This window comes from Molossus molossus, unplaced genomic scaffold (genome assembly GCF_014108415.1).
Source record: "Molossus molossus isolate mMolMol1 unplaced genomic scaffold, mMolMol1.p scaffold_m16_p_17, whole genome shotgun sequence".
NCBI classification, from domain to species: domain Eukaryota; kingdom Metazoa; phylum Chordata; class Mammalia; order Chiroptera; family Molossidae; genus Molossus; species Molossus molossus.
This window is the reverse complement of record NW_023425352.1, coordinates 70228079-70289026: the sequence shown is the minus strand read 5'-3', so window position 1 is coordinate 70289026 and position 60948 is coordinate 70228079. Positions and strand designations below refer to the sequence as shown.

The 60948-nt window shown below is 55.3% G+C and overlaps 2 protein-coding genes and 1 pseudogene across 2 annotated transcripts; 1 reads left to right on the top strand and 2 right to left on the bottom strand.

Moving 5' to 3' along the window:
- Nucleotides 1-726: 726 nt before the first annotated feature.
- On the top strand, nt 727-821 carry LOC118632841 (annotated as a pseudogene).
- Nucleotides 822-16265: 15444 nt separating this feature from the next.
- GDF2 (growth differentiation factor 2) lies at nt 16266-20047 on the bottom strand. Its single transcript, XM_036265980.1, has 2 exons — nt 19702-20047; nt 16266-17209 (listed from the first exon to the last, which is right to left on the bottom strand). Exons 1-2 carry the CDS (start codon nt 20045-20047, stop codon nt 16266-16268), a joined length of 1290 nt encoding a protein of 429 aa, XP_036121873.1.
- A 9572-nt stretch (nt 20048-29619) lies between these two features.
- Nucleotides 29620-39046, bottom strand: GDF10 (growth differentiation factor 10). Its single transcript, XM_036265977.1, has 3 exons — nt 38740-39046; nt 31510-32435; nt 29620-29811 (listed from the first exon to the last, which is right to left on the bottom strand). The coding sequence occupies exons 1-3, from the start codon at nt 39044-39046 to the stop codon at nt 29620-29622; spliced, it is 1425 nt and encodes a 474-aa protein (XP_036121870.1).
- Between the last annotated feature and the right edge of the window lie 21902 nt (nt 39047-60948).

Genomic DNA, 60948 nt, shown 5'->3' with positions numbered 1-60948 from the left:
CTGGGAACCTCTGGACGAGCTTCTCTGTGGGTGTTCCTCCCCCTTCTTTCTGTTGGAAATATGTACGTGATGTTTGGTGCTGAGGCAGCCACCTCGTGGCCATGAGGAGAGAAGCATGAGCGAAAGGCCAGAGCATTGCTGAGATGCTGACTCTCACATCATCTAGCTCTTGAGCAACGCCAGGCAGCTTCCCACCTTCAGAACCATGTTGTGTGAGACAAGCAAATTTCCTGGCGACTGAGTCAAGTTTTCTAAAGCCTACAGCTGAGATGCACATCAGGGAAATGAAGGCCTTTTTAAGGCACAGTCTTCAGAGCTTGGGCAAGCCCGTGAGTGTTCACTACGGGAAAGCTGCAAGTGCTGGGGTCTGGAGGCCTTGGAGAGGAGAGATCAGGTCAGTGCAAGTCCAGTGGGTGGGGCCACAGCCAAGGAGGCCTCGATTCAGAGGCTGACAGGGGAGCACTCTGCCCGTTCGGAGGCTATGACTGCTGCGTGTTGTTTTGTGTTTTAATTTTTTTAATTAAACCCGGCCAGTGTGGTTCAGTGGTTGAGCATGGACCCATGCACCAAGAGGTCACCGGTTCAACTCCTGGTCAGGGCACATGCCCAGGTTGTGGGCCAAGCCCCTGGTGGGGGGCGTGCAGGAGGCGGCCAATCAGTGCTCTCTCTCTCATGGATGTTTCTATCTCTCTCTCCCTTTCTCTCTCTCTAAAAATAAATAAAGAGATCGCTTCTCAGCCTTTTGGCTAAGATCAAGTGTAGTATCTGTTCTTATCAGTTTAATTAAAAGTAAATAAAGAAAAAAAATTTTTTTAATATTAAAAATTACTTAAAATCCAAAGTAAACATTCACTTATATTTTAACCACTGAAAACCAACAGTCTCAATACATTTGTTTATTTCCATTCCTGTTTCTATGTATGTATTCTTCTTTTTTTAAAAAAATTACAGAAACAAGAAAAAACCTTTATAGGTAAAGGAAAATGCCTTTTTGACATTACTCGCTTTTCTGCAATTCGCTGCGTCTTTCCGGTGCTTTTAGACACCACGTCCTCACGTGCTCGCGTCCCCGGATGCGCGCGGTCTCTGTCTATGTGATGAGCGGCACGCTGGGCACGCTCTCTGCTGCTCGCCTTTTCCATTAAGTTTCTACACCTGCACATGCTGCTGTGCCTCATCCACCAAATGCTCGGACTGCCCTTTGTCAGCTGTTCACCCACCGTTGGACGCTGGCTCTGTCGCAGGTCCCGGGGCAGACGGAGCCGGGCTGGCAGTACACAGGCACCTGCAGAAGCTACACGGTCAGCGAGGGGAGGACATTGCCCTGGACAGAGCGGGAAGCTGAGTGCGGTGCAGCTGCAACAGGGGCCCCGGCCAATCCCAGCGGGAGCTCTGGAGCACGAGCAGCCCTTCAGGATGACCCCAAATTGAAGCCAGGGCCAGGCCTTCATACCCCACACACCAGTCATTGAAGGGAGGTTGTCCCTGGGGAGGGCAAGCTAATCCCTGTGGGCAGCCGGGGACAGTTCTCGGGGAGAGGAAGCTGGGAGCTGTCAGCAGACCGTCCTGACGCGGGAGCTGGTGGGAATGCACACCCACTGCAAGGCCATTGCGCTCTCCACAGCCGTGTCACCATGCCGCCTCGGGGCGCCCTCTGCTCCCGTGCTCTTGCTGGGGTGGACACACAGAAATGACGTTTCTGGTCTCTCAGCTCTCACTGGTGCTGCTGGATTGGAAGCCAGCCCCTGGCAGTCCCTGCGGCCCCCTCTGCTGGGCCTCACTTGTTACTCTCACGGATTCATTTATGCACAGCTGCTGAGCATGGATCGGATGGGATCTCATGATCACTTTCACGATTACGAATAAGGCTGAGCACAAAAAACTGTTCGGGGCTAATTCTCTCATTTTTCACACTCTGACCCTGAATATAAACTGGACTACCCTCATGCCTTCTTTTGTCTCTTTCTGCCTTTCTCAGTCCACCTGAGAAGGGGCGTCTCCTCTGAACCGGTTTGCAGTCAGAAGTTGCCTGATGCATCAGCAAGTCCTGGTGATTTTGATGATCTCTGGATCAAAGGCATACGCACATGTATGTGTGAGCATGTGTGTGATGTGCACACACGTGCAGTGTGCTATGTGCATGCGTATGTGGTGTGTGCACGCACCTGTGCCCACACCCGTCCGTGGGCATGGGCTGGGTGTGGGCGCGGGCGCTGTCACTCCCGGAGTGGCTCTGCTTGAATTCAAGCCTCTCATGTTAAGCTTGACCAGAGGCTGGCTTCCGGGGTGACCTGAGACAACACTGCTATGGTTTTCTTTCTGAACTCAGCAGGCAGTCAGGTGTCCCCTGCTGCCTCTCAGCTCTTGATCCAGCAACTTATGAAGCAAAATCTGATGTTCTCTATTCTACCCATGAATCAAGTCCAGGATAAAGGAGAAAACGAGCTAATCCTAGTTCATTAAGCTATTTTCCTATTTGTTGGTCATTTTAGTTAGTTTAGAACATGCAAAGCCACGTTCAGTGAACATCACGATTTCTTCATATTTAACAGATTTTGAGATGGAGACACAGATTTTGGATATCGACCCCTTATTGGATATATCACGTGTGAATATATTCTCCTGTTCAGTAGGTTGACTTTTCTTTTGTTGATGGTTCTCTTTGCTGTGCAGAAGTTTTTCTGTTTGATGTCGTCCATTTGTTTATTTTTCTTTTGTTTCCCTTGCTCAAGGGGATGTGTCTAAAAACATATTACTCAGATTGATGTCCAATAGTTTACTCCCTACATTTTCTTCTAGAGGTTTTATGGTTTCAGACCTTCCATTTATTTATTTATTTATTTATTTTTTCATGAATTTTTATTTATTTTTTTGTTACAGATATTTTACCTTTTTACCCCATTGGCACCCCCCACCCCACCTCACCTCCGCCCCATCCCCAGCTTAGTTGTCCATGTCCATTGGTGATGCAAAGATGCATATAAGTTCTGTGGTTTATCTCTTCCCACCCCCCCACCCCCATCCCCTCTTCTGAGGGATGTCAGTCTGTGCCCTACTTCCATGTGTCTGGGTCTACTGTATTCCTCAGACTGTTATGTTCATTATATTCCGTATATAAGTGAGATCATGTGGTATTTGTCTTTTTCTGCTTGGCTTCTTTCACTTAGGATAATACTTTCTAGGTCCCTCCATGTCGTCTCAAAGGATAAGAGATCTTTCTTTCTTACCACTGCATAGTACTCCATTGTGTATATGTACCACAGCTTTTTTATCCATTCGTCTACTGGTGGACACTTGGGCTGTTTCCAGATCTTAGCTATTGTAAATAGTGCTGCTATGAACATGGGGGTACATATATTCTTCCTGATTGGTGTTCCAGGCTTCTTAGGGTATATTCCTAGAAGTGGGATCACTGGGTCAAATGGAAGTTCAATTTTTAATTTTTTGAGGTAGCACCATATTGTTTTCCATAGTGGCTGCACCAATCTGCATTCCCACCAGCAGTGTATTAGAGTCCCCTTTTTTCCACACCCTCGCCAACACTTGTTGTTTGATGATTTGTTGATGGCGGCCATTCTGACAGATATGAGGTGATACCTCATTGTTGTTTTAATTTGCATCTCTCTGATGATTAGTGATGATGAGCATTTCTTCATATGTCTTTTGGCCATTTGTATGTCCTGTTTGGAGAGGTGTCTATTCAGTTCCTCTGCCCATTTTTTAATTGGGTTCTTTGTCTTCCTTTTGTTGAGTTGTATGAGCACTCTATATATATTGGAAATTAACCCCTTATCTGATACATCATTGGCAATGATGTTCTCCCATACAGTGGGTTGCCTTTCCATTTTGATGATTGTTTCTTTTGCTGTGCAGAAGCTTTTTAGTTTGATGTAGTCCCATGTGTTCATTTTCTCCTTTATTTCTGTTGCCTTAGGTGATGTATCAGTGAAAATTCTGCTCCGTATGATGTCCGAAATTTTGTTGCCTACATTTTCTTCTAGAATTTTTATGGATTCACGGGGCACATTTAAGTCTTTTATCCATTTTGAGTTTATTTTTGTGTATGGTGTAAGTTGATGCAGACCTTCCATTTAAATCTTTAACCCATTTTGAGTTTATTTTTGTATATGGTGTAAGAGAGGGGTCCCGTTTCAGTTTTTTGCGGGTACCCATCCAGGTTTCTCAGCACCATTTGTTGAAGAGACTGTAGTTTCTTCATTGTATACTTTTACCTCCTTTGCCATAGATTAGTTGACCATATAAGTGAGGGTTTATTTCTAGGCTCTCTATTCTGTTTCATTGGTCTGTGTGTCTGTTTTTGTGCCAGTATCATACTGTTTTTATCATTATAGCCTTGTAATATAGTTTGCAATATATCCTTGTGATATAGCCTTGTGATATAATTTGATATCAGGTAGCGTAAAATCTCCAACTTTGTTCTTCTTTCTCAAGATTGCTTTGGCTATTCAGGGTCTTTTTTGGTTTCATACAAACTTTAAGGTTATTTGTTCTAGTTCTGAGAAGAATTGCATTGGTATTTGATAGGAATGCATTGAATCTGTAAATTGCTTTGAGTAGTATGGTCACTGTTACCATATTAATTATCACTATCCATGAGCACAGTATATACCCTTCCATTTATTAGTGTTCTCTTCAATGTCTTCCTTCAATGTCTTACAGTTTTCAGAGTAGAAGTTTTTTACCTACTTGGTTAAGTTTATTCCTAAGTATTTTATTCATTCTGATGCAATTGTTAGTGGGAGTTTTTCAAGAAACTCATACAACTCAATAACATGGAGGTGACACCTCAGTGCTTCTAAGCCTACATCTGCCCAAGTGAGCATGTGTTCTGTTGTTGGGGGGCTGGCCCTGCTTGCTGCATCTTGTGGATACTTGTGTTTTCTAGAGTTTTGGACACATCAGGCCCCATCTGTTCCCTTTCTGGTAGGGAGTCAGGTGGGCAGGTGGGCAGCTATGTGGGTTCTACAGATTGGGTAGGAGGCAGGGCATGACTGGCCATGTGAGGAAACATAGAATACATCCCAAATCATATCCGAGAGTGAGGGTTACAAAGCCAGAGACAAATGAGTAAATGGGCATCGCATGTTTGGGGTGGGTGGATGTTGGGAGCAGGAATACAAGCCAAGGGTTCTCACAGAGTAGAGGACCAGGAAAGAGAGGCACTGTGGAAGGTCACAGTGGAGACCAGGGCTGCAGCTTGGCCCAGAGGTTGACAAGTCCTGGGTGGAGGTTGAGAGAGGCTGGTTCTCTTCACAGATGTGTTGGCATTAATAGGCACACCTGGCTGTAGGACTCCCAGATGTGTGCGTGGGGACCAAGCCTAGGAGGAGCCGAGGATACGGGATTTTGTAAACCTATAATCGATCAAAAATAATTTTGAAAATTTATGCAGAAGTGTCAGTATTTTATTTTGCCAAATGTGGACATTATTGTTATTTTTTTTTTAAACTCACCTAGGACATACTGAGAGAGAGCAGAGGTGGGGAGAGAGAGAGAGAGAGATCAACGTGAGAGAGAAACATCAATTGATTGCACTCCTCACAGTCCCCAAACCTGAAACCTAGGCATGTGCCCTGAGTAGGAATCAAACTGGCAACCTTTCGGTGCATGGGACAAGGCTCAACCAACTGAGCCACTCTGGCCGGGTTGGACATTACTTATTTAATTTATCTTTATTGCTGAAAATATTATAGATGTCCATTCCTTTTATCCCATGACATGCTCCACCCTACCCCGCCCCCCCCTCCCCACCTTCTCTGCACTGTTGTCTGTGTGCACTGGTTTTGCATATATGCATATAAGGTTTATCTCTTCCTAACCCCCGACTCCCCGTCCCTCTGTGGTTTCTCAGACTGTTCCCTACTTTCATGTCTCTGGATCTATTTTGCTCATCAGCTTATTCTTTTCATTATAGTCCATAAATAAGTGAGATTATATGATATACTCTCCAGGTCCCTCCATGTCATCTCAAAGGGTAAGAGATTTCTCTTTCTTACAGCTGCATAGTGTTCTATTGTATAGATGTACCATAGCACTTTTATCCATCATGTACTGATGGGCACTTCAGCTGTTTCCAGATCTTAACAAATGTAAATAGTGCTGCTATGAACATAGGGGTGCATATACTCTTTTTGATTTGTGTTTCAGGCTTCTTAGGATGTATTCCTAGAAGTGGGATCACTGGGTCACATGGCAGTTCAATTTTTAATACTTTGAGGAAATACCATATTGTTTTCCACAGTGGCTGCACCAGTCTGCATTCCCACCAGCAGTGTACTAGAGTCCCCTTTTTTCCACACCCTCGCCAACACTTGTTGTTTAATGATTTGTTGATGGCGGCCAGTCTGGAAGGTGTGAGGTGATACCTCAAAGTTGTTTTAATTTGCATGTCTCTGATGTTGAATATTTTTTCATATGTCTCTGGCCATTTGCATGTCTCTTTGGAGAAGTGTCTATTCAGAAACTCTGCTTATTTTTCAATTGGGTTGTTTGTCTTCCTTTTGTTGAGTTGTATGAGTACTTTATATATTTCTAAACCCTTATCCAAAGTATTATTGGCAACTATGTCCTCCCATATAGTGGGTTCCCTTTTCATTTTGATGCTGATTTCTTTTGCTGTGCAGAAAATTTTCAGTTTTATGTAGTCACATTTATTAATTGTTTCCTTTGTTTCTCTTGCACTAGGACAATGTTTTGGTGAAAATTCTGTTACATGTGATATCTGATATTTTTCTGTCTACATTTTCTTCTACGATTTTTATGGTGTCATGACTTACATTTAAATCTTTTATCCATTTTGAGTTTATTCTTTTGTATGGTGTAAGTTGGTGGTCTAGTTTAATTTTTTTTTTTTTTTGCATATACCTGTCTAATTTTTCCAACATCATTTATTGAAGAGACAATATTTACTCCATTTTATGCTGTTGTCTATGTTGTCAAATCTTAATTGAGCATAATGTCATGGGTAGATTTCTGGGTTCTTTGTTCTGTTCCATTGATCTATGAGCCTGTTCTTGTGCCAGTATCCGGCTGTCTTGATCACAGTGGCTTTGTAGTATAACTAGTATATTTCTGGTATTGTGATCCCTCCAACTTTATTTTTCATTTCAAGATTGCTGTGGCTATTTGGGATCTTTTTGAATTCCATATAAACTTATGGAATATTTGTTCTAGATCTGTGAAATATGCCATTGGTATTTTACTATGGATTTTATTGAATCTATAGATTGCTTTGGGTAGTATGGACATTTTAATGATGTTGATTCTTGCAATCTATGTTCCAATTTATGAACATGGTATATGCTTCCTCTATTTCTTTTTTTCAATGTCCTGTAGTTTCCTGAGAACAGGTCTTTATCTCCTTGGCTAAGTTTATTCCTAGGTATCTTAATTTTCTGTTGCAATGGTAAATGGGATTGTTTCTTCAGTTTCTCTTTCTGCTCATTATTGGTGTATAAAAATGCCATCAAATTCTGGATGTTAATTTTGTATCCTACTTTGGAAAATTTATTGATTAAATCTAGTAGTTTTTTGGTGATATCTGTAGGGTTTTCTATGTACAATATCATGTAATCTGCGAATAATGACAGTTTTACTTCCTCCTTTCCAACTTGGATGCCTTTTGTTGTTTTTTTCTTGTTTGATCACTGTGGTTAAGACTTCCAATTCTATGTTGAATAAGAGTGGTGAAAGTGGACATTCCTGTCTTGTTCATGTTTTTAAAGGAAATGTTTGTAGTTTTTTGTCTATTGAGTATGAATATGGCTGTAGGTTTGTCATATATGGCATTTATTATGTTAAGGTATGATTCCTCTATTCCCACTTTGCTGAGAGTTTTTATCAGAAATGGGTTCTGAATTTTGTCAAATGCTTTTCAATCATCTATTGGTATGATCATATGATTTTTCTCTTTCATTTTGTGTATGTGGTGTATTGCATTTATTAATTTGTAAATATTTTATCAGCCTTGCATCTCTGGGATAAATTCCTCTTGGTTGTGCTGAATTATTTTTTAATATAGATTGCTGTTTCCTATTTGCTAATATTTTGTTGAGAATTTTGGCATCTATGCTAATCAGGAATATGGCCTGTTATTTTCTTTCTTTGTAGTGTCTTTATATGGTTTTGGAAACAGGATTATGTTGGCTTATAAAAAGAGCTTGGAAGTCTTCCTCTATCTTGAGTTTTTTGGAGTTGTTTGAGGAGAATAAGTGTTATTTGTTCTTTGAATGCTTGGTAAAACTCCCCTATGAAGCCCTGTGGACCAGGGCTTTTGTTTGCTGGGAGTTTATTTATTACTAGTTCCTTTTCCTTCATTGTTATTGGTCTGTTTAGATTTTGTACTCTTCCTGGTTGAGATTTAGAAGAGCGTATGATTCTAGAATTTGTCCATTTTGCCTAGTTTGTCCAATTTGTTGGAATATAATTATTCATAGTATTTTCTTACAATCCTTTGAATTTCTGCATTGTCATCTGTTACTTCACCTTTTTTGTTTCTGAATTTATTTATTGGTGTCTTCTGTTTTTGTTTCTTTGTGAATCTGGCTACAGGTTGATCAATCATGCTTATCTTTTTAAAGAACCAGCTCTTGGTTTCATTGATTTTTTATACTTTTTTTTATTTTTATTTTTTAGTCTCTATGTGATTTACTTCTGCTCTGATCTTTAGTATTTCCTTCCATCTAATTACTCTGGGTTTTTCTTTTTCTTCTCTTTTTTAATTTTTTAAGTCTTAGGGTTAGAAAGTTTATTAGAAAATGTTCTTGTTTCTTGAGTTAGGCCTGTAATGCTATGAATTTCCTTCTCAGGGCTGCTTTCTCTGTGTCCCATAGATTTTCTGTTGTTGTGTGTTAATTTTATAAAAAAAAAAAAAAGATTTTTCTTTATTGATTTTAGAGAGAGAAGAAGGAAGAGGGAGAGAGAGATAGAAACATCAATGAGAGAGAACATCGATTTGCTGCCTCCTGCATGCCTCCTCACTGGGGATTTGGCCCACAAACTGGGTATGTGTCCTGCCTGGGAATTAAACTAGTGACCTCTTGGTGCATGGGTCGATGCTTAGCCAGTGAGCCACACCGTCTGGGAATCATTTTCATTAGTTTATAGAAAGTTTGTTATTTTTTTTTTCTTTCATTTCATTGGTAACCCATTCATTGTTTAATAACATGCTAATTAGCCTCCATGTGTTTGAATGTTTTTATTGTAATTGATTTCTAGTTTCATGCCATTGTGATTTAAGAAGATGCCTGATATGATTTCAGTCTTCTTGAACTTGTAGAGACTTAGTTTGTACATCCTATCATGTGCTCTATTTTTGAGAATGTCCCATGTGCACTTAAGAAGAATGTATATTCTGCAGTTATGGGACGCAATGCTCTGTAAGTATCAATTAAAGCCATCTGATCTATGGTCTCTGATTCCTTGTTAGTTTTTCTGTCCATAAGACCTATCCAGGGATATCAGTGGTGTTTTATTTTATTTTTCTATTTAGCTTCAAATAGAGTGGGAGGGAGGGAGAGAGCAAGAGAGAGACACATCAATGCAAGAGGGACACATTGACTGGTTGCCTGCCACACAACCCCAACCAGGGCTGGGGATGAACCACAACTGAGGTACATGCCCTTGACCAGAATCAAACTTGGGACTCTTTGGTCCACAGGATGATGCTCTAATTGCTGAGCCAAACTGGCCAGGGCATGTCAGTGGTGTTTTAAAGTTTCCTACTATGATTGTATTGCTGTCGCTCTTTCCCTTAAAATCCTCCAGAAGTTTTTAACATATTTTTGTGCTCCTATATTGGGTGCATATATGTTTACTAGGGTTATATCCTCTTGTTGGACCTATCCCTCAATATTATGTAGTGGTTTTCTTTGTCTCTTGTTATGGCCTTCATTTTGAAGTCTGTTTTATCAGATATGAGTATTGGTACCCCAGCATATTTTTTGTTTGTTTCCATTTGCATGGAAAAATTTTTTCCAACCCTTCACTTTCATCCTGTGTGGGTCTTTTATTCTGAGGTGGGTCTCTTGTTTATAGCATATATATGAGTCATATTTTCTTATCCATTCAGCTACCCTATGTTTTTTTATTGGTGAATTAAGCCATTTACATTTAAAGTTATTATTAATAGGTACTTATTAATTGTCATTTTTAGTCATTATGCTTCTGTTTCTCTCTGTATATTTATTCTTCTGATTATAGCAGTCCCTTTAACATTTCTTGAAATGCTGGTTTGGTGATATTAAATTCCTTTAGCTTTTTTTTGGTAGGGGATCTGGGAAGTTATTATTTCACCTTTAAGTTTTTTTTGTGTGTGTGTGTGTGGTACCTGCCCCTAGTGGGAGCTGAACCCAGGATTCTCTGGTCTGCAGGCCGATGCTCAACCACTGAGCCAAACTGGCCAGGGCATCACCTTCAATTTTAAATGATAGCCTTGCTGAATAAAGTTGTATTGGTTTCAGAGCCTCAATTTTTATTACCTTGATTATTTTATGCCATTCCTTCCTGGCTTGTAGTTTTTCTGTTGAGAAATCAACTGACAGCTTTATGGGAGCTCCCTTGTATGTAACTTGTTGCTTGTCTCTTGATGCCTTTAAAATTTGTTTTCTTTATTTTTTGTCATTTTTATTATGATATGTCTTGGTATGGCCCCTTTGGGTTTCTCTTGCTTGGGATTTTCTGTGCTTCGTGAACTTGTGTACCTTTTTCCTTCACCAAGTTAGGAAAATTTTCTGCCACTATTTCTTCAAACAGGTTTTCTAAACCTTGCTCATGGTCTACTTCTTCTGACACTCCTATGATGTGAATGTTGTTACATTTCATATTGTCCCATAGGTCTGTTGAATGTCCTCATGTTTTTTAATTGTTTTGTTGTTGTTCTCTGATTGAATTATTTTTTGTGTGTGCCATCTTATAATTCACTTATATGATCCTCAGCTTTCTCTAATCTGCTATTTATTCCTTCCAGTGTTTTACTCTTTATTTCTGTTATGGCATTCTTGAATTCTTATTGGTTGTGTTTCATTGTTTCTATATCTTTTTCATGCTGTTGAGTATTCTTATAATCATTACTCAACTCTATATATGATAGCTTGCTTATCTACATTTCATTTGACCCTTCTTCTGGAGAATTCTCCTTTTTTATTTGGTGCTTATTTTTTGGTTTCACCATTTAGGCTGCCTGTTTGTTTGTTGTTTTCTATGTATTAGATATATCTGCTAGGTCTCCCAGTTTTGGTAGTATGATCTTACATTGTAGGTGACCTTTGGGACCCAGAGGCACAGTCTCCATGATCACCAAAACTGGCTGCTCTAATAATGTTCTTTGTGAGCTTTGTGTGTGCCCTCCTGTTGTGATGAAATTTTGATTGCTATTGATCCATTTGTGTGTGAGCTCGACCCTCTTGCTGGCTGACAGTGATGCTCAACTCCCCAACATGAGCAGGCTGCTGAGTAGTTACTTATCATGTTAATTGCAGTTCACCTCATCAGTGTTTGGAACCTGCAAAAATGCCCCTGTGGATATCAATGATCCATAGTTTGTGGCTCCAAGGCTGAAAGTGTGTGGACTGGACCAAAATGAACACCAAAGTTTGGTTTTGTTCTTGCAGGGCAGAGTTGAAGGCCAGGCAAAGATTCAAAGCACCCAGCGATCTGTCTCTGTACTGCAGGCTGGCTGATAGACTCAGTCATTTAATGAGCCTCAGGTTGTAGGACTCCCCTAGATGCAGAGTCCATATAGAGGGTGGTGTGAGAGAGATTCCAGCTTGTGGGGCAGTTGCTTCTCCCCAATACTAAAGCTGCTTTGATGGGAAAACTCTGTCTGTGGAAGATGGCTTCTGTAGCATAACGTAATGACTCAGCTCAGGGGACCAGGCTCTGGCTTGGACATTGTTTTTTAAAGGCCTATTACCTATGCTCTCCATTCTTCTTTAAAAGGGGGAAATATGTGGAAACCCCACAAACTGCATTGGCTTATGGGAACAATATTTTGTTGTCCTTATTTTGTTTATTTCAGTCTAGAATGGCCTGTGCTGGCTATATCTGCCCCAGCAGAGGCCCCACATTACCCCTGGAGATGGCTGGGATATTAGGGCTCATGGGGAAAGAGGATACTCAGAGAGATGCTCACAGGAGGAAGATGCAGAAAAGCAGACTTTGGCCCCAGGCCAGGGACATCTTCCCAATGAGCAGTCATCCACTAATGAAACAGGCTCCTTCTGTGGGGAGTAGTCATCTGTGTGAGAAGGTTCAGGGAAACTGAGGCAACTGGGTAAGATTTCTTCTCTGGGTAAGGCCTCCTCAACATGCACAGGTGAGGGGGATGGTCCTCTTGCTCAAACCCTGGGGCAGGCTCTCAGCAGCAAAGCTCGGACACCCTACCCCACCAGGATCCAGCCAGTGTGGCGGCTTGCAGCAGCTCCAGAGTGTCCCTGGAACACAGGAAACCAAGGTGCCACCCACATACCTGCATCCAGGATCCACTACATCCTTTGTGGGGTCCAAGCACAGAATGAAAATGTGGGCCCTTTGTCAAAAACTGTTACAAATTTTAGGGTGGCGACAATAGAACATGAAGCCAAGCAGTGCCGTGTGACTGCCGGCCACACACCTGCATGTGTGCACTCGAGAGACCTCAGAACACAAGTGCACCATGGGAAAGAGGCCAGCCCAGTCCTACTGGCTGTCCTTATGTCACCTAGTGCTGTCAAAGCTAAAGTCTGGGGTCTGTTGCAGGAGTCGGTGGGACAGAAGGAGCCCCCACAGCCGGTGGGCTTGCCCTGGGCTCCCCACTGCATGACTTGTGCAGCATTTCTATCAGTCTGGGCCTCTGCTTCCTCCTCCCCTGCACAGGAGCACTCGAGGTAATGGTATAGGAGCATCTCGAGCCTCTGAGCTGGGCCCAGATGCAGAGGCCCCGTCGGCAGGGAGAGCAGAATTCTAAGGGATGTTCTGGGAAGAAACTGATGTCCAGGACAGAGGGAGCTGGTCAGACCAGCTGGATATGGAACAAAACCCCTAGTAAAGGGAAAAAAGAGTTGCAGAGGGATGTGACCTCTGACCCCTACCTGTGGGAGCCCAGCTCCTGTGGCTGTTCCTCACGTGGGCTTAAAGAAGGGAAGGGCGGGGCCGGCGTGACCAGGCGGTCTCCCTCTCTGGGGGCAGAATTCTGGAAGAGGCACGAGCCTCTGCTCGGTGACCGTGCTAACATATTATTGAGCTAATGGGGGAGGCCACGTCCTCCTCTTTGTCCAGCACACAGAGCCGTCAGGGCGCCTGGCGGGGCTGAGGACCGTACCAAGCAGGGCAGGGGAGACAGAGCCAAGGCGGGCCAGGGCCTGCCCGGGGAGCACAGCTGTCTGGCTCATCGGGCTCGTTCCTGCTCTATTCCTGCTCCTGCCGCTGTGGTCTTGACCGTGAGAAGGTTTCAGAGGCTGGAGCAGCAGGGGGACTGTGGGCTTGGTGTCATGACTGGGCTCACTCGCGGTCCCTGGCTAGTGGCTCTGAGCGCAACGTGGGGTCTCCAGGTGCCTCCATTGCCTTTTCACTGTCGAGATTGGGACAGAAATGTCTCTTCCCATGTGGCTGTTGTCTGAGCCGGCCCGGGGCTCAGGTGCCCCCAGCCCACCGCCAGCTGTCCGCACTGTCCCCCCACTCATTCTCATCGCTCTGTGTCTGCCTGTGGCCTCTCTGCCCCCCGAGCCTGTCCCTGCACCCAGCCTGCCGGTGGGTCCCACGCGGGGCACCGTACAGCGTCAGTCTTGCCTAATCGTCACTCTGCTGTGCTTCAGCTCCCTACGTGGATTGTGACAATGTCACTGCCGTGATGTGACAGAAAGGGACACACTCCAGGAAGCATGTCACATGCCCCGGTGCAAAGGGTGGTCCTCAGGCACAGGGCTTGCTGGCTGCGTCAGCACAAGGCGAGTGTCCAGAGGGTGGTGCTGTTGCCTCTCGGTCTCTGGCTGGGGAGTTGGTGGAAGAACACCCGTCTGTCCCGAGCCACGGGCTGTTTCCGCCCCAGGGCGACAGACACCAGAGGCCCTCAGGCCTCGTCCCCAGGAGACCTGCCGCCACAGGCCAGAGACAGCTGTGAGGGGGGAACACTGTCATGCTCCCAGGGCCAGGAAGAACAGCCTCAGGGTGTCTGAAAGTGGCCAGAGAGGGTGACACTTGAGCTGGGGCCCCGCAGGTGGACTTGGGCTGTGCGGCGGGGGTGGGGCGGCCAGGACAGCCACCTAAAGGCTGAGAACAGGAAGCACTCTTGAGGGCATGTGGCTGGAGCTGGGCAGCTGTGCAGGGGCAGATGCGGGGACTGTGCGGCCCCAGGATGCCAGGTGGAGATGCCTTAGGACCAGATGTGTCTCAGCAAAAGCCAGGCCCTCTCTGCCCTGATGTGTGGGGGTTGAGGATGGCATGTTGGCTAAGTGTCCTCGTTCACTTACAAATACCCACGTTCACGCTCAGGCCCACACCCCACCACACACATGCCCTCGTGCACACCCGTTCACTCACCCACTGTGTCCACCACCACATGCCCGCCCCTTCGCCCACCCATGGAAAGAAGGGCCTGTAGGGGGGTGGGCGAGGTGTGGGGCGGAGGGGCCATCAGCCCAGGTCTCACACGCACAGAAGGCCACAGATGAGACATTTGACTTTACTTCCCAGTAACACGTTGACGCAGGCATAGAAGTACAGCATCGGGACGAGAGGGGACCCCACCCATGTCTGTGATAGGGCAGCAGTGTCGTACCAGTGGTCAGTGTTTTCTGTAACTCCAGTAATTATCAGTGATGTCTTGTTGCATTTTTAGGTTAAAGTTGTTCCTTGACTCCATGTAAACATTTCGCACAAACCATTTTTTCCTTTCAATATACTGGGAGCTTCCACCCGTGGGGATGGCTCAGGCCTCTCTAGGTCTCCTCTAGGCTCTGCGCTGCCAGTGGTCAGAGCGCCGTGGAGCGGGGTCTTCACCACTCGAGACTCTTCCTCACTCCATCCCATTCCACGTGCGTCTCCGGAGTCAGAGGAGAGGGTGAATACAGAGGAAACTGAAACTATGTCCTCCCCTGGGCTCAGTGGGGGCTGACCCGGGCCCAAGCCCAGGGCAGGGCCGAGGGGCTCACGGCTCAAGGAGGCCGGAGAGGCAGGCAGCGCCGGCTGAGCCAGCGAGGACCGAGTCTCCTGAGCCCTGGCTCCCGAGGAGTCGCTGTGCACGGAGCCTCAGTGTGCTAAGCTGCTGAGCTGGTGGTGCTGCGTAACCGCAGAGATGCAGGCCAGAGGCCGCCCAGCCTCCCAAACCGCCGCACCGCGGGTCTGCAGGCAGCAGGAGGCCGAGGGAACGGCGGCCACAGAGGCAGCGTGGCAGCAGGTCGCGCGCAGGCTGTGGCCCGCGCCGCCGTCCTGCACTCTGTCCTGCAGGTGGTGTAGGGGTGGCTTCTCAGTGACTCCGGGGCTTGAAAAGCACTGGCCGCCCAATCAGCTCAGGCGCTGAGCAGTCAGCATGTGCCCCGGATGTAACAGGCAAATCAGCCGCACTGGTCAGCACTGGCCAGGCTCCGCCCAGTGCCCCCGCTCTCCCCCTCCCAACACCTAACTGACCTTTAGCTACACGGTGACCTGCTGACCTGCGCTGGGGCACTAGGGAAGGTCCTAGGCTTTGGAGATGGACAGACCGATGGGAACCTGTGAGATGGAATCAGGCGACTGACCGGTGCTCCTTGACCTGTCTGTCTGAGTCCCGCATATATAAATCAGGGGTCATGACACCTGTCTCACTGGGTCGTGGGAATACGTGAAATGATTGGTGTACAGCCCGTTTCTTTCCCCCGTACTCCCCGAGGTCATTGGAATAAGCCCCATCCCCCTCAACTCCTTTAATTTCCGTAAATCCCTACACATCACCAGCTGTCTGTACCCTCTGGCACACCTGTGCTCAGTGTTCTGCTGACTCTGGATTATTTTGTCTCTTGTCCCCTTTCCCCATCTCCCCTTCCACCCCAGTGACCCTTCCCGGCTTCCGGCTTCTCTCCAGATCCCTACCTGTCCTTGTCATCACCTCCCCGCAGTCAAACCGGCGATGTGCGTGGGGGGCTGCAAGGGGGAGGGCAGCTTTCACCTTGACGATGTAACAGTCCCCTTCCTTCTCCAGGCTGGCCTGCAGATGGACTCAGTCCCCGTCGTGCCCAGGGAGGTGCGAGACCTCCCATTACGACCCCAACCTGGCCCCCCACCCGCAGGCGGCACTACCTGCAGCCACACTCTGCCACGCTCATCCCCTCGTAGTGGTACTTGAGGGTGGGGACCCCCATGTCGTCCTTGTAGAGGATAGAGATGGGGCTCAGTTTGGTGGGCACGCAGCAGGCCTTGCCCACCTTCATGGGGAACTTGAGATGCACCAGGGTCTGCACAATGGCGTGTTTCGTCGGGGTCACGTCGTCCGCCAGGGGGAAGAAGCAGCCGCCTTTGCACTCATAGGCATCGTACTCCTTGGGCGCGATGATCCAGCTGTCCCAGCCGATGTCCTCGAAGTTCACGCGCAGGGAGGTCTTCTGGCAGTGGCTGTTGGCCGCGGCGCTCCTCTTCCGTCTGGCTAAGGACGACCCCGCGGCCGCGCGGCCCTCCGGGTCCTCCCCACCCTGCTTCTCACCTGCCTCCCCGGGGCCATGGCCGGACAGCTTCTGTAGGACGCTCTCCTGCTCGTGGCCAATCATCTCCCTGAGCTCCAGCCGGGTCTCCCTGGTGCCATTGCTGCGGTCGTTGGAGAAGACGACGAAGAAGGGCAGGTTTTTGGAGCCTGGGGGGACACTGATATCCAGCTTGTCACAGCCTTTTCTGTGACTCTCCACGGTCACTTCCAACTTATTTTTGCTCTTGGTGGAGTCTGCCCTGACCCACCGCTTGACAGCACTGGACACCTCAAAGGTCTCCCAGCCCTGGTCCCGGATGTCCTGGGACACCAGGAAGGTCTTGGCCCCCGCGGAGGCACCCCATGCGTCCGCTCCATCCAGGACGTCATAAATGACCACGTTTCCCTTCGGCTCATGGGGGCGGTCCTCATGGCTCTCACAGGAGAGGTAGAGTCGGAGCTCTGCCCTGGTGATCTGCTCATGCCTGGGGATGGAGATGTTGAAGAGCAAGATGTGTTTCTGGAAGGGGAAGTCTTCTGTGGCGGATGCAGAGACAGCATCTGAAAGGCAAGCACACAAGGGGGGCCTCTGCTGGGAGGGTCTGGTTCATGACCCCAAAGCAGAGACTCATGGCTTGAAAGGACATCTGGGATGACACTGTCAGATCCCTAGCTGGGTTCACTGAAGCCCTCATGTAGACGAGCTTTTTGAAAGGTGCGTTTATAGCTTGCAAAGGGGAGCAGATGCAGGCGATGCCTTTGACGGGACTGAGCAGGTGAGTCCTGAGCATCTGTAGGGACCCAGCATTGCACCAGGGACTTTGCACACACATTTCACTTGACTCTTCACACTGACCCCGAGAGAATCTAATGATCATGTTGTATTTACAGAAGTGGAGACGGTTTAGGGTGTTTAACTTCCAGAGCGCACAATTCTGCCAAGATCCTGACTTTTTTAAAAGGACCAACTAAAGCAGCAATTAAACTGTCATCTGAGTGCTGATCCCCAGTGTATGATTTTAAAGGGGAAGTCTTGGGGGTGGGGTGAAATTCTAAGACTAAGACCATATTAAAAACCTCGGCACCTACATGGTGTAAAAATCATTTGCAATAATAACTTCAGAGCAAAATGAAAGTGAATTTTTTTTTTTTTAATGTTTGAGGGGAAAAAATTTAGCCTTGACTGCTTTGTCATGCCAGGCGAAAATGGGGCTTCCCTTTAGCCGCACAACTGTCTCAGCTTCCCACGCTCCTGGCTGACACGCCATCGTCATGCCTGTGGCAGCCACGGCCCGGCCGCAAACAGGGAAGACAGCTGTTTTGGGAGCACTGCCTACGAGCCCACTGCAGGGAGACTGTGCACCGCTGCGAGAAACAGCACATTTGGCGTCCGACAGCCTACGGTGCCCATCCTGACTCTGCCCTCCCTAGACTTACGGCCTTGAAGAAGCCCCGAGTCTCTCTGTCCTCATCTGTGGGATGGCTGCTTCCCTCCCGCCCCCCAGGGTTGGAGTGAGGCTTCAACAAGACGGTGCATGTCACTTACCAGCCCTGTCCCTGGCTCATACTGGATGCTCAGACAATATCTCTGTGCCCTCCCAGACCCTCCGCCCACCAGTGCACCTGGCCCTTCGTCGGTTCTGCGGTCCCCTCGCAGCTAGTCCAGCCCCCGCAGACGTGCCGAGTGCTTGGAATGCCTGAAAACGAGGCGTCTCTGAGTAGTGTACTAGTGACCTAAGTGCTCCTGCCGGGCTTTGATGGCAGCTGTGGGGCTCTGGTCAGACATCTCGAGAGCAAATGGCCTCCGCCCCTGCGCCTCCCTCCCTGTCTGCGAAGTCCGCGAAGGCAGACGCACTTGGCCCCACAGGAGGGCAGAGCTGGCCGGGGGCAGAGCTGGGTCGGAGCGGGGCGCCTGTTCCCAGCTCACGGCCAGCGCTGGAGGGTGGAGGTGCCATGGAGAGATGTAAATGCTGGACCCCCAGACTGTGGGATTTGGCGATTGGGTCCAGCCAAGCAGCCCCAAAGCAGACATTATAGACATGCGCTGTGGGCCTGGTGAGATGCTGGCAGATTGTATTAAAATAATAATGCTAATAAAGCCAGTGTTTTAAAAATCAGGCAAGTTCACATAAAATCTAGATTCTTCTTCTTTGGGGCAGTCAGAAACTGGCAGGGCTGGGCATGCACTGTGACCGCAGCATCCTTGAGATGGGCGTCTGCTCGGCGGGCCGACAGGTCTGGCCGGCAGCGGCGTGAGCAAGGCTGGGAGAGTTCGCGGGGCTCCAGCCCAGGAGCAGAGAGGCCCTGTGCCGCTGGCTGCTCAGAGGGAGGCCGCAGACGGCAGCTGCAGGGAGCTCCTGAGCTACCCAGCCGGGGGCCTGGCTCAGCATCCAGCTGCTAACCCGTGGGTTCCTGGGCGAGTTTGCTCAGCTCTGCAAATCCTGCCTCCCTGCTCCTGGAATCATGCACATTGTGTGAACTAGTGAGCAGAAGCCCCAGGCTGACATGCATCATCTAGTCCTCCCGAATCAGGGAGAGCATTCTACACTTGGAAAATAATTAAGTAGCCCGCCAATCTCTCAGAGGAATGTATCTGAATTTTTGACACCTTTTCAGAAGGCAGACGTTTTCTCAAAGTTTAAGAACATGCTAGTGGTTAGAGCTAAATGAGTCCTCTGTTCCTAAGGAAAAGGGGGGGGGGGGCAGGGGAGCTGGCCTTCCCGCAGCTCCCACTGAGCTGAACGCCGCCCTAGCCCAGGAGGGAGAATCTTCCAGAGCAAAGAGCTGTTCAGTGGAAGTTTCCAGCCGCGGACAGGCTCTGTCACCTGCACTGTCCAGTAGGCTGGCCACCAGCCACGCACAACTGTGGGCCCTGGAATCAAAGCTGGTGCAACGGAAAAACTAAATTACTCATTTTATTTCATTTTAAGTCATTTAAAGTGGAACTCAAAGAGCCTCCTGGGGCCGGTGGCCCCCATCCCGGGCAGTGCACGCTGGGCCGCGGGATCCCCCAGCTCCCACCCTCCGGCGCCCAGCGGGCGGGGCGACTGTACCTTCCGCGCTGAAGCTGCGCACGATGTTGGACGCGGGGGTGGACGACTTGTCGGCGGTGTACCTGTTGTACAGGTCGAGCATGTACTGCGGGGGCTCCGCTTGCGTTTTGTCCTGGGCAGGGACCCCGCTCAGGTTGAGGCTGCGCAGGAAATCCACCTTCATGTTCTCCAGGAACATCCGCAGGTCGAAGACGCCTCCCTCCTGCTCGCCTGCGCCCGCCGCCAGCAGGCGGTGGGCATCCCCCCTGGCCAAGGCGCGGCCCCGGCCCGCCAGAGGCTTCCCGAGCGCAGAGCAGGCCAGCAGGCAGAGCACCCGCAGGGCCAGCCACAGCGCCCCGCCGCACATCTTGGGCAGCAGGGTCCCCGTGCAGGAGACTGCCGGCGGCCACCCTGTGCTAGCGTGTGTGGGGAGGCGACCCGGAGGCCCGGGCGCGCATCGTCCTGCGCCCAGCGCGCTGGCGGTTCCCAGGCCCTCGCCCGCCGTCCCGGAGTGTCCTCTGCCGCTCTTATCTGGCCCCGATGCCTGCTGCGACCTCTTATCGAGGGGAGTGCTAAGCTAATGAAGGCTCTGTAAACATCTGACAAACGGCGCTTGTGGGAAGAACGTGGTCCGCAAGGGACCCGGATTTCTCCGTGGGGTTATCGGCCCTAATTAGGCTCTCTTCTCATTTCCTTGCCAGTTCTGTTCAAAGGAATCTCAACACAGGGTGACATATGTCCTGTCTCCTGCACCACAGTAAGAATCCGGGAAACAAAAATACCAAAACGTCCTCCAAAGATAGAAGCAGCACGAGCCCAGAAGTCCCCGCACACTGTGGGCTGCGTGGGTGGTGGGGCGCAGGCCGGGCTGGTGAGAGGCCTGCTCCCTGTGGAGTTAGAGCCGGCAGTGTGGCTCAGGCCGTCCACGCTTGGGGTCCTCCACTGCGCTGCCAGTTCCGAGCACTGGGGAGCACTTGTGGATGTGCGGCACGTACCTCAGTGGGGCCAGAACCCTGAGCCGAAGAGACCAGGGTGCAGACCCCAGCTCCCACACCGATTCCCACAGCAGGGCCCCGAGCAAGTCACCTCGGTTTCAGCGTCCGGTGTGGAGGGCTGTAGGGTGTGAATGTCCACGGTCTCTGCCAGCCCTGGTGGGCTGCGGGGCTGCTTTCTGCCTATCACTTCTCCGCCCAGGGTGCCCGGGCTGGACCCGAGGAGGAAGCCCTGTGCCCTCAGCCTGCTCTCTAGGGACACCGCACACACACTGCCGACCACCAGGGACCCCAGAGGAGCTCTGTCACTGGCCTTGCATGGGGTGGTCTTTGCTCCTGTCAGAGGGGTGGCTGCCTGGGCCACATTCCCGTCAGGACCCATGCAGCTGGGAGACAGGCCGGGGAGCAGAGCCCTGAGCTGGCACGTGCCCAGAGGTGTGCCCGGCCTGAGGGCGCTAAGGAGCCACAGCCCAGCAGCGTGCTGCCAGGCCCCAGGGTCCGCGCTGTCCAGAGCACCACGCCCCACTTAGGTCTTCCATTCCCATGTGCGGGTTCGAGCGAGGCAAAGCATGAGGCTAAAGTCCTCCGGGGGTCTACTCTGAGGAGCATTTGCACATGAGGTTTTCCCCTGTGGTTGGTGCTCCTGGGGAGGGTATCAGTGAGCTGGGCAGGTACCCAGAAAGGCAGGAGGGGCTGCGGCAGGTTGAGGTCAAAGATCGCAGTGCGACCCCAGCTGGTCACCCAGCCCTGGCGGGGAGGGTGAAACCAGGAGCCTCAAGTGGCCGGGCCTGGGCAGAACTCACTGCTCCTGCCCTTTGGGGACACTGCCAGGAGGGGACAGATGAGAAGGTGTCGCCTCGGAGATGCTGCTTGGAAAAGGGGCAGGACACACCCTGGGCATGGAGTCAGCTCAAGGCAAGAGTTTCTGCACTGACGAAGGGGTGGGAAGCCAGGAGGTGGGTGGCTGGGGGAGCTGGAGGCAGGACCCCCACACCGTGCGTCCGTCCCGGTCCCTGTGGCGACCCAGACGTCTGTCGCGCTGGAGGAGACAAGGGCTGCATGGGGGGGGGGGCCCGAAGTGCTCAGGGAAGCTCGAGGGGCTGTTGCCTAATGTGTTTTTGAAAACATGACAGATTTTCTTTTTTGATTATAACAGTAAGACACAGGGCAGATAATGTGGGAAATGCAAGACACCATGGAGAAAGAAACAGACTATAATGTCGTCGTTCGGTGATGCCCCCCGCGAACATTTTGAGATGCATCCAGTTCCCTTAGGGCCAGGAGCGTTTTCTGAGTCGGAACGCTTCAGATTTGGGGGTCTGGTGTGACATGGGTCCTGTGGCATCTCCAGCGGGAGTGGGGACAGCAGACTGTGATGAAGCACATCGACACTCCCGCATGAGCACGGACAAAAGCAGACCTGTGCATTCAGGTTTGGGGTCTGGTGTGACATGGGTCCTGGGGTATCTCCAGTGGGAGTGGGGACAGCAGCCGGTGATGAAGCACATCGACACTCCCGCATGAGCACGGACAAAAGCAGACCTGTGCATTCAGGTTTGGGGTCTGGTGTGACATGGGTCCTGGGGTATCTCCAGTGGGAGTGGGGACAGCAGCCGGTGATGAAGCACATCGACACTCCCGCAGTGAGCATGGACAGAAGCAGACCTGTGCATTCAGATTTGGGGGTCTGGTGTGACATGGGTCCTGTGGGAGTGGGGACAGCAGCCTGTGATGAAGCACATCGACACTCCCGCATGAGCACAGACAGAAGCAGACCTGTGCATCCAGGTCAGGCTGTGCCATGAAAGGGGTTAGAAGAAACTTCAGGTCTTCTGAGTTTGGGTGTGGGGGTCTCGGATACAGGGTGGTGGACGCGTGTGCGCGTGGAGGGTCCACACGAACGAGGCTCGAAGTCACTGGTCACACGGACTGCGGAGATGCTGCCCGGCACCGGGCAGTACAACCTGCCTGTACGTCGCTGGGATGGGATCCGTGTCCACGTCCTCATACTGTTTTTAAGGATAAGCTGTTCTGCAGCTACTATCGGGGAGCCTAGGCTTCCCCTCTCGGGGCATCACCTCCCTGAGTTGCCCAAGGGCACGGTGGGGTTGCTTAGTTCAAAGGAGACGCAGGTGAGATGGGGTCAGCCCAGCTTCTCGGTGCTGGAAGGGGCCGGGGGAGGGGCTCCGGCAGGTCCCCTCTGCTGGTGCCTCTTAGTGACGCCTGGCTTTGCTGTTGGGGATGGGTCAGACACATGGAGCAGCTGTTTGTACACAGCTGCTGGGGATCCCTGGGTGGTCCAGGTTGCAGCCAGGTCTCTCTGAGGTCCCCCTTTGTGCACCGAGGTCACAGCCTTCTTGGGCACACTCCCCTTCTCCAGTAGGTACGCCCTTGTGGCAGGTGGCTGGGTCCAGAGAAGAGCCCAGCTGTGGTCATACCCTGCTCCACTCTGCATTTCCCACAAAACTCTAGGTTCTTGTGGGGAGTCTGGGTCACCACTCCAGATTCCCATTTTCTTCAAGGTGGTGCGACTTCACAGACGTTGCGATATATCTTTCTGCACAGATGGCCTTTGGTCCATCCAGACAGAACCCCTTAACTCTGGCTCTTAGGGAACAAGGTTCAGGTCTTGTTCTGTGTTTCCCAGAATGTGGGGGTCCATATACAAAGGACCAAGCCCTCTCCTGCCCACTGCTGGGCCTCATGGAGGAGCTGCCTTAATGGAGCCACAAACTATCTTATCTGCCTCTCTTCTCCCCCAAACTGTGCCATATGACTCAGCAACTTCATTTCTATGCACACACCCCCAATAATGAAAAGCAGGGTCTTGAAGAGACAGCTGCATGACCACAGTCACAGCAGCAGCATTCACGATGGCCAGAGGGTAGGAACACCCCTCGGGTCCACTGAGGGATGAATGCATAAACAAACTGGTCTGTGTACATAACGGAATACACTTCAGCAGTAAGAAACAGAATTCTGACACATGCCATGACATGGATGGACCGCAAAGACATGCTAAGTGAAATAAGCCGGTCACGAAAGGACACATATTGTCTGATTCCACGTATATGGGGTGGCCGGAACAGTCCAATGCATGGGACAGTGGTGGCCAGCGGCCTCGGGGAGGTGGGCGGGGAGTTGTGGATGAATGGGTGCAGCCTTCTCATTTTGCGAGGTGAAGAAGACTCCTGGAGATGGTTGGTGGCGATGAGCACACAGCAGTGTGAATGTACTAACTGGCACCGAACTGCACACTGTGGTGGATTTTACATGTATTTTGCCATGATTAAAAACATAAAGTGTACCACGCGGAGCTCCTTTGCAGGCTGCAGAAAAGAGCCCTAAGGGGCTGCAGGCCGATGGGCGTGGCTAACTGACGCCGCGGGCACGCTCGGCCAAGGTGCGCCTTGCGCACAGCCTGCTCCAGGGTGCGGGACGCGGTGCTGACCCTTTCTCCTCTCTCGGGACTGCCTTCGCCCTGTGGCCGCGGTCAGCCTCCTGGTGTCGCCTTGTTTTGCACTGGGTCGTCTGCCCACACTCCAGCCAATCACGGTGGCCGGGGGAATGCAGTGCCCTGATGGGCTTAGGTGGAGGATGTCGCCCACGGCAAGGAATCAGTCGCAAAGGGGTGATTCCTCAGAGGGGTCTAGGTCTGGTCAGCAGAAGGACACACCGCCAAAGGGTTACATAAGCATCTCCCCATGCCATGAAAAATGTGTCATACACTTTACTTTTAAGGACTTAACAATACCCAACCATATGAATAGAGTCTAATGTATTCAACATTCGCCAACTATCGGGCAATCAGATTATCTAATGTCGCATGGCAATTATTACTGCAATCCATATTTTATAGTGTTGTGTTAAAGCAGTTCACCAGAAGTGGAATAGCTACGTAAAGTGTATGTAGATGTTGCCAAACTCTTGGTAAAACTGCAGGGCTAGTCTCCAGAAACACCCTCTCCCTCTTTACTCCTCAGCGCAGCCCGAGAACGCCCGTCTTGCCGCTGCTCACCAGCATCCTTCCTAGTCTTTAGTCACCTGATAGAAATATGTTCCTGGGCATGGCCAGCTGAGCGGGCGAATCTTCCCCGATGTGATGAGCCGCATCGCAGCGTCTGCACTTCAACCTTCCAGAAGGGAGAGCAGTAGCAAGCTCTCGCTGGCTGGCCAGGACTGGGCTCGTGTGCAGGGACCGCACCAGACACCCACAGATGCCCGGCGTTCCTGGGGAGCACTTCCGCCCTGGCACAGAGCCTGGCGCGTGGGAAGCATTCTTTATCACTCTGGCCAGCGTGAGGTCGGATGCTTCGGTCACCCCCCGAGGCAGCACTGCCTGTCCCTCCTTCTGCAGGGCCTTGATCCGGCTGTGCCTCAGTGGGGTGCCTCATGCTCTCCTCCCCACTGTCCTCCACCTGGCCAATCCTGCCTGCCCTTTGGTTCCCGGTCAGAACTCCTGTCCACCACGTAGCCTGTGTGCCTCGCGCAAGGACACTGGGGTTTGCCTGACAACCCCTACCAAGGGCCCCAGGACAGCTGTCTGCTGTTGGCTTGAGTTGGCACAACCTCCTTGGGATTTGGTTTGCCCGTGGAGACAGGCCTGCATTCACAGGAGAGCTGAGGCCCCCTCCGGGCAGGCCTCCATGCTCTCCTCTGCGTGTGTCCTTGAACACGGCCGGGTGCTCTGTGTGCTGTGTGCTCTGTGGTCCGGCTGAGTGCGGTGGCTGCCATCTCCGCCTTGTCCCGTCTATACTCGATGCCCAGGCAGTTAGACATCACTGTGCTGTGGTCATTTTAACCAAAATCTCGCTAACGCCCTCTCTCCCGGGACTTGTGCATTACAAAGTGGGGTCCTCACGTGCGGTTGCTGGGGGTTTGTAATTTAGTAAGAGACACAGACTGCTCACTCATGTGTTCTGAAGGCTGCTGAAGCCCATCCCTGCAGCCCACACACGGAGCTCGACCTCCATGAATGAAGAGGGACACATCGCCTTGGATTTCTGTAATCAACTGCCACCGGGGCCGAGCGTGAGTACGAGGACACCACCGGTCCCTCCGTGAGCTCCTCAAGCTCCGCGCTCACCCACCCGTCACTCAGGAATGAAAACTGGACCTTCCAAGAAGCTGTGAGGAGAAAGCATGAGCCAGGCAGAGCAGGGTGGGTCGCTTCCTCCACCCGAGCCTGACCTCCCAAGACCCTCTGTCCACCTGGCACAGGTCCGTTCTCAGCCGGTGTGGGCTCCCTGTCTGGGGACTGTGCCCACGTGCTTAGCACAGCTATTAGAAACGTGGTTCTTAAAGTGGGTCCCCGGCCCGCCACCAGCAGCAGCGTGTAGAAATGGTTAGAAATGCAAGTCCTGGCCTGAGTCGGACACTCTGGGAACCCGGTCAAGTCCTCCGGGTGATTCTGATGCACGTTCAAGGTTGCACATGGGCTCTGATAAGGGGAAGGTCGTGCAAGCCTGCCAGGAAGCAGTATGTTCCCATCGCCTGGCGTGGTGTTTTGCACTTAGTAGGTGCTAAAGAATTGAGTAATAGCCGAGTCCGTTCCTCTGCGCACCCACCGCTCAGGCAACCAGGCTGGGAGAGGCCGGAGGAACTTGGGATCGAATTAGACCCGAGTGAGAAAGAAGAGTGGACCAAAGCTTGAATAGCAGCCTCGTGGCAGGGAGGAGAGAGAAGGGGATGGAACTCTCAGAGTGTCCGTCTATCAGGGAAGGATTTTACGTTCCAGCTGCAGTAAGAGGACACAGCCTCGAACGCTGACTTCGATGCCGTGGTGCACAGCTGACATTCAGAGCTGGTCGTCCACCAAGACCGCCTGCAGCCCTCCTTGGCAGGGGCCATGAGACGCATTTTCTCAAGCGGCACCTGCAATGCCTCTATGCCACCAGACCAGTCCAGCTCCCGCATCCTGGGGGGGCGATCTCCACCCCTCCTCCCGTGGAGGCCCCACCTCGCACCCTCACACCTGCCCCGGACTTCTGAGGGCGCCTCCAGCACAGCCCTGTCTCCACCCTGGCAGGGAGGACGCATCCGTGATGGGCCACAGCTCCGATGACATCTTGTGAGTGAACTAGACATACAGAGGCACCTACTGGGACACCTCAGGCAAGGTGCCTACCTTTTCAGTAAAATGTTTGTGTCAGTCTTCCGGAGTTCCCGCCCAGCCTTACATCTTTTGGCTCGGTCGCACTGTTTATATTTGTCACGTGGGCTAACCTCTAAGGCCCTGCCCTTTTGGAGGGGGGTCACCCAGGAGCAGGGCCCGGAGGCCACCACGTTGCCCTTCCACTGACACAGACCCAGCTGATGGCCTTGGGGACCCACACCTCTGCACTGTGTGCTGCAAACTCTGGCTCTTGTGACAATGTGATGTTGACATTTTGGTTTTAAGAAAAAAAGTTGCTTTACTGGGAGGTCGTCCAGTGCCATTGGGTCAACCCCAATAGGCTGGCAGCGGGGTCAGCACCAGCCACAGAGGTCTCGAATCAGCAGCGCTGGGTGTCAGAGTGGACATTGGTCCTGGAGAGACAGGGTGGTCATGCTCCTTAACCCGTCCTGAGCCCTTCTCTGAGGCACCAGCTGGGCAGGGAGTTACAAGGAGCTCCGTAAGCGTAAGGGGTCACTGACCACACGAGCTCCCTCCGCCGCGCGCCAAAGGCATCAATCCTGCGTCCCAGCCCTCCCCGCCCAGAGCGGCACGCAGGGGCCCTTCCAGCCTGCTCCCCCCACCCCCATAGTCCAGACACGACACAGAGGAGATCTAGGCTTTCAGGGTGACTCAGAAGATCTCCCCGAAACGGCAAATGGCAGAAAGAATAAGACAGGACACCCCGTTTCCATCAAGTAACTGAAAGAAAGCAATTTGATGAGAGAACATTGAAGGCAGAAGAGAAAGTAAGGACTCGGATGTTGGGAAGACCGGCCTCTGGAGCCTTATCAAACCCCAATGTTTTGTACTTATTTTTCTATTAACTTTTATCCTGTCATCTTCCAAAAGGAACTGGACTCGGCAAGCCAAGCGCTCAGTCAGCAGACCCGTTGGAGAGATCCCAGCGATTCACTGCAACTCGAAATGAAGGGTTAGTCCCAGTTCAGCTGCTCAGGAACAAGGGCCACTGCCCTCGCTTCGCCAGACCCCACGGAGAGGCAGGGCCAGGTGCCCGGGCAGCTGCTCACGCACATGAGGACCATTCGGAGCGTCTCCAAGGAGCTGCTGAGCAGATGCCGCTGGGCTCTGCCCGGGTGCCCCCAGAACCCCCTTCTTACCTGTTCTGGGAACCCTCTCTTGTCGGTTGCCTTGTACCCAGTAGCTGCCTCTGCAGAGGCTCGGAGACCTGCGAGTTTCTGTTCCCCTCGGCCCACCCCCTCTTGAGGCAGCCTGAGGAGGGGGCTGAACACAAGCTCCCTGGTCAAGGCCGGATCCACCCCGAGGTGTGATTCAGCTCCGGCGTCCTGCCCTGCGGTCCTGCCGTGCTCATTCCGTACCCGTTTCTCCTGGGGTACTTCCTCCGACATCCCTGGGGAAGGAGCCCTGGTCTCAGAAGCCCCACCTAAGACAGAGCCTTTGGGCTTCTTTCCTCCAAGGCCCTGGTGCAGGACAGCCCCTGCCTTCTCTGTCCCTTCCTGGCACCCTGGGCCTTGCTGTCCGACACCCAGATTCTCCCCCTGAAACGCCGGCCAGCCAGCACCAGGCACTGCAGCTGTCTGCGGGTGCCCACTCAGGGACTAGGGAGCCGTCGGGGAGGCTGTGAGGGAACGCGGGGCCTTCCACAAACGGGCTCAGGGAGGGCCGATGCCCGTCCCTCCGGACTTCGTGCACGGCAGGAGGGACCGTGACCGTCCCTATCACTGCTCCTCTTAATGCCTCAGACCCCCCACTCCCTCCGTGCCCCTTCTGAGGCTGAGACCATGTGGAAGCCCCATGACGGGTCTGCAGGGGCCCTTCCTGCCTGGACCGGAGGGGGGCAGGACTCTGGAAGGCCTGGGGGCTGCTGGGTTCCAGAGTTTGGGGAAGAGACAAGAGAGTGAGGAGCCGGCCTGGGGCAGGGGTCCCCCGCTGATCCTCAAGGAGGCCGTGCCCCCAGCAGCCACCCAGATGGCATGCTTCCAGGTGGGACCCATCAGCATGCTGGAGTGGGTGACATTCGGTTTTCAAGATACCAAGGTACCTCTAATTTATTAGCTTTCCATAAAAACACATAACGTACACAATCTACAGTATAGAAAGTATAATTTATAAAAATATAAAAATCTCGCTTATTTTTAGTATTCCAAGATGTGACTGTGTGTTATTTCCGTAAGCAGGTATAAACGATGAACACTTAACCAGCATGATCACCTCTGTGGGGAACGGTTACGACTCCCCTCTTTCTGTTTTAAAATAAAATATATATTAAGAAAGAGAAACCACAATTGGTTATATGTGCATATCGTGTGTATAAAAGCTTTTGCAGTGAAGTTTGAAAGAAAACATCCGTTTTTACCATGATTTAGGCCCTGTTTTCCAGCATCACTGTGTGGCCCGAAGTGTCTTAAAGTGATTGTTTAAACAAGGCCGTGTCCACGTGGAAGGGGCGCGTGGCCCCGGTGTGCAGTCTTCTTTGAAGGCTCTGAGATGATGACCACACAACACGACAGTGTGGACACATCCCATCTGCAGGCCTTCAGGGCACGGGGGGTGGGCCGTGGGGAGCCTTCAGGCCAGGCTGACCTGCAGGTTCCTTCAGGCACTGAGGCTGGCATGTTAGGGGCTCAGTCACTAGCGATAAAAAGCCCAGAATGACGCCCTGGGGACAGATCCTCCTGGCCCAGCAAGGCTGCCTGTGAGCTCTGTCCTGCCATTGCAGCCGCACCCCTCGTCTGGCTCGCACTCTGGGGCTGAGGACGCCGGCCCGTGGAGCGTGGCGGGAGGTCTTCTTCCACCCTGGCGTGGCTGGTCTTACCGGCAAGCACAGGTCTCCACAGACATGTTGGGGTACACTTTCAGAACCACATTCCGGTTCTCATCCAGGAAGAGGACCCCAAGGGAGTTCATCTTGTCTGGAACGCAGCAGGGCTCCGGGATGCCCGGGACGATGCCCACGGCCCTGACGATGCTCTGGATGGTGGCGTGATTGGACGGGCGGACGACCTGCCAGGTGGGAAGGGGCGTGGTTAGCTCAGCGCACTGCCCTCGCCCACCCACTGTGCCATCTGCCCGTCCTGGACACAGCCCTCAGGACAGGCTCCGGCCTAGAAGGAAAGGAGACTCCAGGGCTGGCACCCCCTCCTCCGAAGTCAGCCGCAGGCGAACCCCGGGAGGTCTGCAAGAGCCTCCTGTCTTCCCGCAGGCCTCGCAGGGGACGCCCCTCGCCCACATGGCACTGCCGCTCGGGGCACCTGGAACCCCGGAGCTTTCAGAGGGGGGCCTGCAGGTGGGCCTGGGGCCACAGCCGCCCGGGTTCCAGCCTGAGGAGCACACATCTTCGCGTGCAGGAGGGGGGCCTGCACACGGGCTGTGTCAGCTTGATGGGGGGACTGACATTCCTGGGCTGGTCTGACTGCCGTGTTGGGGGCTGTGTCACCGGCATCACCCCATGTTGTGATCATGTCAGGGGTGGGTGTTACCTACATTTTATGGTGAAGAAACCGAGGCTTAAAATGACTGAGACACTTGACTGAGACACTTGACCGAGACTCCTCCAGTAGCATAGCCGAGCCTGGGAACCCTGCTGCCCGGGGCCAGGCCGGCCCTCCCCTCCCCCAGGCGGCCTCCGCACCAGGGGCTCTGGGTCAAGCAGCACAGAGAAGCTGCCCCTTAGCACAGGTGCCCAGGCGAACAGGCTCAGCTGCTGCCCACCAGAGCTGCCTGGACACTGTGTTGGAGGGAGGCCCTGTGTGCAAAGCAGGCAGGGAGGGAGGCAGGGACATGTGATCTGTGAGATTCAGGCAGGTGTCGGGGAAGGTGGGACGGCAGCCAGCCAGGCTGACAAGGCAAGTACGAGGTCAGCCAGCGGACCCGGCCAGCAGACGCTGTCTCTGCAGGGCACCTCCCGCCCTTTCTCGTGCAGGGCTTTGAGGAGAAGCCCTTCGTCCCAAGTAGGGGAATGCCGCCCCGCGTCCAGGCCTGGGTTCCCTGCGGCTGATTTATGGAGGTGCGGATTAGGTCCGTGCACGGACTTCCTGCGTTGGAAGGGAAGGCAGCACCTGACACTCAGCAGAGGAGCTGAGCGGGAGGGGCGGTGTGCTGTGTGCCGAGACCGGCATCAGCTGGCCGCCAGCCCACCGCAGCCCAGGCGGGGAGGCCAGGGACAGAGCCACAGGGTGGAGGAAGGCGAGGCTGCCAACGCCTCCAGCACAGCGTCCACACTGCCCACTGCCGACTCCCGCACACTGAGGACTGGTGTCCTGCGGGGCCCTGCCCTGAGCAGCCCCTGAAACCCGCTCTGTGCTGGTCACAGACCGGTGCTCCCTCCGAGGTCCAGGTGAGAGCAAATGCAAGAGTCTTGTCAGGAGGCGCTGCGAAGACCTGTCTACAGGGGGCAGCATCTGCTCAAGCAGCGCAGGCGGCTGCTTTGCTTTGCGGGAGGACATACTCAAGGAGACACGTTCTGTCTCCCCTTTGCAAAGCACCAATGTTCTGATGCGAAATGTAAATTCAACCAAGTCATTGTTTCCAAAGCACAGCCCGACTCTATCCGCCTGTGGGTTTTACCCCCCTATTCCCAGCCTCCCACGAATGGGAAGTGTTGTTACCCTGTTCTGCAGACAGGACACAGAGGTCACGGGGCAGAGGGACTTGCTACAGGGTAGAGCGGAGCGGGTCAGACAACAGCCACGCACACCCTACCTTGGGCATGGGGAACTCGCAGGCGCCGGCGCAGTAGTAGGCGTCGAACGACTTGGGCGAGATGATCCACTCATTCCACCCAATGTCTGCAAAGTCCACCTTCAGGTACCGGCGGGAGCAGACCCTCGGCTCGTCCCACTGCCTCCGCCGGGCTTTCTGCATCGTCTTCTCATCGAAGTGCAGCACCTGTGACGAGGCCATGAACACGTCCTGGCCCTTGCGCCGGCGGTCCTTGCGCCCCGGCCGGGGCTTCAGGGTCCGGAAGGGGCTGGGCCACACTTCCTGCCGGTGGTAGTGCTGCGCGTGGGTGCCCCGTACTGGCTTCTCGTCCAGCCCTGGCAGCTCGTTGTCCTGGAGGGGCCCCGTGGCCGGGGTGGCCCGCCGGACGCGGGGATCTGCGGAGCTGTTGGGGGCTGCGCCGGGCTCGGGGTCTCCAGCCTGGAAGGGGTCGTACCTCTGCAGCGTCACCGCCACGCTGTTGGGCTCCGAGATGGCCAGGTCGTCGGCAGAGACGAGGATGTAGGGCGCGTGGGCGCCGGGCCTGGGCACCCCGGGGTCCTCCTCCCCAGAGTCCAGCTCAGCAGACAGAAGCAATTCTCCGTCCCGGCGGGCGGCCTTGACGATGGGGGAGATGTCCTTGGCCTGCCACAGGCCCCGGGGCGGCGGCGCCAGGGCCACGACGGCGCGGAGCAGCCCCTGCGTGGCTGTGTTCTGTGACAGGCTGCGGAACAGCAGGTGCTGGCGGCCGGGCGGCCCCGGGGGCAGCAGGCGGCAGGACGCGCTCCTGGCCCGCTGCTTGCAGGGCAGCTCGTGAGCGCGGGGCCACCGCGGCTCCGCGTAGAAGTGGAAGGTGGCCGTGAGGATCATTTCCGAGTCCTGCATGGAGGTCAGGTTGAAGAGATACAGGGCCCGCTGGTTGACCACTTCTGCGAGGGAAGGACAGACCACACAGCCTGTTAGGTTCGCTCCTGCCTAGGCCCCCAGGGCTGGGCTGGAAGAGGAACACCCCTGTAGGGGGCGCTGCCACCCAGCCGGCTGCCCTGCTGCAATGCTCACGTCAAACTGACGAGGGCGCCCTCTGCCGTGCTCAAGGAAGGAGGAGACACTAATGTCACAGAGGCTGGAGACTGGACATCCCACTGCAAACAAGGAGGCAGCAGCAGCCAGGGCAGGTGCTCAGGCTCTGGGCCCGAAGCTCCTGCCAGCCCTCCCCCCTGCCTCTCAATGACCACATGATCTCCTCCACCTTCTCTAATGACACAGGGGGGATCGGGGTTCTGCGTGGTTGGAGTGGGGTGCAAGCACTGCTGACAGCAGCCCCTCCTGTGTTTTCTCAGCCCTCTTCTTATGGACATTAGATGCAGCTGTTCTTCCCAATGAGGTGATACAGTAGCTAAGCCGTATGCCCCTGCACCCTGAGCGCCTTCCAGGGGAAAATGGCCACAAACACAGCCCTCTGGGCACCTGCTGCTGGTTCTGCCCAAATGGCTTGTTTATGTCTAATCCTCCCCCGAGGACCTGCCGAGACAGAGGGAGAGACAGAGAGATGTGGGAGAGAAACGCTGTCTGCTGCTCCGACTGGGATCGAACCCACAACCACACACGTGCCCTGACCTGGAATCCAACCGGCAACCTGTCTATGCACAGGACAACGCTCGACCAGCCGACACGCTCTGGCCTGGCTGTCCCGTGGCTTCTCAGCTTGTTCTACAGGAAACACTTTTACAAAGAGAGAAATCAGGGCTGCACAAGGTCCCTCAGCAAAAGTTCCAACGTCCAGGGTGCTCCAGAGGCCCAAACCATGACAGGGCCTGGGGTGCCCTAACCGGCACATCTGAGCTGGAGCATGCTCTGGCCCTGCATCCTGGGGCTGCCCACCACCCTCCTTCCTTCTCTCCTGGTTCTACCAAGTGTACCCCGAGCGCCCCAGGACGAAGCCCCCTGGTCTGCAGCCGCAGGAAGCTTCCTGGCCTGCAGCACGAGTCCTCTGAATGGCCAAGCCTCCCTAGGGGTGTGTGGGAAGGGGGGCTGGCTCCTGAGGCCTACTTGAGATGCTGCGGAGGAGCAGGGGCCGGAGCTGCTGGGCAGGCTGCCTCCCTCCTGCTGGCTAGGTCCTGCTCCCCTGTGTGCGGGCAAAGTGGGGGAGGACGCGAGCGCCGGAGCGTGGGACTGTGCTTGTGCGCCGGGACTCGGCTCCACAGGGCTGCGCGGGGGCCACAGGCTCCCTGACACCTGCACCCCTGGGTCAGCTGGGATGTTTTTTAACGAAATTCTTCATTTGAAGGTTAACTGATTATGTTGGGAAGGAGACATCATTCAACTGGGAATTTGCACCTACTCAGAAGGGACTATCAAGAGACAGGAAGGAAGGAAAAAACACATCTACGGAAAATGCCAGTCACCGCGTAGGGGACACGCCAGTGAAGATCCTGCCTTGTCTACTCCTCGGTACAAGCTCGCAGAGTTGTGCCGGCCCCACGCCCCCAGCAAGGTGTGGCCTGCTCCCCACACAAGGAGCCCGGTCTGAATGCGCCTTTGAACTTGGCTCCCCAAACACCGCCGCCTTGAGTGTCCAGAGCCTGCGTTTCCCGGAGCCCGGCCACTGCCTTCCCGCCCTGGATGTGACTGACAGCCTGGAACAGCGGGGCCCAGGGACCGGTGTTTTCACCAGCACCCCAGGCGTTCCAACCTCCGAGGAGTTTGGGCAGCACCGCTGGGTGGTGGCTGTGACCTGCAGCATTGGAGTGACCTGTGGGTGGGGTGAAAGTTCACTGATGACACAGCCCCTCCCCCGCTGCTATGCGTCTCCATGACACCCTGCTGCCTGTGTCTCCAGGTCGCTTCCCAGTGTCCTGATATCGGTTTCTGTGTTGGGGTTCCTCTCTCCCCAAGAACACAGGCTCCAAGACAGTAGGGGCTTTGCCAGCCCCGGACACTGCTGTGTCCTCGATGCCCGCACAAGGCCCAGTGACAATCAGTGCTCAGAAAACTGAGCAGTGGGGAAGACTGGGTCTGTTCTAGGTCTGTCTACCGCGGTGGGCGAGGGGGCTCTACCCCACAGACACGCTCTGCCATCCATCGCCCCGAAACAGCCATCGGGGCGACCAGGGCGAGAACCCTGCGGAAGACGCTGAGGAAGGAAGTGCTGGCCCGTCAGGGGTGCTGCAGACACAGGACTAGCAGGCAGGCCCTGAGTCAGGGTTTAAACCCTGCTTGTCTCGTTGATGAGCTCCGGGGCCTCCCGCAGTCATGGACCCGCTCCGAGCCTCAGTCTCCTCCCCAGTAAATTGGGCAGAACGTGTGTGCCCACCGCCTGGGGCTATGAGGTCATCTCCGTGGCGCTGGCACCGGCACGTGCTCCGAGCGCCCTGCCCTGTGGCGTCAGGAGCTACTGCTGCTCCCAGGGCACCGTGCCCACCGACAGGCATGGGCACCTGTTCCCTCCCCGCCCAGGAGCCTGGGGGTTCTCCAGGCCTCTTCCCCTCCTGCGTCTAACCGATCCCAGCTCCCCGTGGCTTTGCAGCCTGCTTGTCCACAGCCGGCCTGACGTCTGCAGCCCTCCAGCACGGCTTCTCCCAGGGCGTGGCCTCCACGGCCACGGGACCCGAGCACCACCCGCCCTCAGGTCACACGCACGCCTCACAAGGAAATCATCCGTTACAGAGAAGGGTGGATGTCCTCAGTCCACGAGGAACCCCACACAGCAGTAAGAAAAAGACAAGAATCCCAATCACAAGGAGCAGTTTCTACAAAACATGTGCAAATAGCCAGTAATACCCGGGTTACTGGTCATGAAGAAAAAAAAAGGTAACTTCAAATTCAGATGTAACCGTTTTTACTTGCATGTTGAAAATATGATTCTAAAACCTATGTGCTCCACCAAAAGATGAGCTCTGGTTATGTCTGAGTGTGTGATTAGGGATGAGTTCTCTTCTTTACTGTGATTTTCTATGATTTCTAGACTTTCCCCAGTAAGTAAGCACTTCTTTGATAATCTTTCTCCCCCCTCCCCCGCTTTCCAACTCTCTCCTCTCTCCCTTTCCTCCCCTTCCTCCCTCTTCCCTTCTCCATCCCCCCACCCTCACTCCACAGACACTGTATAGCCCCCCATTGCCTCGGGGATACCCTGGGCTCTTGATGGTCAGTCATCGCCCACTGGCCCCTCGATTCCTGCCTGTCGCCCCGCCGCATTTCCTCACTGACCCAAAGTGCGCACAGGTGCAGACACACGTGCACCGCTCCAGTACAGCTGGCTCGGCGTCACCTGCCCTTCCCCCGTCTGGGGTCTCACCTGCTCACTGGTCCCTCTCCAGTGCCCCTTCCTCACTGTCCCTCGCGCTCCCCAGCCACACCCCAGCTTGGTCACTCCATCAGACCCCCACAGCCCCTTCCTCTGTTCACTCCCACCTTCGGGCAGCTCCTGGGCTGTTCTGGGCGGGCTCACCGGCTGCGCCCCAGGGAGCGAGTGCACAGCACCACCTGGGCGCTCAGGAGAGATGGGAGAACCGGCAGGAATGTGGCTTTCGGCAGTGCTGACAGACAGGTCTGTGTGAGTGCCTCCTTTTGGAGGTGAATCAAGCTGCAAGACACTGCATAAGTGGGTGGAGCACTGGATTTAAACAGGTGGCTGGGGGCACAGTGCCTGCTGTGGACCCTCAGGGTCAGGCCCAGAGGTCTCTCCACTGGTGCAGACCCAAGGGGGAACAAGCATACTCAGGCGGGATGGCACGGAGGGCAGGGGGCTGCAGGGATGATAGTAGGAGCTAAATTAAATGATTGGCACTTACACGTCTCAGGCATTGTTTGACACTTGACATATTTTGGATAATTTAGAAAACCTTCTAAAAGGGAGAATGATTGGCCCAATTGCAGAACAAAAAGAGTTGAGTCATTGCAAGCTCAGTCCCTGGTCATTCCTGGACCCCATGAGACCAGCTCCCAGCCTGCACTGGGTGCCTGAGCTCTGCTGCCCGCAGCCCGTGAGCCACGCAGCTCCGAGGGCGGCCGGACTGGTGCCCGGAGGTCCCTGCGGTTCAGCGGGAGGCACCACCCGAGGCAGCGGAGGCCACCCGGTCACAGCAGGCTGGTCCCGGAGCTGAAGCCCCCACGTTTTTGCCTCATTCATAAGATGAGGGATCCCTGCCCAGGCTCATGCCTCCACACGGCTGGGTCTGGAAGCAGGGACCTAAGAGGGCTGGAGGGCGGCTGGGTACGAACAACTGAAGTGAATCAAGGTGGGGACCAGAAACAAGGCTGCCGGGGGCCTGCTCTGTGCCTGGCCCCCATCCTCCACACCCCACCAGATCCCCAGATCCCTGCTGTGCACACAAGGAACCGCTGCTCAGAGAGGTGGAGGGACACGCATCCCAGCGCACAGCCAGGAGTGGCTGTGAATGTTCCACACCAGATGCCAGACGCCCAGCCCTGGGCTGGTCCAGGGTAATCTCCCAGACTCTGTTCTACCCTCAGTCTCTCAAGCCCTGCCTTAGTTCCGATGGAGCTGGGGGAGGGAGACAGCAGCGCAAACAGCATTGGCCTAACCGATGGGAGCTGCCGATCATTGCCACAGTGAACTGCCCGGTCCCTGCCTCGGTTTTCTCCTCTGTAAAATGGGAGGGCTGGATCTGCAGGGCGGGCCCAAGTCTTCTCGGGGCTAACATGCTGTGCTTGCTTCACTCACTGTTATTGGTACTACCCTGGTCCTGTGAAAACGGTTAAACTGTGCACGTCCATCCCGTGTGCACGTTCGTGGGCTCGCCGGGGTGCGCCTCCCATTTCAGCGATGCCCTCGCCAGCCGTGCTCTCCTCCACCGCAGGGCTGTGAGGGCGGACTCAGCAGGTGCAAGGTCGAGCCTACACCTTTATGCTCACGGGCTTTGTGCCCCCAGAGGACCAGCAGGCACCAGCACCCACTCTGGCCAGGGCTGGGCTGGGGCGACACACATCACCTCATCTCACCTTCTCTGCAACCCCACAGGGAAGATACTGCACGAACTTCCTGTCTGTCGACGGATACACTCAAGTCCACAGAACCTGAATGCTTCCCCGAGGTCACATCCTCGCTAGATGACGTCTGAGTGGCTTTGCTTTAACAATGATACTGCAGAAACAGACCCCAGGTGGCAACTAACAGGTACAGCGAGCGCAGAGTTAGAGCTGGCTGGCCCGGAGCCCACCTGAGTCCGCTCCGCGCAGGGCGGGGAGTGGGCCTCTCCGAGGCAGGCCCTGCCCACTGCACGGTTATGTGTGGCCGTGCTTCCCATGCCTGGCTCCGAGGCCACAGTGCTGCTTGAGTCACACAGCCAGTGATCCACAGATGGCAGATCTGACCCCAGGATGTCTGGTCCCAAAGTTGAGCTTGTTCCTGGACGTTTTTCTTCTGACGAATGGACTCTTCCCCGACAAGGGCTGCAGAGCACCCTACACACATTTTCTGGAATGGAACTCTGTGACGTGAGCAGTCTCCATGACAACCAGGGTCGCCCACCACCCCTGGCACCAGGCTGCACCCCGGGGCCTGAAGAGGCAGGCCAGCCAGGTGGACAGACAGCTGAGGCTGTCGTCTGGTGGTGCTCTGAGCAGGACAGGGGGGCTATGCAAGTGTGTCTGTGCAGACCCATTCAGGGTGTGGGGAGAAGAGAAAGGATCTGCCCAGGTGGTGGGGTGCCCCTGCCCCAGCTTTTGGACCCTTCCTCAAACCCCCACAGTTCGAACATGCCAGGCCAGTGCCCCGCGGGCCTCAATCCTGTTCCCCCGAGGCGAGGCACCAAAGGCCCTTCTCAGGCCCCTGCTTCCCCTGCCACAGGTCACACCCTCTGTCGGGGCCAGTTGCCGGGGCTCCTAGCAGGGCTGCCCTGCTCAGTGCCCTCCTCATCTGTCAAGAGCCAACGCAGCTGATCCCTGTGACATGGTCCCCCAGCCACGAGCTTCCCCAAACTAGTCCGTCTCCATCCTGTGCTTAAAGCCTTGTGTATGGGCTGGTCTTTGTCCGGCAAGTGGGACACCCTTCCAGGTTTGCGGCACCCCCGGCAGGAACTGTCACTCGGTGCTACTTCAGTGACCCCGCTGGAGCTCGGGACTGGCATGAAGCACTTGGTGAACAGCGAATGAAAGAATGAATGAAACAATGAAAACGAGGAAGAGGAAAAGCGGAGACACAGGGGTAGGAGGACGAATAAGTTAGGAAAGGGAAGCATGAGAAGAAGGGGCCCAGGGACCCCCTCTACTTACCCAACCGGGGCCTGAAGCTGCGGACCGTGTTGCCCCCTCCAGGCCGCGCGCCCCTTCGGCTGTATTTCTCATAAAGCCTGAGCATGTGGACAGCGACCATGTCCTGGGCTCCAGGGCCCAGAGCGGCGGCCGTGTCCCCCAGGGGGTCCTTGTCCCCGGCCAGGCCGTCGGCGGCCCCGGGCAGGGTGGACCCCGCGGGGGCCGTGTGGCTGCCGCCCGCGTCCCGGAGCAGCAGCAGAAGCAAAGGCAGCAGCGGCAGCAGTTGGGACCCAGGTCCCGGGCTGGTCTGAGCGGGGCCACGGGCCATGCTGGGTGGCGGCGGCGAAGGGCCGGAGCCGGCAGGGAGGGAGAGCGCGGGTGCACCGGAGGCTGCGGGCTGACTGCGGGTGGAGGGCACAGGGCAGCCGGTCGTGGGGTGCGGGGCCGAGCTGGGCGGGCAACCTAGCGCGCAGTCCGTCCGCCGCCCCAGCTCCAGGCCAGCGGGCACGGCCGTCCCGGGAGCGCGGAGCGGAGCCCAGCCCGAGCCGGCGCTGCCTCCACGGACTCGCGCCGCGGAACTTTGCAGCACACGGAGCGGCGGGCTCGGCGGGCTCGAGGGGAGGAGCGGGGCGGGGCGGGGCGGCCAGCAGCGCCCTGGGGGGACCCGGCGGCGCGTCCGGGCTACTGGGGCCGCCGCCACACGGCAGTGCCTGACCCGCGGCGGGTGCGTGCGCCCTTCTGTGGCGGTGCGCGCGCGCGCAGGGTGTGCGCTCCAGTGTGGGCCGGGAGTGTGGGGGGCGTGGGCGTGGGCGTGGGCCAGCGCGCTCCCCGCGCCCCGCCCGGAACCGGAGAATCGCGACCCTGGCGGCTCCTGGGTGTTGGCGCCAAAGCTTGGTCGGGGCTGGGGCAGGGGGCTTTCGAGGGGGCCCGCCTGCCGGGTTGCCCCTGCAATGGCATGCGATGGCTCTGTGACAGCTCCCCCGTGAGGACCAGAGAGGTGATGTGTGTGAAGCCCAGTTGCCTCTGAGCCACTGTGTGTCCCAAAGGCAAGCTGAGGGGGACGGGGACTGACCGTCCCAGGGCAGCCTCTGGGAGGAATAAAACCCTACCCCCAAAGCTCAACCAGCCAGGGCAACTGGAACAAGATGGTGATTAAAGTTCAGTTAGTCTGTTAACTGTCCCTGGATTTGGAGACAATGATCCCAGTTGTCGAAGGAACACATCAAAGGTCCTTGCTGATCTTTGGACTTTGGACATGCAGTCATCCGATTGCCCTGGAAAAGGACATGGTCTCAACCGGCGTTACAGACGGTTTCCAAAGCCCCAGCAGAGGAGCGAAGCAGTGGCTCCCAAGGTTTCAGGATGGAGTGAGGGTGTCGAATCCCTGCCGGGGCTCAGCCCTGCGCGGGAGGCCCTGGCTCCATCCGTCTTGCCTTCAGGGGGATTCTCATCAGTGGATAGGATCTCAGGGACTCTGGGAATTTGAGTGGGGGAAATTACATCTTTCTTTTCTTCCCCCTTCCTCGTTTTTCTATTTTCATTAACCTGTAGCTGAAACCAATATTGGCAGGCAGCCAACCACAGTGGGATTGACCATACCTGTGCCCACCATGCACAGATATTTTCATATCCTATGAGGATTGTTTCAGATTTCTCAAAATACCTTTTTGGCTTGTCACTATTTTAAAATTGAAGTACTTGTGCCCTCTGCTAGTTATTGAATGGAACCTTCTGAGGAAGCTCTACCCCGTCCTCACCTTGAGGAAGGAGTCCCGGGCCTGCACGAAGGGTCCGAGTCCTGGGGGGGGGGGGCTGCACGGAAGGGTCCGAGTCCTGGGGGGGGAGGCCCCTTTAAAGCATGCTCTTCCCCTGGATCCGGGATGCTGCTCTCTGCACTTCAGAGGACTGTGTGCAGCCCTGTGAACACGCTGTCCCCTTCCCTCGCTAACTCTGGGTCCCCTGAGCCAACATGGCTACTTTCTTGGAGAGCGCGCGAGGCAATAACTGAAAAATTGCTGCAGAAAGCTTCTGTGGGCGTGTCAAGCACAAGCCATTTGTCATTTTTAAAAACCTCGCAGTGTCCAACTGGAGGTCATCCTATTGACAGCCTCTGAACCTTAGGCCTGGAGTTTCTGGAAAACTCTAGAGGAACGTTTTCTTTATTTTGATCACGAAGCACACCACATTCAGCGTCCCTTCCCTACAGCTCCCATTTGTTCTCCGAAACAGTTCTCAGAGAGGGCTGGAGGTGACCAAGTCCCAGTCTTGGACCTGGTGACTCTCTCCTTACAGATGATTCACACCATCTTTTACTGCTCCCTCCCCCACCCCAACCCCACATCCCTTCTTCTCCAAGTGCCCCTCACTTCCCCTTTGCCCCCCTCCCCACTCCCCCAGAATTCCTCTGACCTGTACCAGCTGGGGGTAACCTCTGCTCATGGGTAGTTTTGTCTCTGCTGGGGCCGTACACAATCGAGGCCTGTGAAAAGGAGCAGGAGTCTGCAGGAGGTTGGGACAAGCTGGGCTATTCTCTCTCTGTGTCCATTAAAGCCTTCTTGCTCTCCTTAACTCATTCTCGCTCCATTCAAGCCAGCCAGAGGGTCAGGCTTTAGCCAGCACTAAAACCTGTTGGGTACAGATTCTCTGACATTGTTGGGAAAGAATTAAGGCATCAGCCGGGGACGGCTAATATTTCTTGCCTCATTTTATTGCTGAACAGCAGGACTGTAAAGGCTTGAACACTGGAGCACTATGGCCCCTTTCATGTAGCCGAGATGATGGGATAAAAATGTGTTTGGTGAAGCAATTCAGATTACCACCGGGTCACATCCTTGCTGGCTCCCAGCACGGCCTGTGAGCAGCATGGCTGAGCTAGAAACAACCGCTGTGCAATTTCAGCTCATGCAGAACAGCTCGTGGAAATGAGGCTAATTGTAGAGCTTGCCAATGAGAATGTTTTGTTTTTCATAGCTCGGGCTGCAGCTCAAAATAAGAGTTGAGATGGCAGACTGTGGATTCAGGTCCTGAGAGCTGTGATTTCTGACAGTTTCCTACGACAATCATCTTAGTCCAGGGAGTATCAGAAACCAGTCTTACCAGGGGTGCTGAGGTCTTGAATTTGCCAATTGCGGTGGGGTGCTCTCTCCAGGGAGGTGAGGGGCTTTGAGGGGCCCTCAGTTTTCTGGGCCTCTCTGCCACACACTCTGGGATGGCAGGGGTTTCTTCAGCCCAGAAAACCCAGAGGAAGGAGTGGGAGGCCCAATAGTTCTGAGGCTGGACGCCTGGGTAAAGGAGAAGGCAAACTCAGAAGCACACGTTTGTTTTCATCCAGAACCTCTCCCGAAATGTTCCCGAACAATTGTCTCATGCGCTTGTCCAGCTAATTTGTGAGAGAGTCAGTTTGGGGCTCTGATGAGCTCTGTCCCCCTGGGTCAGCCCCATGGCCTCTTTGGAGCCCAGTAGCCTCTGTTTACGTGCAAAGGCTGACCCCAGGCTCTGTTTCAGCCCCTGTGCTCTGGGCTAGGTCTGTGGCCTCAGACCAGCGCACTCTCGAACTGCCAGGGTCTGCGTGATCTTTGGAGTCCGTCGGGACGAGGTCTGTGTCCCGATTTTCGTCTGCAAACCTAGCCTACGACCTCAAGCAAGTTCCCTGCCTTCTCTGGACCTCAGTTTCTTCAACTCTGAAGTGGGGACCAGAGCACTGTGTTACGAGGTCCATTGATTAGGTTTTAACATGAGATGGAACGGAACAGCACTGGTCCGTGTCCCTGCTCCTTTTTATTGCTCGTGCGCCCGAAAGCCATGTGAGCCTATTGAAAGTGAGCCCAGATTCTAGGAGATTCGGTGAGAGGTTCAGCCTGGCCATTCCTCGCTCTGCAGACGAAAGGCGTGTCTCAGCGCTCAGTGCCAAGAGCTGAGAAGCAAAACAAAAGGAAAAGGGAAGGAACGCTTCCCTGATTAGGGAGTCGCAGACCTCTAGCAATGAGCCTCTATTGTCCCGATCTGGGGGTCCCTGTCAGTTAGGCGGAGGGTTCACATAGCTCTTCAGCTCGTTTTCCCAAGCGCATGGCGCTTAGGACAAAAGAAATGCCGGGAGTCCCTGCTCCCGTGTGGGGCACGGGCTGAGGGTCTGCTGGGCGCTGGAGACAAGAATCCCAGGGCCTCCCAGGCCTCTGGGCCCACGTGTAATAAATCTGCGAAATAACAAGCACAAAGGACTTTATAATCAATGACAGATTTTATTTTTGCTCTGGCAATATCCATCCGTGGAGTTACCGTTTTATAGGGAAATAACTACCCACTTTGTGACTCCTGCTCAGCCCATATTCTCTTTCTTAAAGTCGGGAAAACGTCGGGAACCAGAGTCAGCTCCCTGGAGAACTGTGGCCGGCGCAAGCATGACTTCCCCTGGGCGGGACCCGGCTCTCCCGTTCCTTCCTAGGGTGGCTCAGGCCATTCATTTCTGTTTTGCTAAAATACCCGTGACATGTGAATCAACCCGATTACAGAACATTGTCTCCGGCAGTAATCTGAGCCGGCAGGGCTCCGGTCTGATGAAATATGGCGCTCTCGGAGCAGACATGGGCATCGGCGTTGCTTCTCGTTAGGCGGAACAGTGGGACTATTTAGGGCTGGGGCATGAATGCCCCACTGTGGGCAGTGACAGTCTGAAGGGAGCCGCGCTGGGGGAGGGGACAGTGGTGTGTGTGAGTGGCCAGAGCAAGCAGCTAAAGGGACGCTTTGGGAACTAGGACCCCTTAGAGGCTGCACGGTCTCCTTACAGCCCCAGAGCTTTCGCAGGAGGGGCAAAGCCTTACCTCCTGTCCTGGCTTTCAAGCCCGCGTCTTCTGGTCTGTCCGTCTCAGCCTGTCTCTGTCTCGGGAGGGCCTCTCTCGGTCCCCTGCAGTCCTCTCGTGCCCTGGAATTCAGAGAGCCCACCCTCTCTCGGTGCATCCCAGCCTCCTCCTGCAGCATTTCCCTACAGACGCACCGCAGGGCACCAGCCCCCCTCCAGGCCCCGGTCCCAGGCGCAGGCCCTCCTGCTCTAGCCGTCAGGACAGCTGACTGTGGGTGGCTGGCTCACAGCTGTGTCTCTCCCCAAGAATTGCCTCAAAGGGGACCCAAAGTTGTCCCCTTCCCCAGGACTGCCCAAATGCAGTGACCGGGCCCTGAAGGGTGCACAGGTCTGGCCCCTGGCCCCAAGGCAGGGCCGCTGTGCAGGACCAGCCAGCTCCAGGACTCCCCGTGGGCTCTGCATGACCCCGCTCACCTCGCCCCTTGGCCGGTCCGATGCCCACAGTGCTCTCCCACACATCCCCAGTGCGTGTGTCCTAGGACATCTGACCAGGCCATGTCAGCAGTGACGTGGGAAAGTGGGCTCTAAGGTGGGAGCTGGGAGCCGACAACTGCCCGTGGCAGAGAGGACTCTGTCCCCGGGTAGCTGGAGTCTGCGTAGCCCTTGGCAGGTGCAGCGGTGCAGTGGAGGGTTAATACCTCCTATTGTGGAGGTTCAGAGGACGTGATTATTGGAGACAGCGGAAGTGGTTGGCTCTTGCTGAGCGAGATGGACTCAGAGGAGATGAATAATGAGCAGCGGAGGTGATTAATCACTGATTTAAGTGAAGCATACGAATCAGAGAGCCTTTGGCAGCGTGTAAACACACCTCATCTCTCGTAGCAGGTGCACCTGGGCCGCCCAGGGCTTAGGCATGAAGGGGCCAGAGATGTTCAGATTTTTCAACCCCAGGAAGTCTGCCATGCCAACGTCGAAGCCCTGAGTGGGCAGGAGTATGACCCTAAGACTTGAGGGGGGAGCCTCTCGGCTGATGCACTAGACTCGAGACCTTAGTATCCGACACCTGCCGGCACACCCTGGGCCCGAGGAAGTAGCCGCGCTCCTCTCCCCCACCCTGCTCAGGATGGCGCAAACTAACATGTCTCTCGTGACCTACCCTTTCCACCACTTGGCACACCTTACCCAGCCGGGGAAGGGCTGGGCCCAGGGAGAAACATCTGCAGGCTGAGGGTCTGAGTGCCGTCCACCTGTTCCAGCAGGATACGGGGCGCGTGACCGGGACTGGATTCTAGGGCTCCGGATCGAGGGGCCAGGCCATAACGTCAGCCAAGGGGCGTTCATTAAGCAGAAGCACTTCCCCACGGTGCAGGGTCGGGGCAAGGGCCCCAGGACGTGGGCTGACCTTGCTCGTGGGCGGGCACTTGGAGCTGGGAAACGCAGGGTGGGCGTCCCATGCCCAGATTGCCGAGATAAGTGATCGAGGAACAAATGAAGGACTCGGAAAGGTGGACATGCTGCGGTGGAAATGGTCAGAGCAGAGAGCGCGTGCCCGTGTGTGGCCGAGGCCCAGAGAAGTCGTCATCTACCAGAGTGACAAGCGCCTCGGTGGTGAAATGGGAGCCAAAGCCGCGAAAAGCTCAACAGTGCTGTTCTCTGCAGGGCCAGGCTCAGGGTAGGAGGGTTACTGCGAGCTGAGACTCCTGGCAGACACGGATGGAAGGATTTCCACATGGAGTGCTTAACTGTCCAAATCAAGGTGAGTCCAGTTATGCAAATGAGAGACACAGCTGGAGTACCGGGCGCCGGACTCACATGGAGCTACGGAACCGCTTGCCAGAACATGGAGTCGCCGGGGGACGGACCGCTGGGCAGCCAAGAAGATGCTGTCTAATCTGTACGCTCAGAACCAGAGCAAGGATGGACGGACGAGGCTGAGGGCGGCCATTGCAATAGACGGCACACACTGTCACCCAGTTGCTGGTTCTGGGCCAGCTTCTGGCCTGGGACACATCGACCGGAGAGGTCAGGTCCCCAGCAGGGAGAAGCCTGCAACAGGACAGCAGGACAGATGGTGGTGACGCCCCGCCTTACCCCAGAGGGACCAGTGGCCATGCACTCGGGGAATAACCCTACAAAGAGGAAGGGGAGCATTCAGACTCTTCAAGGATGGATGGACTTGGGGTCTGAGTTGACCTTGGTACTGGGTGCCTGGAGCACCGTTAACCCCCTATTAGAGTAGAGTTCTATGAGGCTAATTAATAAATGGATCTTGGTCCAGGCTCACTGGGCCCTGGTCTCGTCCACTAGCCATGTTCCCGAACCCCAAATGCGTAGCTGAAATGAGCATCCTTGGTAGCTCCCATCCTTGCACATCGGTTCCTTAACCTGCGGGGCGAGAGAGAGGGTAGCAGGCATGCACATGAAAGTTTGCAGGATAACAGTTCCCATGGGAGGGAGTCCAAGTGGAAGTCCCTAAAATTGTCCCTCACTCCCGCCCTGGCCAGAGTAAAGCATTAACACCAGTGCTGTGTCCCAAGGGGAAGAGACGAAATTAGCACCATCCTAAAAACAGAGGTGCTGCCCCAGTCTGGCCCGACAGAAACTGGACGATGCTGAAGAACGAGGGCGACGACTGCAAACCCAGCCGAGTGTGTGGAAGTCGCCCCGGGTGCAGGGAAGTGCTGACCGTGGAGCCTCAGCCGGAGGAGGTGGGCAGGGGCGCAGGGGCGCGACCTGCAGCCTCTGGTCTGGTGGGTGTGTCTGTGTCCACCGCTTGGGAGAAGGGCTGAGAAGCAGTTTGCAGTCACGTGGGGCCACACCAGTGCACAGTTTCTCTCCCTAGAGCCATGTGAGCTCTACCACCTCTGTCACGATAGACAAGGGGCCTGGACCGTGTGGATGTTCCGCTGAGCATCACATCAGTCCCCTGCCTTTACGGCACAGTGTTAATCAGACCAAATCAGTGAGAAGCGAGTACTTTGACGACCTGGGTAAGACACATGCTCCAGAGCGTGGGAGGCACGGCCTGTGACGTTCGGGGGTCTGTCGTATTAGTGAGACTATTCAGGGTCTAGTGGTTTGAGATGTCGGCACAGCCCCTCCGAAGGACACAAGCCATGCGGTATCTTGCTCTTCTCGTCCCTAAAAGGGAAACACAACTCCTGGTAGGCATTTTGGGTTTTGGAGACTACAAGCCCCACCACTGGGAAGACTACTCTGAACCAGAGACGCACAGGAAGCGGCCAGCCTTGGGTGGCCCAGAGCAGCACAGGACCCCCGGCAGCACAGGTGTCTGGTGGAAAGCCACCGCGGCGTTATGGCCAGGCCCAGCCGTCAGCAGCGGAGAAGCGAGGCCCCTGGAAAGGCAACCCCTGCGTGGCTGCTGGGCAAAGGCAGGGACACCAAGCCTAACCCCGGGGCACCTGGCGATGAAGCCACCAGCACGGCCCATCGCGAGCTGTGGTCCCTTAAACCCACCACGTTATGAGTTTGGTCGGGTGCAGCGGGGATTCTTCGCAGATAGAAGTGACCCACCTGAGATCGGGCCTGGGTCAGGCCTGGGGTGCGACGGAGCTGCCTGAGCAGGTGGCTGAGCCTCCACACCACCCACCACTGCTGCACCCGGGCCTCCCTTTTAGGTGCACCTGGAGTCGCGGGTGGGGGGGGGGGTCCCTGACAGGAAGGAACGTGGGTGAGCTTGCTCCATAGATGGGTGGGCTCGTGTGCGGGTACAAACGGCACACGAACTTCTGCTGCACCCTCGGGGTGGCCCTGAGGGACGATGAGAGGAAGCCCTCCTGACGGGCAGTTTCGGGGGCACGCGTGCTCATCCACTTCGCGTGGAAAGAAGAGAGACCTGAGGTAAGGACGTAGGCAGATGTGTGGACAGTGGCAAGTGGCTGGGTTGCTTTGTGGGGACCTGAGGGAAAGACTGAAATACTAAGGATAAAGCAGCCTGAGGGCGAGGCACGTGCGTGGGCGGACAACTGGAGTGGGCGGGAGTGAGACGGCTATGGCACGTCAGCGTCCACCAGAGAGCACTCGCCGTGGGAGAGGCGCTGAACAGCCAGGACGTCGTAGCGCATCGGCCACTCCAGGGCCAGGAGCTGGGTGCAGGAGCGGGCAGCCACGGCGGGAGTGGACGCGGAACGCAGCAGCGCGCACACCGACCACGTCTCGTGGAGCCCCTGCCGCTCGCCACGCCCAGCCTGCCCGCAAGGGAGACGGACGCTGAGCCCTGCTGTGGCACCACCCCGGCTGAGCACGAGCTACCTGGCGGAAGGATGACCTGACGGGACTCTTTTCGCCCTGGGAGGAGCAATGATGCATCCCGACGGGAGTCTGCACCTACGTGGCGATGCTTTGCCACTGTCGCCCTCAGAGCGTCAGCCAGAACCATCAGACTTCGAGCATTCGATATGCTGATACAAGACACTACATAATGTAGCACTGGTCCCAGGGACACAGGTCATGGCAGAGGGGGCACTGCGGTGGACGTGGGCCAATGGGATCCTTCGGTCAAGCGCACCTCAGCTGCTGGCCTGGGAAAGGGCTGGAAATGTAGCCAGAGCTGGTCTTAAGATGATGCTCTGAGAAGGGGAGGTGCCACACTGCAGAATGTGGCACGCACTCTGCATTGATGCCCGACCCGCGGTGCTGTGCCCTCGGCTGGCAGACTGCGGGCACAGGAAGCAGGGTGCAGAAGCAGGAGTGGCATTACATACCATTGCCCTCTGTGGCCCACTAGGAAGAACAGCGCTCCCTGCAGCCACGCCTCCAGGCACCGTCGGCTAGATTCCAAGCACCCAGAGGAACTCCTTGGGGCCTGAGTCCCTGTCCATGTTCAGTGAAGGTGCTGCCTAGAGACCAGTCGGGAGAGACAGTGGTTACCATCCTACTCGGGCAAGCAGCTTGTGCCGTCACACACTGGAGGCGGTGCCAGCAGCCAGGTGGTCCGCTGGGACATCTCCTGCTTCTGACAGCGCCTAGATGCAAACACTGGCAGAAGCCACAGCTTGAGAAGGGCACCAGGCAAGCCCTCTAGACTACAAGGCATTAGCCAAGACAGAGAAGAATCTAGAACGCACGGAGGAGGGAGGAGATGGATACCAGTGGTCCCCAGCCCGGCTGCCCAGCGAGGCCGCATTTATTCTTCTAACACTCCTCTTGTAAGTCTTCCCAGGAAAAGAGATCAAGCCAAACCTGGGGAAGCTATTCCCAGATGGGGTGAGGTTACGTGGGAAGCAGGTCCCAGCTGCAGAGACGGCGGGACACAGTGGCTGCGGTAGTGCTGCCCGGCCCCTCTGTGGGACCCGGCCCTCATGCCCTCCGCCATCTGCCAAGTTGTCTGTTGACGGCTCCCCACTGAGACCCTCCCCAACAATTGCTCTCAGCTCCTTGGAGAGCTGCCCCACCCCTGGTCCTGCCTCCTTTGCCCCAGCACCGCCTTGTCCGACGGCTGGACTCTGTGCTGGTACACAGGCTGGGGCTCCCATTGCAACCACATCCCATCCAACTCCCCCCGTGTGCAGCCTGCCTTTCCATCTTCGCAAGTGGTGCTCCCACAGGCCTGCCCCTGAACCCCCTGACCTCGCACCTCCCTGTCTGCACCGGGTCGGGCAGCTGAACGTGAGACAGCTATGCCCAGGCACCCACAGTGACCGCTGCTCAATTCTGTTCCAGCCTGTCCACAGAAAGCATTTCTCTCCTGCCGTTTCTTCAGCATCTCTCACCCTTACGACCTCTTTCAGCCAAGCAGGCCAGGCCGCAGGTACAGCGTTGAGAATGTGTGAGCTCAAGTTGCTTTTATTTATTTTTATGGTTAACTTCTATTTATAACAAGGAATGCTGAATTTCCATTTTTACTTGAGGCATAAAGGTTCTATTTAAAATACATTTAAGTGAAAAAGACTGAGTTGGTTTAAAGAAAAAAATACTAAGTAAACGAGAGTCACGGCGGAAGCTGTGAAGGCGGTAACTGATACACTGATACGCACACACCTACCCGGAGATTTCTTCTGCCTGCAGCTCCCCCCCCCCCCGCCGTGCCAGGTGGACAAGCACCCTGTAAGAATCACCCACAGCTTCGTTTGCTGTGAATCCCCAACCCTGCCTGAAGCAGAGGGACTCGGTCCCTCCCAGGACACGGGCCTCACTGTGCAGAATGTCTGTCTCCGTGTCTGGTCCGCAGCGGCCGTGAGGCTGAGTGCTGGGTCCCCTCCTGCTCCCTGCTGTGCTCCAGCAGCCAGCGTGGCCCAGACAGGGTCGGTGCTGGCAGAGCTCGGCTGGCCCAGCCCACTCCTGTGTGCTGTCTGTGTGGCCCGCCCCGAGGGACGGAGTCTGAATGTGACGCCTGTCCTTCCTGCAACGAGCTTGCCTCTCGCATCGCATGGCCCAGGTGAAGGGGTTTTGCATGTGTCATGAAGGCCCCAGATCAGTTCATTTTGAGACCATCAGAAGGGAGATCAGATGAGTGTGCCTGACTTGGGTGACAGCCCTTGAAAGAGGCCTGGCCCTTCGTGCGGACAGTGCCTCCTGCTGGCCTAAAAGAAGCCAGCTGCCAGGTGAGGGGCCGGAGGGGTCCGCAGGGCCCCGGGGAGCGGGGAGCTGCCCAGCTGAAAGCCAGTGGTCTGTCATCCTCCGGCAGACCACAGGAGCTGGAGAGAGGACCTCACGTTCCAGACGGGCTGCAGCCAGGCCACCACCATGCGCAGCCTGAGACCTGCCCGGAGGAGCCAGCTAAGCCGCACCAGGCTCCGCCGGAGAGCTGTGACAGAGTCGGTACCTGTCGCTTTCAGCCCCTGCATTCTGGACCGTTACGCAGCAGCAAATGCACCCCGCAGCCTCAGTGAAGAGCGGCTGAGCGAGCGAACAGGCCGAGCGAGGCGAGGCTCTCCCGCCAGGAGACGGGGTGTCCGCAGGACCCTGTGAAGTGCCCCCACCTCACACAGTGCAGATAAGGAGCAGGCCTGAGCAGAGCACGGCCCTCGATCCCTGAGGCAGGGGACCTCCAGGGCACCCCTCTGCGCTGGGCCCCTCCGCTGCTCGGTAGGGTGCTGGCCAGTGCACCCGTTCCCTGATGATCTTGTCTCTGTTCTGATCGCCGGTGCCTGTCCGTCCCCCTGGCCCTGCCTCCTCCTCTCAGGTCTGAGCGCGGGGAGGACGGGATCTGCTGCCCCTCGACCCTCTGGGAGCCCGCGCCCGGTGGGACTGGGGACCTTTCCCAGCTCAGCATCTGCTCGGCAATGTCTTGTGAAGGCCTGTGTGAGCTGAGCCTGGGGTGAGTCGTTCTGGGGGCGCAGAAACACGGAGCAGGAGTGCTCAAAGCTAGGATTGTGGGAGCTTTTAGAACACAAGGTGTGTGTGGGGGGCACGAGATGCGGATGGAGGTGTGGAACAGGGGCAATGGCAGAACTCTCATGGGAGGCCCGACTGAGGCGGTGGAGAGGACCAGGAGGACTTCCTGGAGGAGGCAGTGACTGAGCCGAGAAGAAAGCAGGGAAAGAGGAAGGAAGGCTCTGAAGGCCACAGGCTCAGGATACATGGAGACAGAGAGGAAGGAACAGGTGTGGCTGTCCCCAGACGTACAGGTGGTTAGTCAAGTGGGAGGCGAAGACAACCTTGGGCCTTGCAGACTTTCAAACGATCAGTCACCAGGACCACGGAGCTGGGCCATGGGGGAGAAGGACGAGGTCTGTGGCATCTTCGCAAGCAGAGACATGGCATTTCAGGGGACCTCCGAGGAGCCCAAAGACTGCTCGTGGGCAGAGGCGGAGGGCCCAGGTCCTGTCTGCGGCAGGGCAGTGAACCAGGCAGGACTCGGGTCCGGCCTTGCGGTCCGGTTGGCCGCCCCCCAGAGCCCACTGCCCTAGCAGGAGCAGGGACTGTGGACAGCAGTCTGCTGTCACTGGGCAGGGCTTCTCAGAATCCTGGGGAGTGGACCGGGCGGGGGACTGGCAGTTCCCAGCAGACGACAAGTGGTGAAGGACTACCCTCTTCCTGCCTGACCGTGTGACCCTGGACGACCTTCAGCTCCGCGAGCACGGGGTCTGCGTCTGGTGTGCTGGGGCCTGGCCACGCATCTGGACACTGGAACCTCCTTCTTTCTATCCCTCTCGACGCCAGGTCCTTTCCGCCTCCAGGTGCTGTTCTGCACACGGGCCCCACAGCCTGGCAGCACCGGGGTGCCACGGCGTCCCGGACCGTCACCGTCTCTGTCTTTGGGGCCCCAGGGGCATCTGTGGGCTGCGGGCCGTGTCTGTGTGCCCAGGCAGATGGACTGAGGATACACAGCTCCCGGCTGGCGCCGTGCCCCCGGCTCGGCCCTCCTCAGAGCAGAGGCCACCAGGCCACCAGGTAGACCCACCCTGGGCACCACACTCCTGGCTCCCACAGGACAGGGCCACGCCCTCCCCTCTGGCTTTTCCTTCCTGAGATGCTTGTTTCCCTTTGTTGGTGAAAGGGCTGGGCTGAGGCGGGCCCAGGGGTGGCGGGTGCTGGCGGACATCCCGCGGCTGGGGGTCCTCCTGCGGCACCGTCTTGGGCAGCGAGCGAGCAGCCTTCTGGGGAGCTGGGGCTGACGGGGCTTCAGAACCACGGGCATCTCAGAGCAGGGTCACCGTTCCACTCAACCAGGTGCCCCACCCCTTCCGGGGCCTGTGCACAGCCTGGAACCCAGGGCTCCCGCGAGCCTGTACTTCAGGCAGGGGTGCCGGCCGCTCCCGGCCAGCGGTGGGCACGGGGCAGGCAGCAGGGCGTGGCCGTGGCAGGCTGGCCAGGGTCTCTGCGGAGGACAGCTGCCCAGAGCTGATGAAGCTCACTGACACCGCAGAATGGCTGCTCCCGAGGACTCGGCTGGGCCCTGCGGACAGAGGACGCGGCCCGCCGACACCAAGGGACTCACAGGGCCCACGACGAACCACATCTGTCCTCCTCAGGGCCGAACAAAATACAGGCTCAAAACCCAGACCGAGGCACCAAAAATAATTCGAAACTCTGGGTATGTGTGGGGATGAGGGCTGGGGTCGGTCAGCCGAGGGGCTTCCCGCAGTGGGGTCATGTGGGGACCTGGCCATTCCATCGGGGAACCCAAACGTCAGGTCATCTCTCCCGGGCACATCGGGAACCCTGCCCCTCTCTGTGGGAGGGCGAGGGTGGCTGCCCAGCCGAAGGAGCAGAGGGGACATGGGACTAGATCTGAAGGTTCCCCTCTCGAGCTGACCAACCCTCCTTTGCAACAAGGCACCTCCCCTGAGTCCTTAGTGACAACTGCTGCCCCCGAATTCAGAGCCCCCTGGGTCCAGCTTCCCCAGAGAGGATCCCGGGTGTGTTCTGAGGCTCTGGGAGGGGATGGGCCTGGCCGTGCGGGGTGGGGAGAGGATGGGAGACCATACCCTTCCTTCTTCCAAATTTCATAAAACCTCGTGCCCAGCAGCCCTCACCGCCACCGGCCCGGCTCCTGAGACCACCAGTTCCAGCGCCTGCCCGTGCTTTGCTGGGATGTCAGCCCACCTCGTCCCGTGTCCTTCCCGTAAGCTCACCTTTCACGGTCTCACTTCCCGAAGTTCTAGCGACATCCCCAATCTGCTGCCGCCTCTTCTTCTTTCCCCGACAGGTTTATGACTCTCCTTTTGTTTGGCCATTTTCCTGGCGTCTGGGGGACACGTGGACACTCACTGTTACCCGCGGTGTTTGATGGCGTCAGCACTCCCCCGTTTCTCTGGGCCTCGGTTTTCTCTCTGATGTGGGGCGATGCAAGCTGGTCTAAGGAGCTCTGGCAGCGGCCCCCCGGGGGCCACACGGGCCTGAAGGTATATGCCCTGCGATTGGGTCCTGGCCTACCACTTGCTGACTGAGTCCTTCAACCTTCCTGAGCCTCGGTTTCCCTGGAGTGAGATGGAGACGTCACATTGCCCCTCCCCGTCCACCAAGCATCTGGCAGGCGCTCACTCTCTGCTGCTGCCTTCCCTGGGGACAACTCACTGGGGAGTCTCCGGACGCCCCAGCGAGATCTGTTACGTGGCTCAGTCACGTGACCCCGCGCTGTCCACAGCAGGGCGGCGTCTGCTGGGGTCTCATGGAGGCAGCAGCTCTCCCAGCTGCGCCGCCCCTTGCTCAGGAGCAAGGCAGAGTTCAGACACAACCTCTAAACTCGGGGCCATCAGGAGATGTCAGGGAGGAGGTGGGCCTGTTTCCAGAGGGGACACCCTTCAGCCTGAGCAGCACGGAGGAGGGGGAGGTACAGGGCCTCCTGCCCTTCATGTGTCATGAAGCAGAAGGGGTGACACAGGGAGTCCAGGGCTAGCAACTTAGGGCGAAGCTTTCAGGCAGAAAATCGGGGTTCTCTGTGCTCTGGGAGCCCGGGAACTCTAGAGACTCCGTCAGCCAGACGTGATACGTGCTCATCCACACATCCCTGTCCCCTGGGTCATCTGCTTGCTGGACTGCATGGGAGGCGTGCAGGTCTTAGAGCTTGTCCTGGTTCTGCCAGGAATTGGGCCAGATGTCCGCTCAGCGTCCTGCCCGGCAGAGGAGCAGGTGCACGGCACGTGGCCGCCTCCCCTCCGCCGCCGAGGGCCCAGCCCCCGTCGAAGTCTCCAGCTTTTTTTTTTTTTAATTTTTTTCCCTTTATTGATTCTAGAGAGAGAGGAGGGGAGAGGGAGAGAGAGATAGAAACATTGATGAGAGAGAACATCGGTTGGCCGCCTCCTGCACGTCCCCCACTGGGGATCAGGCCCACAACCTGGGCATGTGCCCTGACCGGGAATTGAACGGGCGACCTCTGGGTGCAGGGTCAATGCTCAACCACTGAGCCACACCGGCCAGACTTCATCTGTCTTATTTAGAAACACTTGAACCTTCCTGTTGCTCGGTGTGAGATGTAGCTTGTCACTTTGTTGATAGTTTTTTAATTTTTTTAATCCTCACCAAAGGATTTGTATTGATTTTAGAGAGAGGAAGGGGGAGAGAGAGAGAAACATTGATGTGAGCAAGAAACATTGATCAGGTGCATCCCATACACACCCCAACCAGAGCACCGGAGATCGAACCCGAAACCTAGGTATGTACACTGATTGGAAATCGAACCTGAAACCTTTTGTTGTATGGATGACTCTCTGGCCACCTGGCCAGGGCTGCTGATGGTTCTTAATCCCTCAAGTGCCAGATGTTCTTTGGGGACCGTGGCACTATTTTTGCACAAGCCTCTAGGGTCTGGAATCACACCCAACTCCAGGACAAAAACATCCTCCTTTGGTGGGGATGACAGGAAAACAACAGTGTTATGAAGAAACACCAAGACGTGAGGCATGTCCTGCCGTGGTGAGTCATCTCGTCGTGGTCGGGCACAGCGCAGGGCAGTCCCGAGGGTCTCCGGCCGGTAAACAAGACACATGTGCTAACTGTGTCTCTGTCCTGGGGCCAGACGCATGACAAGTATGAGGAAATCTTTCATTGCGTGACCTCCAGTGTGAGGAGAGGAGATGGAGTTAAGAGTCAGGGGACTGAGAATGTACCATCAGTCCAGGGACGGGTTCATCCACACCGGGTCCTGCAGGGTCTGGGGAGAATAAACACCCCTGCCCTGCAGCTCCCTGGGGGACTGAGCCTGCCTCTGAGGGACAGGACTCCAGGTGGGGGGCAGGGTGAACTCTAACCAGTGGCTGCACCCTGGAACCAGCGCCTTCATCCTCAGGGACTTGCCGTGAGTTATAAGCCTCCACAGTCTGCGGAGTCCAACAACAGGGCACCCCTGGTCGAAAGCTTCTCCCACCCCTGGCGCTGCCTTGGGGCATCGGGAGGAGGCAGCCGGCTTCGAACCTGAGGTTATTTTGTGAAACATCAAAATAATTATCAAACAAACCCATTCATCAGAGGCAGTTTGAAAAATAGCAAAGAGACAAAGCGAATCCTCATTTCGATCACACAACATCAGCTACAACTTTGACACCTTGCAGTCTTGACTTTTCTTTTGCCTGTTTTTTATCTTTATGGATTTTAGAGAGAGGGAGAGACAACATCAATTGGCCGCCTCCTGCACGCCCCTCACTGGGGATCAAGCCCACAACCTGGGCATGCGTCCTGACCGAGAATCGAACCGGCAACCTCTTGGTGCAGGGTCAACGCTCAACCACTGAGCCACACCAGCTGGGCTCTATTTTGTTTGTTTTCATCCTCACCCAAGGACATGCTTAGAGAGAAGAAGGAGGGGAGAAAGAGAGAGAGAGAGAGACATCGATTGGTTGCCTCCTGTGTAATCCTCGACTGGGGATCAAACCTCCAGCCCAGGTATGTGCCCTGACCAGGAATCGAGCACAGGGCGATGCTCAATCAACTGAGCCACTCCGTCCAGGCTGGGATCAATTCTTTAGGGTCAGTTCCCAGAGTGGAACTGTTATTTCAAAGGGTGTGAATACTTTTAGGTTCCTGATCTTCTGTGGGGGAGGTCGACTTCAAGATGCCACTTTCCACGGGCCCAGAGGGAGCAGAGGGACCCTCTGCTCTCGGACCCTTGCCCAGTCGTCCTAGCCCAGCACTGAGTCTGAGCACAAAGTGCTCTGTGAGTCCCTCTTCCCTTTCCTTCCTGTCTCCTCTCTTGCCCAGCGCTGTGGTCCTCCGAGCCCTGGAGAGCGTTCCCGCAAGGGTGCTTCGCGGACCGTGGACAACGCCACGGGACGCAGTTGCTCCGAGCTGACACTCACCTGCGGACAGACCTGTGGTGCCAACGGACGCGCAGGCCTTGCTGCCCACTGTGGCCCCACCGACACAGAGTGACTAACCCGAGTGCCTCCCTGCGTCCTCAGAGCTCAGGCCCGGGGTCTCATTCCAGAGAACTGCGGTTTGTCCCGTTCCCCAGAGGAACTGCGACTTGAAAACACCGGAAGGACCGCCCGCCTGCCCACACAGAAGCCGGCCCCTGGAACGCGCTCCGTCCGGAGGCCAGGCAGCTGGCCAAACCGATTCCCCGGCCAGAGAAGGCACGTGCAATGGTGACCTCTGGGTGCACGGCTCAACGCTCAACCACTGAGCCACACCGGCCGGACCAAGCTCCGCATTCAATTTTCTTTTTGAAAGTGGTGTGAAGTGCTAAACGATTCTTTAGATACACCCACGGGCGTGGGAGCTGTGGGCACCCTCGTTCTGATACCGTGTCCCTCCAGACTCCAGCGGCTGCCCTGAGCCGCATGGAGTCGCAGCCAGCGTGGCCTTGGACCCGGCCTGCAGCCAGGAAGATGCCCAAGGCCTTTACTCTGAATGTCTGAGCCAAGAGGAGACCCTCTGTGCACAACAGATCGCCAAGGCCTCTCAACTGTATTTCATCTCAATGATATGTAAATGCCCGGCTCCAGGAGCCCGGCTCTCTCCAGGTCTCTCTGACTGTCACCGAATGTCGTTTCTGGAACCCCTGCCACGCCGAGTGGTGCCTGCGAACCAGGAGACGAGGGGACCCGCGCAGAGCTTCCCGTGTGGCGTGAGACGTGAGGACAGGAGCAGAGCATGTCTGTGTGGCCACGACGGCCTCCTCACACGCAGCACCAGTGCTGACCCTTCATGGCAGCTCCCGGCTTACCCAGGACAAACTCGCGTGTCGAGCAAGCTTTAATAAATATAAGCAGATAACTGCAAATAACGGACCCTCCCCAAAAAAGACACCTTTCAACCTTTGACACAGCGCGACACCGAGGACGTTCTGTGCGTGGTTAACTTCCTCTGGCGACCGCGCCTGCAGAGCTCAGAGTCCGCGAAGCCCCAGCCTGCAGCTGGTTCTGATTAAGCGCAGGGCTTTCTCTTCCCGCGATCGAGGGGCTTGGGGAGAACACTGGCGGGGGTTCTGCTAGGTTCACTCCTGCTGGGCATGTTCTGGTCCGTCTTCCCACCAGCCCTCATCACAGCACGGGGAAGCTCAGTCTTATCGCCATGTCGAGGTGGGAGACAGAATGGCAGCCGTTCAGTCCTTCACCTGTGTCCACAAAGCTGGTTACAACAGAGTCCGACCAGAGTGCAGAACTGTCGACCACAAGCCCACGCTTTGTCTCTGCTTCCGCCTCCAGACCAGCGCCGTCCAGTAGAAACAGAACGTGGGCCACAGATGCGGGCCGAATATGTAATTTTATATTTTCCCCTAGCCGCATTCGACAGGGGAACGCCAGGTGACAAGCATCCCAGCAATTTTTTTATTTAACTCAATGATTTCAAAATATTAGTATTTCAACATGTGATCAACATTAAAATGATTACTTTTACATTCCTTCTTGTAGTAAGTCTTTGAAATCCATTGTGTAATTTACACTTAGCACGTTTCAGCCTGGACTAACCACATGTCACGGGCTCCATAACTATATGTGACTGGTGGCATCCCATTGGGCAGCTCAGCTATTACATATAAAATAGCTTTTTCTTTTCTTAGCTATTATTTAAAGAGAATTACATGTTTTCTTAATGCTTTTAAATACATTTGAATGTTACCAGAAAGAATCAAGGAATTCCTAATAAGGTGAAATTGAAATCATTTCTTACTTGTATTAATGTGTCTAGGCTGGCACAAAATACCACAGGGTGGTGGCTTAAACATGTGTTTCCTCACAGTTCTGGAGGGTAGAAATCTGGGATCCAGGCACGAGAATGGTGGATTCTCAGGAGAGCCTTCTTCCTGACCCTCAGATAGCAGGAACTGAGCATTCTGATGTCTTTTCTTTCTTTCTTTTTTTTTTTATTTGGTACGTGCCCTTAGCAGAAACCGAACCCGAGACGCTCTCGTCCGCAGGCCGATGCTCCAACCGCTGAGCCAAACCAGCCAGGGCTCTACTGTCTTTTCTTATAAGGGCACTAATGCCACCATGAGACCCCCACCAGCATGACCTCATCTAACTTACTTACTTCTCAAAGGTCCCATCCCATCCCCCAAAACCATCACATGGGGGGTCAGGGCTTCGAGATTTGGGAGAGGCACGTTCCATCCATAGCATCACTGTATAAAATGCAGGTGAGAAAAGTTCTCACAGTGCTCAGTGATGCAATGTGTTCTTAGGTTACCTTGGAGGACAGCTTGCAGACTTCTCTTGGGGTGTATGGTGAGTCCTTCATGTTGCAAAAATACCCCTGCAAAGTAACGACTTTTGATTCAAACCCAGATCTTCACAGTTCTCTGCCACCTTTATTCCGCTCGGTCCGTGTGGAATCAGGAGGTATCAGTAACCCAGTGTTTGAGATTCAGACCGGAGGCTCCGAGGTTTAGGACAAGGTGGAAGTCACGTGGGTGGATGGAGGAGGAGCCAGGCTTCCCTCCGGCCTTCGGAGCGGCTCTCTGCAGCGTCCTGCTGTGTGAAGAGCTGCTGCCGCTGTGTCGCGTCGCCCAGGGGGCCGAGGTCAGCGTGTGCCTGTGCTGCCCGCTCTCGTCTTCGTGCCCCTCTGTGAGCAGCGCAGGGCTCAGCTCGCCATCTGTGCGGGGCTCGGTGGCTTGATCTGTGGGCCCCGGTGCCCAGACAGACAAGACCGCTTCGCACATGATGCAGGAGCTTCTAGGGAAGCCAGGGGCAGACATTGGAACAGGTTTGTCCTTGTTCTTGAACTTTGGTCCTTCGTTCCTGAACCCTTGAGACGCTCGCTCAGGCTGCTCCCTGCCAGACCCTAGCGAGGCGGGGGGCGCAAGCTGCCCAGAAGCTGACCGTCACGTCACGGTGACGGGACAGGCAGAGGTGGACCTGCTCCTGACTCGGAGCCCGTGTCGGCCAGGCACTGGCCTGCCAGCAGACTGCCGTTCCGGGGCGGGGAGGGCTGTGCCCGCCAAGGCGCAGGCCCCGCGGTGGCCTCATCGGGAGGCACTGGGCAGGGCAGGGGCAGGGCGGGGGCTTCCCAGACCCAGAGCTGCTGCCCCAGACCCTCTCACCCGACTGCTTCGTTAAACCCGGGTGCTGGCAAGAGGGGCTCTATGGACAACAGTAAACACTATTTATTAAAGAACTATGATACGCCAGTACTTTTTTCATTGATTTTTTTTTAAGAGTAAAGGAAGGGGGAGGGAGAGAGAGAAAAAGAGAAATCTTGATGTGAGACAGAAACAGCGATAGGTTGCCTCTTGCACGCACTCTGACCAGGAACCGAACCCAACACCCGGGCATGTGCCCCGACCGGGAATCGAACCAGCGACCTTTTGATGCACAGGACGACACTCAACCAACCGAGCCTCACCAGCCAGGGCACCCGTCATTTCATATATGACACGTGCTATGGGTCGAATTATGTGCTCCGAACATTTAAATGTTTGTCCAGCTCAGGCGAGCGGGATGGGGCTCCGTTCCTGCCGCAGGACCCGCCGGGTGCGGGAGTCACAGCAGTGACCCCGACCAGCGCACGGACGCCCCGCGGCGGCTCCTGAGCTTCACTCAGCCCCGTGAGCACGGACATGGCTCCGCTCTCTCCGCAGCATGAACGGGAAGCCAGGCCCGACTGCGGAAGCGTTGGCATTGGCCCTGCCTGTCGCTTACTTGGGCTGCATAAGTCAAGGGCGAGTCAGGCCGCAGAGCAGACAGCCCCGAGCTGCATCCCACCGGGATGTGCTGTGGACAGTGCACTGTGCTCACCGGGTCAAACAAACAGCTTTCACGTGTCCACGAGTTCGTTTACTGCATGGGGCTTCCTTCCAGTTAACGTCCTTCCTCTGATGGGACATTAAGGGACCGGGAAGGCCTTCAGCAAGGCAACTAGCACTCTGTTCAGTGCCTCCCCCACTAGACTGACCGAGGCTCCGAAGGCATCTCCCTGAGGCTGCAGGATAAAACCAGGCACCTGCCAGCCTCCTCCTGTCCCCTACCGACCCCTGCAGGGCCCAGCTGAAGGTCCCGCTCACACCCAGCCCAGCACCCCAGCGGGTTTACAGTGACCCATGGCAATGGTGATTTATTCCTAAGAGGACATCTCTGCCATCTCCAATTCCATTTTACTTTTAGTTTTGCTTAGAAATTACCAAAGGCGGGCAGCACCCTAGAAATAGCCATCAGAATGTGTTGCACGTGCATGCCTGGAATTGTGCACGATTTATCTGACCCGGTAAGTACAATGTTGCTCATTACAGATGTGCGTAGGTCTGCACGTGACCACAGCCAACTCCTTGCAGTGAAAAAGGAGAAATGGAATCGTACCACGTAGAGTGTTTTCCAAGTGCTTTTCCTCTAAACAGCAAACCAAGGCATCTTCAAGGTCACGAGAGAGCAAATTAACCCATTTCCATTCCTTCTGTGTCTTCCATATTTCATTTAATCCTTTCCCTCAGTGGTGGTATTTGGACTGTCCACTATTATCAAGCCTTCTAAATAATGCAGGTATTAATATATTTTTGGTTTGTGCAACTATTTCTAAAGGATAACTACTTACAAATACTATTCTGGGTGGAAGAAATTTCCACTTCAAATATGTCACTGCTCAGTCAAAGCCACGCTTGC

Bases quoted from the DNA above. Each gene is read 5' to 3' on its own strand.
- GDF2 (XM_036265980.1), bottom strand. From the start codon at position 20,047: ATGTGCGGCGGGGCGCTGTGGCTGGCCCTGCGGGTGCTCTGCCTGCTG. The intron at 17,210-19,701 runs GTACAGTCGCCC...CTTGCCTTTCAG, and splicing joins GCGCAGCTTCAGCGCGGAAG to ATGCTGTCTCTGCATCCGCC.
- GDF10 (XM_036265977.1), bottom strand. From the start codon at position 39,046: ATGGCCCGTGGCCCCGCTCAGACCAGCCCGGGACCTGGGTCCCAACTG. The intron at 32,436-38,739 runs GTAAGTAGAGGG...CTTCCCTCGCAG, and splicing joins CAGCTTCAGGCCCCGGTTGG to AAGTGGTCAACCAGCGGGCC. The intron at 29,812-31,509 runs GTAGGGTGTGCG...CCCACCTGGCAG, and splicing joins GCGAGTTCCCCATGCCCAAG to GTCGTCCGCCCGTCCAATCA.